The sequence below is a fragment of the Ochlerotatus camptorhynchus genome, unplaced genomic scaffold (assembly GCF_037179485.1).
Source record: "Ochlerotatus camptorhynchus isolate MF236.1 unplaced genomic scaffold, CSIRO-AGI_Acam_v1.1 ptg000217l, whole genome shotgun sequence".
Lineage (NCBI taxonomy): Eukaryota > Metazoa > Arthropoda > Insecta > Diptera > Culicidae > Ochlerotatus > Ochlerotatus camptorhynchus.
The window spans coordinates 57,540-129,628 of NW_027040707.1; positions in this window are offsets into that span (position 1 = coordinate 57,540).

Below are 72,089 nucleotides of genomic sequence, written 5' to 3' on the forward strand. Positions count from 1 at the left end.
TTTCCTTATCAATTCCTCGATGATGCGATAACAGACTTCTTCAAAATTTCCTCCACAGGTGGCTTAATTTTGATTTGCGTTCCAACAATGACGGTCAATGTCTCCAGGTTTGTATATGATTTTCCTGGTCACGGTATCCAACCAGTTTGCACCATAGGTAGCTTTTGACCAACCGTCGGTTGCTGGAGGTAACCCGTTTCAGCCGTCTTGACAGTCGTATTGACAAGACCCTCTCGACCGGCCATGGTGTGGATGAACTTGATTGAAGTCAAGCTCAAATAGAAGGTGTTCTGGATGAAATCACGAGTCACTGGAATTTTTGCTGTGAATCGGTTGAGACGGACTGAGTTTTGCTAGATTTAAAGAGATTCATGGTTCATAGAATGCTCACAGATTTTTTTTTCAAGCGATGCTCAAAACTGGTTTGTCGTGCTTAAATTCTTGATTGAATCGTTGTTTTACCAGTTTTAAAGACTGGAACGCGCAAAAATAGGTCGACAGAAAAATCGTTTCTTGCAGTCAAAATTCATATCACAAAAATCTTCTTATATTTCTTTTGGTAGTTCAATTCATATAGGGGAAAAGTTGGCTTCGGCAATATCTTAACCTATTATCGTCAGGGAGGTAAACAACGTCATTGAGAGCTCAATTTTGGCATGTGGATATATTGTGTTTCAGAGCAACTATTGGCCAAATTTGAGTGCTCTAGGAGTTTGTTTAACCCCCTGACGATAATAGGTTAAGGTATTGCCAAAGCCAACATTTCTCCTATTAAAAGGAAAAAAATTTAGTTTATTCTTTTGGTTTGCCAAATCCGAACTACTGTGACTTCCGCTTAACCCCTTCCATTTAATTTTGCACAGTAATCTCATCGACCTTATGTGCCGCCGAACGCCAGTTAGATTTAAACCGCTGCTCATTTTTCATGGATTTATTAGTTTTTTTTTGAGATTCCGTTTGACCAAGGCTCATTCCCGTTCGAGAGGGCAGACACTTTGGGTACCACAACCAAGTTGGTTCCCGTAGTAGTGAAAATGCCGCTTTTCAGACCACACGTGCATATGGCCTGCCAGACGAGATATTTTTTTCTGGAACTTCGATAGTTTGATGGTTTTGAAAATTTAAGCCACCTTCCCTCTTCTTGATATAGAACTCCTGTCCCGGAACCTGCTTGAAATCGGCCTTCACATAAGTTTCGTGTGAGAACGTCGAATTCTCTTGCTGCGCGAGCAAAATTTTGACACGCTGCTCCTCTTGCTTGGACGTCATTTTGAAAACTGGAGAGCAAACGGTGAAAACTCATCATAGCAACCATTGTATATACACTCAACTTCCAAATGCAGCATTTCAGGTTTTTTTTAATGCATTAAAATTTGAAACACACAAATTTGAAGTTGACCTATTTTTGCGCGTTCCAGACTTTATGTATGACAACAAATCTTCTCACTAGCTTCACTTTTGAGTAAACAAAGTGTTTAAATGAGTAGTCAACCTTAGCAATGACTGGCAAAACGTCAACACTCAACAGTGATGCCATGTTCGTGCAGGCGACTACTACTGCCTCTACCCTTAACATAAAGTAATTACTGTACCTACTCATATATGTCACCACTTGTCCCCGTATCATTGTCATTGCTTTTGTAGCTTCCTTGTTATGTTACAATAAATAAACGCATATAGTTCTCATACATCCGCCATGGCAGGACGGTCAAATAATCGTTCTCGTTTCAATATCTCCTTCTATCACAGAACGTAAAATTCGGGTCCTATCCGTGCGCGATCATGCAATTTTATATTAAATTATGTGTGTGTGTTCTACTTGTCCCATCGTGCCAAACAGTGTGCCGTACTGTGTTTCGGCACAGTGTGCAGAGTTGATTACCCCTTGCTTCAGATAAAACAATTCAGTCTGTAAATTATCTTCGTAAAAGCCGCATTTAAATGTTTTGCATTTGCTAGCAATCTCATGAAAGCAAAACAGCTTTTCCCCAAATGGCTTATGGAAAATTAATGTTTATGCAATCGCCAAGTTGTTATTATTCCTTTTGTTTTTTTGCAATTTTCGTTTTTCAAGATGTTTTGACGTAGGACTACGTCTTTGATTTCTATATGGAGGTACACTTTGTGAAAACCGAAAATGGAACGTGTAACAAATTAAGAAAGATTTTGAACGTTAATAACTCAGCTGCCCGTGGTCCAATTTCAATAATTCTATCACCAATAGATCAGAAATATGGCTGCGCATCGATAAAAATGCTTCTGAAAGTTGATTTTTAACAAGAAACTATTGAAAAACTGCTAAATGTCAAGCGTTGTATAAAAACGTCGAATTAACTAACAAATCGACCAATTACCTACATGCAAATGCTGCTTCCCCAGCACAGTCGTCAGAGAGTAGTAAGTAGACGAAACAAGTCGAAGTGGCATTCGCCTCCGATCCTCGGGCGTATGCGAATAGGGAGGATGGAATTGCGTAATATTTTGCACACTCATCGCCATATTCAGAACCAAACGCAAAGTCTTGGAGATAACCACCATCCGTCGTCTGGCTTGCCGTGGCGGTGTCTGACGTATCTCCGGTATGATTTACGAGGTGTGTTGAAGGTGTTCCTGAAAAATGAGATCCTTGATGCTGTCACCTACACTAAACACGCCAAGCGTAAGCGGCCATAGATGCCATCTACGTTTTGAAGTGACAGAGACGCATTCTGTTTGGTTTCGGAGGTTAAATCATCACCAACTTTGGCAACAAAACGGCTCTTTTCAGGGCCACCAACGTATTACAGTAAATAGTAGGAATAGAATTCATCTGCCTGTTTGTCCATATTCAGAACCAACGACCACACAAAATGCTCATGTAATCAAACTGGAAGCAGGGGTACACATTATTTTGATCAACCTCGATCAACTTTGAATCGCCACGGCCGGATATTTTCGATGGAAGAAGCAACAATTTAGCATCTAATTCGACGAAGACGGCAGGAAACATTTGTGAAGCCAAGTTGTTTACGAAGGAGAGTGTCGATGAAGAGAATCGATCAATGTAGATAGGACCTATTGAAAAGTGACGCGAGATTTGTTTTCCGTACTGAGCTTCAATGCTACCGACGCCAGGGAGCCAGCTCCCACACCTGGACCCTACCATTCGACCCATCAACTCAACCGGGGACCAACGGCTATACTTCCCGAAGGAAGGCGTGGTCAGAGATGTTATGCCTGCTGGGGTGAGAGGTAATCACGCTAACCACCGGCGCCGATATCTTTCAAGGTGATATCACGGCGAATGAGAACAACCCAAATTTGAGTATAGTTATCTCAGAAATAAGAAATAAAGTGCAGGAACTCAGCGATGAGTAAATTTGCCTTATGTTTTCCCAGGATTTTCCAGGATTTTCCCGAATTTGAGAAAAATTAAAGATTGGATTCACTGTCTATTGGTACTACTCCGAGATTGAATAAAATTTTCGTCAATTTCTGCATTTTCTGACAGATTTATAAGGTTTTCCACAGGAAACCATGAGACAAATTTACTCATCGCTGAGTTCCTGCACTTTTGGCGATTATGAGTGAACTAAACTCTAATTTGGGTCGTTCTCATTCGCCGTGTACGCAAAAGGAAAAGAGCCAGTGTCACTACTTGATAGCAAACTACTCATAATGGGAGGAGTCTTTGTAGCTTTTATACCACTTTGTTGTACATCATTCTGTTTTAACCTGAAAAGATATAAAAGAGCGCTGCTGTATGGCATTAGCTCATCAAGAAAGTTCTAAATTCAAAACCAAAAATGGCATTAGCTCATTTTCGCTTCGGACGGCGTGGTGAACAGCAAGAGCAGCAGTAGGAAGGTGGTGGCTAGTCCACTCCTTCACACCTAATAAGCATCTATTGACTGGTCGTGGCAAAGGAGGAAAAGGTCTGGTAAAGGAGGCGCCATGCGTCATTGCAAAGTTCTTCGAGATGACCGTCATCGGTCGCTGGCTCGCCGTGGTAGTGTCAAAAGTATCTCCGGTCTGATCTACGAGGTGTGCTGAAGGTGTTCCTAGAAAATGAGGTCCGTGATTCTGTCATCTACACTAAACACGCCAAGCGTAAGTGGCCATGGATGTCCTCTCCAATAAAACGGCCCTTTTCAGGGCCATCAAGCTTACATCAGTAAAGAGTTGGAATAGAATTTATCTGTGCTTGTTTGTCCATAATCAAAACCACAAGCCCACAACGACCACACAAAATGCTCTCCAGAGTTGTAATCTTGTAACCAAACTTGGAAGCAGGGGTGCAAGTGATTTTGATTGATTCTCTTAATCAACTTTCTTTTTGAAAAAGATTACTACAAATTTGGTACGCCTACAATTCAAAAACGGAAAGAGTTGAGATGATAGATAATTGATCAATTAAAAGAACTAAATGCTCTTTACATTTATTCCGTCCACTAGCGGTCCTACGTCAAGCTTCCGTTCGTGCCCCTAGGCACGGACTATTCTACTTTTTCCATTAAATTAACTTTAATCTCATCAATTCATCAATGAGCAGTAATAGATATAACGAAAAACATCAAATTGTCTCGACTGGGAGCAATGTTTGACGTAACATATAGCTATATTTTATTTCCTAAATTAAAAATAATTAGCCAAATCAACTTTTTCCGAAGGTGGACTTATTTTTATCGATCTTCCCATTAGATTTAATCTTGCACTTAAAAAAGGCCTTAATATGAGTTTTAATAATTTTAGTAATTCTTTCACTTAAGGTTCAATTTACTTTGATGCATTTTCGAAAAATTCAAAAGCAGTTTTTTTCGACGCATTAGTTCAGATTGCAAAATGCTTGCACTATTCGATTAATTTTGCTATTCTACACAAAATGACGCGAGCTTTTAGCAATTTTAAATAATGCGTCGAAAAAAACTGCTTTTGAATTTTTCGAAAATGCATCAAAGTAAATTGAACCTTAAATGATGAGGATAGCGGCACCGGTGGTGCAGTGGTAAGCGTGATTACCTCCCACCCCAGCAGGCCTGGGTTCAATCCCAGTCGGCGCCACCGGGATGTTCTGAGGCATAAAATCTCTGATCACGCCTTCTTTCGGAAGGGAAGTAAAGCCGTTGGTCCCCGGTTCATGAGTTGATGGGTCGATAGGTAGGGTCCAGGCGTGGGAGCTACCTTCCTGGCGTTGGTAGCATTGGTGCTCAGCACGGAAAACAAGATCGACGGGAAAAAAATTCAGAAAAAAAAATTATGAGGAAATTTATGAGGATTTTTGACAAATTCATTTTTGAACAATGAATGTGACAAGATCGCACGATATGTATGTATGTATCCCTTTTTATCTTGATTGATGCTATATTTTTAGTGCGCTTAGCAAGCGTCAAAGGCAAATGGCACAAGTTTTGATGCCAAATGGCTTTTACTGTAGTTTTAATAAAGATTACAAATGGTTCTCAACGCTTTCGTCGTATAACCTTTTTGCAGCAAGTGCCTCAAAATATGCCCATCAAAACCTTCTTCGGGGTGGGCCAGCTACACATATTCTAGTCTTAATGAGGTTTTGGTGAATGTAATAAAGGCAAAGCTATCTTGACCAGGGTTTTATGAAAGTTGTTTTATAGAAGCCTTCCCAAGTAACATTGCAAGCTTTATAGAGGTTTTATAGAATTCTACAAGTCAAAATCATGGTCTACAGAACCCTTATAAAACCAAAATTGTTACTTGGGTTGTAGTACTTCATAAAACGTTAAATGTTACTTGAACATGCTCTAAAACAGGTTTGATAGTACCTAGGAACTGTTATTAATAATAATTGAAATTTCAAAACAACTAAAATTGATAAGACGCATGTGTGTCACTTGATAACTCATACATGTTAACCACACAAATACAAGAAATAACGATCAGTTAATGTCAAGTCGCGCCTCAGAGCACATGTTCGCGCTCCTTTTTTCACTGTGTTTGGTGAAGCTTCGTTTGACCCTACCATCGTCACCTACCGTCTTGGAAGAATATCTGAGAGACGACATTTGAATGATTGAACAGCTGTAGATCTTCAGAATAAGCCAGTTGAAGATGGTTCTTATACATATCTCGATTGCATTTTCGAGGGGACGTCCGGAGAGCTTTGAGATTTAGGGGTTGTTGCTTTTGCGGGCAGACGAGTTGGTCGCCGGTAAGGGCCAGTAAGTGTTGCCAGCAGATGAATCAAGAGGTATTCGAAACAAAATTGGTAAGAAATGTCCATTCAAATCGATTTAATACAGTTGAACAAATTTCAAAACTACGTGCCAGATTTGGAAATAATACTTTTTAATCTGGAAGTAAGTAAAAGTGACCTCGGAGTGGTCGTGAATTACCAGGCATTCTGAAATGGGTCACTGGAGCTGCAAAAGACCTAACACCTTCTAATTCTCGGACTAAACCTGCTTTAATTTAAGGGTAATAAAAAGCAGTTTTCTTCCATAATAACACTGCCGGACAGTGGGGGTTAGATTGTACACAGACACACAGCTGTAGATCTTCAGAATAATAATAAAGTCTTGAAAAACACCTAGAGGAAAAACTTGGACGATTGATTAGTGGGCAATGGCTGGATAACTTTTCGTAATTCTGGTTCAAACGATAATGCAACCCATCATTAAATCATACAATATTTACTACGACCAATGACATTTCGAACTGTGGAATAAAATAAAATACCAAATGGAGCATAATTACATCTGCCATTAAATGCCAATGATGTTAATTTCAATCAAACAATCTTCGAGTTGACAAATATTACGAATTGTTAAAACAGCCAATAGAGCGTAAACATAGCTCTGAAGGATTGTAGGTTTGATGAACGAATGCCTAAAATTCACGCCAAATGGAAAAGGGCAAAACCGAAATTCGACTTGGTTGGTTGCATTGCTACAAAATTATGCTTTAACCCAAATTTTATTCATTCTACAACCACAGTGAGATGGGATCGGAATGCAGCCAGCAGAATAATTCCACAACGGACACAATGCACCGCCCAACGCGACCAGCCCAATGCAGCTCCTAGTTGCTACTGTCACAAAAATTTGAATTTCAGATTCCCGCTCCTGTTAAATCGGATTGCGGAGAGTTCCGCTTATAAATGCTTGAGTATGCAAATTTCTTCCCGCCCATTTGAAACAATGATAATTTGTTTGCTTTTATTGCTGGTCTTTCACCAGGTTGTTGAAGGCTGTTTTCGACAGTACAGAGGCTGGAAACAGGAAAAGTGTGTCATAATTATACCCTGCTGCGCTGTTCCAGGAGAACTAGTTCCCTAGCGCCGTGACCAGGAATAGCAAACAACAATGACATGAAGGAGAAATTGTTCCATTTCCATTAGGAGGCACCCTTGGGAATACGACAGAAAGAGAGAGAGAGAAAGAGCTGCTCTGCTGCTGATGTAAACATAGTAATTGTGAAGAATGGTGGGAATGAGATTAGGACCTTTGTAAGAATAACGGGAGCCATTTCTATGACAGCACTCTGGGGCTGCAGCCTGCAGCCCACGGGATCTGCTCCTATGTTTCCATTTCAAATTAAATCACCTTAGATGTATTGTGGTTATGTTCAGTAGATTTTTCTTCCCCATTGAAACTTTGTGGCTACCCCTGATAATTGTAAATTTTTCTACTCTACAACTGTTTTGCAATCGTAATGTTGTGTGTGGCGGAACGAAGATTGACAAAGGTTTACAGCTTAGCAAGTCTATAAGCTTCCTCTTCTTCTGTGGCTGTATTACGTCCCCACTGGGACTAAACGTTGGACCTCAACATTCTTTGAGCACTTCCGCAGTTGTTGATTGAGAGCTTTCTAAGCCAGCACCAGTTATGCATTATAGTACACGCAAAACAAATTTCTCTTACTTCCAATGTAAGGCTGGATTTATTACATCCTCTGCATATTTTTATACAAACGTTCAAATTCCATTTAAAATCTATAGATAGCTACGGTGAAGTCAAAGCAAATCTGCAACCGTCAGGTCAAGGCGGCGATAAAACAAACGATCACCGATCGATCCATCGAATCACACTAATCCGAATTTTCAACTGACATCAATTACAATTCAATCAAAGTCATATCTTCTGAACAATGTAGATCATCGGAATTTAAACAATCCAATTCACCCGCTTCGATCTCTCCGAAGCCAATTCTAAAATAACCCTCCTCGACTGTTTATCCGATCACGTCGTCTTCGTCAACGTCTCCTTTGTATACGTCCGCTCGGGATTCTCCCATTCCCTCTGATGGACAGCCAGTGTTTATAAACCAAAACGATGTTATTGCGATAGAGACATAAAACACGAGGCACCTATCGATCAATGATCTACAAGATCGGGCGTTCTCAACTACTAGAGTTTGGTTCCGAATGTTTGCTACGAGGACAGCAGTATTCCCCGACCCAAGCATCTCCTAAAAATAGCAATGCGTTGTCGGTCGTGTGCGAGCAGTTGGTGGTGCCATGCAAATTCTAACACCCGCTTATAGAATGAGGTTTGCAAAATGTCAAGATCAAATGGTGGTTGAGGCTCCGACCGACTCTTTCGAAAATTTTCTTTTGATGATAAAGTAAACGATAAGCCAAACCGATTCGATGGGCGGTTCTCAAACTTTTGTCGTTTAGGGTTTCAGATAGCCTAGCACAAAATTCGCACAATTGGACATATTTAATGTGATTATTATCATCGTTCGTTGAGAATTTATTGATGAAGACCTTGCTTGCGAAATTCTTAGGATTATTTTTTTTTAATAACATCAGAACGCATGTTGAGGATGATGCCATCACTTGCTACTTCTATAAAATCACTGAATGTCCCGATTGTCATGAAATATGGTAGCAATAATGGGTGGATGATCAAAACATTGATATTTAATGTTTTTCGGACTAAACTAGTAACTACTCATTAAACCACACGTGCCTATTTCACCCCATCTCCCGTAATGCACATCCAAGGATAATCATTCATAAAGATGAAAAAAGTAAAAGGTTGTATCCAAGACACGACCGTAGATTTGAAGTAGGATAACGTGCTCGGTATTAATATTCGGCGACTGTTTTTGGAAAACCTTTTTTCTTCCCATCACAGAAACGCCTCGTTTTCCAACTACAAATTACGAATTTTCGTGCACAAAACGCACGGAATTTTTTATTTATTCAATAGATAATACAAACAGCGAAAATTGATTGGAGGAATTTCTGGCTAAAATTTTACAATCGCAAGATATTTGCGCACTCAATTATTCGCAAGTTGGTTTGTTTGTTCTGGTTTATTTCGTCATTAGTTAGTACGGTCAAGGTCTTACTCACGGCCCTCCTGTATAGGACGATTTTGTCTGAAAGTGATCTAAAAAGAGACACAAATGGAAACTTAACTGCCCGTACACGTCAATCCATCCAGCGGGAAAAACTTAACGAACTTCAAAGTAGATACGTGTTTTGGAATGTACCAATAGCGTACCATAGCGTACCTTCAGTGATTTTGAACGTACCTCAAAGCTTCCCGGAAAAGAAAATTTTACCGAAATCAGAACAGCTGAACGTTCGGTAAAACTTTGACCTTCATTTTAAAACATTTTCAACCATGTTTAAATTATCAAATCTTGTAATTTTAGTGGAGATTTAGTTTCAAAGTAGCAAACATACTTTGAGTTGCTGTTATTCACATCGTCGTGATTGTTCGTTGCTAAATTTGTCGATTTTGTATCACACGGGCTATCGTTATTCGTTTTTTTTTTGTTCGGTATACCTGTAATATTGTACTGGTTGTTAGTAGAAAGTGCAGTTCGTTGCGATAATCATCTAATTAGAGCATAGTTTGTGTTGTGAAAACAGTGAAAAAGTTATCCAATCAGACATATTGTAGTGTATACTGTATAGCATTGGGCGATCTTGATAATCCAATTCCTCTTTACGTATTAGAGCATCTCCACCGCTGTTTCTAAATCACTTTTGGAAACTGAGTCAGCATGACTTCCGCCTGTGACCAATGCGCGAAACCAGTTAAAGGCGATGAAGAATCCACCTAAAGTGCGGGTGCAGTTTCGAACGCCTTTGGATACGGTTGTGTTTTAAGTTTGTTCTCTGTTTTGTGCGTGCGTTCGCTCTCATAGTTTTCGGCTGCAATTGCCGGATTATAGCTGGCGCTCTGCCTCCCGGACATTTATACGTGTGTGATTGGTAGTTTTTCTCGCTTTCCGGGAAGTGTTAGAATAGAGAAAGAAAACGTGATTCAACATGTTTGCAAGCATCTGAAGAGATGTCGCGATCTGCGTTGTTTGATTTTCTCCCGGACCAGAAATTAGTGGCATCGCGAGTGATAATTTTTAATTTCAGTTTATTTACGCGCTGCAAGGTGCGTGAAAGAGCTCGGCACATGCGGTGTTGATGTTGGCTAGCTTGTAACTTTTTTGGTTGTGTTTTCCAAAGAAATTGATCGAAATTGTACCAAAAGTGCTTCTGAACGTGTTTCGCAGTTGGGTGTGGTGTAATTCGTGAATTCGCGGTTTATGGTCAGTGAAAATTCCGTGTCACAAAATTGCTCACCGAGTTTCCTTTTTTTGCCGTTCGACGACGACGGGTTTGCGAGAGAAAAATAAGCATCGGGAATTTGCTCCCGGATGTATTGATTTGGTGAGTACGTTCCAGTTGAAGATTGTTCTTATACATATCTCGATTGCATTTTCGAGGGGACGTTCGGAGAGCTTTGAGATTTAGGCGTTGTTGCATTTGCGGGCAGATGAGTTGGTCGCCGGTAAGGGCCAGCAAGTGATGCCAGCAGATGAATCAAGAGGTATTCGAAACAAAATTGATAAGAAATGTCAATTCAAATCGATTTAATACAGTTGAACAAATTTCTAAACTATATACGTGCCAGATTTGGAAATAATATTTTTTGAATCTGGAAGTGTGTTTATGATACCATTATCCATTTGATAAAGGTAGGGTGAACATGCGGGGCTTATTGTAAGTAAAAGTGACCTCGGAGTGGTCGTGAATTACCAGGCATTCTGAAATGGGTCACTGGAGCTGCAATAGAGCTAACACCTTCTAACTCCCGGACTAAACCTGCTTTAATTTAAGGGTAATAAAAAGCAGTTTTCTTACATAATAACACTGCCGGACAGTGGGGGTTAGATTGTACACACACACACACACACCTCAAAGCTTCCCGGAAAACCCGTGTCCCGCTGGATAGACATACGTTTTCAGCAATGACCTAGCCGATCAACTAGATTTCTACGGAAATGTGACGTACCAAATGCGTGCTTTACGAATCTTTACTTCATTTTTAACGTTCCTCTTTTTTTCACTTAATTGCTTATCCTAAACTTTTTAAATCGGGTTATATATGAATTCTGGGCACGGAATTGGATTCCTCGAAAAATTTAAGCCCGATTTCATCTAAAAAACATCATACTTAAGAGGATTCTAGCCAATTTGAGGACCAAAAACGGTCTTTTTTATTTGCATCCTGTAAAAATATACTAATTTCGAACAAAACCGTTAATTTCACGAATAATTATGGAGACGCATGGTGCTGCTTGGGCCTCCCTTAGCTCAGTCGGTAAAGGCGCAGCTACAAAGCAAGACTATTCTGGAGATGGCTGGGTTTAATTCCCGGTACGGTCTAGGAATTTTTCGGGTTGGAAAATTTCTTGACTTCCCTGGGCATAAAAGTATGATTGGACTTGCCACACAATTATACCAATGCAAAAACGGTACAGGCATTGAAAGCTCTCAATCAATAACTGTGGAAGTGCATCTAGAACACTAAGTTAAGAGCACGCAATAAGCTAATATGCGATATACAAAAAGCTTGCAATGCGAAGAAGAAGAAAACGGCGCCGGTGGTGTAGTGGTAAGCGTGATTACCTCTCACCCCAGCAGGCCTGGGTTCAATCCCAGTCGGCGCCGCCGGGATGTTCTGAGGCATAACATCTCTGATCACGCCTTCCTTCGGATGGGAAGTAAAGCCGTTGGTCCCCGGTTCATGAGTTGATGGGTCGATAGGTAGGGTCCAGGTGTGGGTGCTGCCTTCCTGGCGCGTCGGTAGCATTGCTCAGCACGGAAAACAAGATCGACGGAAAAAACAAACCAAAGGAAAAAAAAGAAGAAGAAGAAGACGGTGCTGCTTGAAAAACTCCATCATGAGAAATGCCTTGATAACTTTCTGATCGGTCATGACCAACGTACCTAACTGGAATTCACTTTCTGATAGAATTTACCAGTGATTTAAATAAAATATTAATATAAAAAAGCAAAAAAAGGTTATGTTCCATTTAATTACACTTAATTAATTTTGGTATCCATGACTATACGTTTTTCGACTACAATGTGCAGCTTGTTTTGCTGTTTTATTTAAGCATTCCGCTAACAACCCAATTTCATTACTTCATTATGATGGCCTTTGGGATTTTCCTTATTAGAGAGTTGTATAGATTTTTATCCTTTAGTTTACTTAAATCTTTGGTTTTGATTAGTTAAGTAGGTTCCGATTCAACAGATTGTAGTTTCATTTTTATACCTATGATCTTGACTTTTTTACCTAGGGGATGAGTACTTAAGGTGGTTAGATTTTGATAAGTTATTTAGTAGGAATGACACTGATGAAGACTGCAAATTGTAGTCGAAATACGTATTTGCCATGGATACAAAAATGAATTAAATGGAATTAAATATAAGATAACCTTTTTTGCTGATTTATTTAAGCATTTCGCTAACAGCCCAAATTCATTACTTCAAAAAAATTAATATTATTTAAAAAATTCCATTTTTTTCGATGGTACATTAGAAAAAAAAACCTGATCAAATGATCAGATATGTTTCAGAAATTATTTTTGAATATCCATGGCACACTTCCAGATCGGTAATGACCAACGTACCTAAAGTGGGTATGCCTTATGGTAAATCAGCACAAGTGTCAACGCTGCTAAAAGAGTAAGAGCGAGAGAGAGTACAAGAGCATTCAATAATGACAACATTGAATAATCCACTTCCGCACGCTCCACGCACCGACAGAGATATCTGATCATTTGATCGGGTTTTCTCTAATATTTTATCGAAAAAATGGAATTTTTAAATAATTTAATTTTTTTATTTAAATCACTGGTAAATTCTATCAGAAAGTGAATTCCAGTTAGGTGCGTTGGTCATGACCGATCAGAAAGCGTTACAGAGATGTTCAGGAATAATTTCTGAAATATACCTGATCATTTTATCAGGTTTTTTCTTATGTATCTTTGAAAAAAATGGAGTTTTTAAAATAATATTTTTTTTTATTTAAATCACTGGTAAATTTTATCATAAAGAGAATTCCAGTTAGGTACGTTGGTCCTGATCGATCAGAAAGTTATCAAGGCATTTCTCATGATAGATTTTTTCAAGCAGCACCGTGCGTCTCCATAATTATTCATGAAATTAACGGTATTGTTCGAAATTAGTATATTTTAAAGGATGCAAATAAAAAAAAACAGTTTTTGGTCCTCAAATTGGTTATAATGCACTTAAGTATAATGTTTTTTATATCAAATCGGGCTTGAAATTTCATGGAATCCAATTACGTGCCAAGAACTCATATATAAACCGATTTAAAAAGTTAAGTATAAGCATTTAAGTGAAAATAAGAGGTACGTTAAAAATGTATTACAGATTCGTAAAGCACGCATTTGGTACGTCACATTTCCGTAGAAATCTGGTCGATCGACTTGGTCATTGCTGAAATCGTATGTCTATCCAGCGGGACACGGATTCTCCGGGAAGCTTTGAGGTACGTTCAAAATCCCTGAAGGTACGCTATGGTACGCTATTGGTACATTCCAAAACACGTACACATGACAAACATTGCACGTGAAAATTTAACATTACTTTTCTGACAGTTCCGCGAACTTGTTTACATTTTAGAAATCCTCTTGGCTATCAAACAATAGAGGTGCTTATTTTTGGATTTTGATGACTATTAGATTCGCGCTTTTTCAAAGCACACGTTCTGATCAGTTTTCGAGCACAATTACAGCACAGACAAACAGATGCTATACTTAATTTTAGATCATCGCACACGCATTAGACGTTGAGTTTATTGTAGGATTCCGTGTTGGTTGTTGAAACGAAGGCGTGTCATTTTGGGCGAAAAACTTTAGCTGTGAATCATTTGCCGAGTTAAATTTGACCCGTGGTTAAAATTACATTTTGAGAGTTATTTTTCATGTTCAAAAATCCCACAGTTAGCAAGCCTATTTTCCACCGATGGCTCGTGGGGTGCCCTTAGTGAGATCCGGGACGATGTTTTGAAGGAAAAATTACGTCTATTTGTTTGGGATTTTAGCTTACGATTCAAGAATCCGGCCTTGCTGTTCGTTTAGGTTTCTGATTGAATTTTCTGAGTATTCCTAGCTGCATCATAAATTTCATCTAATTTTAATATATTTTCCTCGAATCACATTTTGCTTGTTTTTTTCCCCGTAATTTTTGGTTTCGGTTTTTGGTAAACTCTCATTTTGCATCATCTGATGCTTTTCTTGTTTCTTGGAGGAATAGAGAATATGAACCTGAAACCAATTAATTAAGAGATTTTTTGACGCAAGATTACGTCTGTGATTCTATATGGGTGTACACTTTGTGAAAACCAAAAATGGAACATGTAACGAAATTATGCAAGATTTTGAACGTTAATAACTCTGGTAGCTCTAGACGAATTTCAATAATTTCATTACCAATCAAACAGAAATATTTGTATGCATCGATAGCATTGCCTTCGAATGTTGATTTTCAACAATCAACTATTGAAAAAATGGTAAATGCAAGCATTGTCCAATAGCGTCGAAATAACTAACAAATCCACCAATTACGTACATGCATATGCTGCCTCCTCAACACTGTCATCAGAGAGTTACGGTCTTACTCCTCTTGCCCTCGATTACTCCACACTTACTCTCCACACCTACATAAAGTACTTTCCTTATACTCAATAAATGGGTTGTAACACTTTGCCATATGACTCCACCCCCTGCAATCTTAACAAGCACTTGACATACTTTTCTAAACATATTCTGCATGCACGGCTAATGAGAACGACTCAAAATTGAGTAAAAGTTACTCATATTTGAGTTCAGGTTACTCAAATTCGTGAAAACGTAGGTTACTCATAGAATGAGTAAATTCTCTATGGAAAATTTCTCGAATATGACGAAAACTGATTGTGGTTTTAGTCTGTCTACTAGTACATTTGTAGCCTGAGTATTTTATTTTTTTTTATTTTCGCCATATTCAAGAAGTTTTCCCAGAGTGACCTACGTTTTAGCGATTATGAGTAATCTGAACCAGTCATGTAAGCGGTCACCATAGTCGACACATTTTCTGTGATAATCAACTGCCTTTGCTTCCAACACTTGCAAAACAAGCTATCAAATTACAGTACTAAACTTAAATGTCATATGACAGGCTCTGGCATACGGCACTGTCGCCGAAGACCGTCACGAATTTATGTATTTTAGTTTTGCTCATAATAAGAGCTGCTGATGTTGTGCTTGTGTGTATTCTGAAAATAGCAAGCAATGATGTCCAAGTAATAACATTTCTGATCAGAAATGGTTTAATTGACACCAAATTGAGGAATTAGAACGAAATCATACATGTCATATGAAAGTTATTTGATAATTTTCTTTTTGCTCGAAAGTTGTTCTACTGTTTGTGTTGAGTAAGAGAGACGACGGTAGAGCATGAGAGTAAGGACTTGTGCACAATGCATTAACTTCAGGGTTTTTGACAGATAATGCATGGGCTAACTGTCAAAAAACCTGAAAAATTATCCATTGTGCGCCAGCCTTAAGAATACAAATAGTCTGTGACGCACGACAACGAAGCAAGTGTAGTAAAAAATGTCAAAAGTTTCAACCCCAGATCTGATCTCAAATGTGGGTAACATTTTTTGTCCATGCGATTGTACACCGCCGAAAATATTTTAATCGGCGCACAGTTCTAGTTTGGCTGCTGCTTCAACCAGAATACAATGGGTCCTGGTTGGGTGATGGAAACAACAAAGAGGGCAGGTATTACCATAAAGCACTACTGGATTTGGTTCCGGGGTCTATAATCGTTTTATGGGTGATTAGGCCTACCTGGTTCGACTTTCGTCAATTTAGTAATATAAATTGAGATTATAGTCACTTTTCCACTACACTGTGCACAACTTGTCTTATGAACTTTGATGTAGTTTCGAGATGTTTCTCAATTGAGGTGCTACGTGGAAATTAACATTCCATGACTAATAGCACCACCAGTAGCCTCTCCCTTTCTGATATAACATTTTTTTTTTGTAGTCTTTTGTCTCCTCTGCATTTAGTTCTGCAGCAGCTTTTCCCAAGGGTATAGGTTTTTGTGTAGTGTGGTGTAATAAATTGTGTTCTTACGTTATCAATTTGAATTTGTTTCTTGAGTGTGTATGCAATTAATTTAATCGTAGCTAGGCTTTTATTTACGAATTCTTTAATATAGTTGCATATAATATTCAATATGTAAATAAATAAACAATAAACACGTAACAACAATACAAATTTTACAATTGAACTACTTTTTGACTGACAAACAAGTTATATTATGTCCTACCGGTAACACCCTCAAAGAGTGACGGTCTTATCCGCACGTGTTAATATAAGCCAATTTTCATCAAGTTTTTTTAATCAACGTTGATTGATGAAATATAAATTTTAGTGCATTAATAAGGCATTGATTTTATGGAGAACTATCCAAATGAAACTTTTGTATAGAAATTACAGCAATCTTAGCTCACTGGTAATTTTAAAGCAAATCTGGATTAAATGAACAATAAAAACCGGTCGTCTGTCATGATGCCGTCTTGGGCATTGTTTGTGAGTAAAATTAGCCATATATAAGTTTCTACATCCAATTTGCAACAAATGTGCCACTAGGGATATTACAAGTGAACCATTATGTGATTTTCAGTGTTTCATGAAGTTGTTTTGATACGATAAGATATTGCATTTCTTAGGTTGCATTTTTCTCTCAAGCCACCGAGCTCAGTCGAATTTCCTAATCGAACCCAATGTTGAATATTTATTATTGATGATACACGATGCATCTGGTAAAATGTGTAACGGCAAACTTGCAATGTTTGATAAATCATAGCTCAACCATTAATTGACAAATAAAAAATTTATAATTACCGTTTGAAACAACAACTCTTGTTTTGCATTCCGAAAATATCTCATCACTGTAAAATATATGAAAATCGAGAATCTGCGAATTTGAGAACAATAAGTTTTAAGGAACATAAGTTATTCATCATTTATCGAGTTTTGCATATTTAACTAAGGGGACTAACTTTTACTAAGTTTTAAGAGAACTAATCGCATTTATTGTTAAAACGTAGATTGTACAACGCAATACTAATTATTGTGGAGTAATAAATAATCATTCCTTCCTCACTATCTGCCTTCATCTACATAGATGCTCCTCGTGGCATGGCATGATTCACCAAAACAACCGTAAATAAGTATGTCAAGCTCATCACAATAAACACCCACCGACCGCTGTTTCCCATAATGAAACTATCCCACTAAATAGCAATGATTTATGAGGTCACACATAATTTCAAAGTCGCAAATTTCACACCCTCGCTAAAATCTTCAATAATCTTCACCGACCGACATAAGGGAAAAGACAGTATCCGAAACCCGGATTCACTTACCAGCAAGTGTGCAACGCTGCTCAATCGGTTACAAACCGAGTTTTCTTCTAGGCTAAACGTCCCTCCTTGACGGCAAATATATCGGTTCCATCTGGTGTACTTTCAGCTGGGATAAGATCTGCCACCGAGAGCGCAGACTACGCTGCTTAAATTACAGAATGCACTCTCCCAGATGCACGTTGTAAGCGCTGCTGTTGATTGATTCACACTTTCACGCTGAATTTAAACTTCCTCTCTACGAAATTTCACAACTATCACTAGCACTTGGGACGGCACCCGAACTTAATTCAATTAGAAGCCACTCAATTCAGAGATCCACTTGAAGCTGACAACCAGGCAACCGGTGGTGGCTGGCTGGCTGACCTGTCAAGAATCACGTTCCTCCAACTCGGGTTCTGGGATGATTGATTGCCCTTGACTACCACCGTCGTCGACGAAAATATATATATATATTCAAACCGTTTTCCACTCCCGATCTGTGATAGATGGAGGTAATAAATTTCGCATCTATTATGCGTCACCATCCGGCGAATTGATTTAATCTTCCACTAATCACTTTTTCTAGGGAAAGTTTTTCCCCTCCCGTTTTCAAACAGACAAACTCTTCCGATTAAATCCTTTTCTTTGTGGGGCACAGCACTTTGCAAATCCGATTTCGGTTCACGAAAAGCACTCTCACGTGATTCTTTTGAAAACTTTTCCCACTTTACAGATGGCTTGGTCGGATTTGGGCCCGCATCAGTTCCGGAGCTGAGCTAACTTCGCAGTTCAAAAGATTTCATCGCCATTTACCCTAAATTGCTTCACAACGGCGTTATTTAATTTGCCTGACAGGTTTCACTTTCGATTACATGGGTTTTCGTTAACAACACATGGAACAAGCGGACGACTGACCGAGGATCATTACATCACTCACAACACACGGACGGCGGGTTTGAAGTCCTTTCTTCGCAAAATAGCCTCCAAACAACCTTCGGTTCTTCTGGTTATCCTTTATTCGGCTTCTTCTTTTGAAGAATCCTCAATTTTCATCATCCAAACAAACATCACAGGGAAGAAAGAAAGGCTTAGGCCTATCAAGAGTGTCATGTAGCGCCTCCAGCGTTGACCTCGGCGAGAGCCACCGGCCTCAAGCGAGCCAATAAACACAGCACAGATCAAAAGAAAATCCTCTCACATTTGGGGGCAACTCGGGAAACAGCGGTTTCTGCTAGTGGAAAACTCGACTGTACGCGACGAAGTTCAAACGGATACTGAACTTGAAAACCGACTATGCTGCTCTGACGGAGATCGAGTCCACAACCACAGAATCTCACTTGGTGGGTGGCACGGCGGCGGCAGCGACGATGACGGCGACGGCGAGCCCCTCAAAAGGAAGAAGGTTGGCTTGACGCGTCCGCGCTCGCCATTCACAGATTTGTAAACAGCTGGTCGTAGCGATAACAGGGTCTCGCTCGGTGTCGTCGCATCGTAGCATGCAGGAACGAATGAACCACGACGACGGAGACAACGACGACGACGACGACGACCACGAGCCATGTGGTTGCTTGGTACCTACGGAATGTTTTCATCGTTGGACTACGGAAATGAACTCGATTGGGGATGATGACAACAATAACACAAGGAGGTTCATGCGCAATGCAATGCAACACAGTTTGTTGCGTGTTGCAAGTGGGTGGTGGGTGGCTGGATATATGGTTGTAGTGTGACAAATTTCGTGTTTTCGTCGTACTCACGTGTAGCGGATTTTCGCGCCATTTATGATTTAGTGTTATGCCACCTAAATGTACATGAATTTTGTAGATAGTTTGTAGTTTTTAAACAATGTTTCTTGATTGAGTGATGGAGATCGGCGTGCCCGAGCCACTTTATTAGGGGGGAGTAGTCAACCAATAAGGGGGGGGAAGGCGTTTCATATGTTAGGCGCTACTGAGGGGCATATGGATTTAAGTGAAACAAAGAATGGACTGGGCGCTGTTTGCTAATTTTCCAAAATACTGCAAAACGTATTTGTTCATTAGATTAAAACAATCTGTACTTTGTAAGAATAATAATCATCTTAACAGGCCATCAGAGGAATTTTTAAGTTTTATAGGTTTACACTAAGCACTACGACTACTTAACCGGTGCTGCTTTATGCGTATTTCGTCTATACAATGTGCAGACTTCTTCAGTGTCTTGTACTAATGCTCGACTCAAGAAACCATTGCAGCTTACCGAGTGTACTATGTACACTTAGAAGCTATTGAAGTTTTAAATTACTAAAAATCATCCAAGGTCGTTTGACGGGACGAATTGTTTCTTTGCATATTTTTTGTATGTATTGAAGTTTTTTCGGTGGTTTTTATCGAAAATCATACCAATTTTGTTGGGATGTCCTAGATTGTGCAAACTGTGTTTGTTCTTGGTTATATCGCTAAAATCATCTGGGCACTGGTCTTCCTTATGGTATGGTACTTAGTAATGTTTATAAATTCTAGATGTATCATCTAGATCCATTCTCATGACCATAACATATTCTAAATCGTCTAAATCGTTCAAGAGTTCAGATCATATGATCTACTTGATCAACCAGGGCTTGTACACTATTCTTAGCAACAGAACATATCCAAACATATTCATGGAGCCTATGCGCATCAATTACGATCATATGCTCTAAGTTCTTCAAATCACCCTGAAGTTTAGATCATTCGATCTTTTAGATCAACCAAGAATGGAACACTGGCCCTAGCCCCGACACATGTACAAGTAGATTCATTGAACCAATACACCAACGTTAATGATCCTTTTGAATGTATATCAGATGTGCTAAGTTCTCCGAATTGTCCTGAAGTTCAAATCAAATGATCTACAAGTTCAACTACGACTGAAACATTGTCAATAGCATCGAAAGATGCCCAAGCAAATTCATAGAGTGTATACTAGACTGCCAGCGAAAATGGTAATTACAAAATGTTTATTGTCTCGAAAAATGACCCTACACACTTAAAAATAACTATTTTTACACGAGACGTAATCCATCTTTGACGTAGATTATGGAACGTAAAAAAACATGTTATGTAAAATTAAGTGTTACCAAACTGAAATATACGCAATTCGACGAAAAGTACGATTGATTGAATTTATTTTCTCGTTTCTTTGAACTCATTCTTATGTCATTTGGGCCGCTTGCATGTGTCGGGCTCAGGGCACGGAAATTTACATGACTTTTTGGTAGTGTGTATTCAAAATTTGAGCTCAATCGGACATGATTTAGGGGTGGCGCAAACGCGTCAAAGTTTGACTTTTTTCACTCTCGAAAATCTCCCAAGGGGGGGGGGGGGGGGTACATGAAATTTCGGAAATCAAATTTTTTTTTGGATGCCAAATGTCTTAAAAATGCATGAAACGTCGAGATTTAGTGTTATATGGAATATAGAAGATTGATGAGTCGGCTTCTAAAACTGTTCACAATTGTCTCCAACCTGCTTATATATCGAATTAAACCACCACTAATACGAAATAATTCACTAGGGTGGTCCAATTATTCTTCATTAGGGTGGTCCAAAAATTCAAAAATATATGAAAAACCACAACTTTTCATCAGAAATTCCTAAAATCAATTGTAAAAATATCTTGAATTGCGTTAATCTGTTTTTTTTTTAATCATGAGTTTTACACAAGAGGAACATTTGCCTGAAAAGATGAAAAAATACTTGTTTTATACTTTTCCATGTATTTCCTTATTAGCACACCAAATCAGATTTCCTGGTACTCTTATAATTTTTTCGATGATCTTCAACTAATTGTAAAATGCACTGCTTTTGATCTTCATCCGTTGATAGTTTTGAATTGTATGTTTTAATCAATGCTATACCACACTCTGCATTATCATTAACTACTTCCAAGCATTGAACCCGTCTTTTGGTATTTTTAAACTCGATGGAACTACTCCACTGCTCCATATCGACATTCAGCAACGACTTCGGAATTTGGAGAGCTTTGAATAAGTTTTCAATTCCACTGCTGCCTTGTACAAACGAGTGTAGTTCAATCGTTGAAATATCGTTGGATTCAACAATGGATCTGGCTGTAATGTTTTTATGAGTATCTGTAAAAAAATCATTAGTTTTTTTGATAGAAATAAGGCTTCGATGACCTTTTTCTTAACCGAGAGGTCTACATTTTCGTCGAACAGACATAGTCCGATAAGGCTGTTGTCCAAATATTGCAAGTGAGTAAAAATTCCTTTATGTACTGCTTTCGCAACGTCTTCATCAACAGTTTCATATTACTTCAATATTTTTAACAGGTTCAGATCGTTGTTGGGTGCCATCGCAGCACACGGAGGAAGAAACCAACTTTTTAAATAAATTTTTACAATGAGCACACAAAATCGAGCTAGTTGATTTTTAGTTTTATCTGGTAAAGCAAATTCATGCCGAAGAATAAATATTTTCAAAGAATAAAGGATTTTGGCCATCCACCTTGCATTGGGGAACGCACATTATTTGTAATTTTTCATCGATTTTTCAACCCAAATATAAAATGGCAAGTTGTAGAACCTCTCGGTAATCACCACGGTGGTGTTGCTCTCTAATTTATTTTTCATAAAACTCCAATAACGCCAATCTTTCTATTTCCGAAATAGTTATTAAAAAAAATCATCATCCATACCTGAGTGGTATGAAGTCTGAGGTGAACATACAAGATTTAAGATCATACCTGTCCGCAAGCCCCCATTCGCCGACTGCATTGTACATCGCTCCGCTTGTTGTGCCCCCGTAGAGTTTTCGATGGGTGGAACAGCCAATAATTTGCTAATGCCTTCGTCTGATACATCTATGGCCAAGCGCTCGGTTTTTGGTAGAGCTTGGGATGGTAATATGTTAGGTAGCAGCTTAGAATACCAATGTACTGTTAAATTTATATCTGGCTTAAACGACGCTTTTAAATCATGTTGCATTTGTAAGCGAATGCCTGCTCTGGCGATTCTGACAGATTCCTTGTTCAACAATAATGATGAAATATCGTGCCCTAAAGCTTTGGTGATCGATGATATTAGAAACACAGCATTTCGATCACTCACTTTACAGCGGTCCAATGCAGCAGCTACCTCAACTGTAACAACTCGTATCAGTTGCGATTTACGTGTCAAAGCTGGTTTTGGAGAACCTAGAACGTTCAAAATATATTAATATGGATGGTAATAGGTGTATAATCTAAAAGAAAAAAAAAAACATTAGTAAAACATCACAACGTACCTGTTTTTGGAGAAACTCTTTCGGATGTACTAGGCGAGTACACTGACCCAGCCTGGCTGTCGTTTTGTGATGTGAAACATCATTGAGGTTGCACTACAAATTTGATCCGGTCTTTGGCTTGACCCGTCTTCCTCAAAATCGCTACACGAAATGGTTTCATTGGTAGGGAGAACCTCAGTTTCTTCTTCAAGATGAGCTTGTTCCCGCTGTTTTTGCAAATATTGCATCGCCTGCTTTTCTGCACGGGTTTTTGCTTTAAAATTCTTCCCGATATCAAACACACTCCGCAATGATCCATGAAATGTGTTCCTTTTTTCGACGTCTTTCTTAGCCATTCTAAGTTTGCATTTTAATAAGGCTTTCCAGGTATTGAAAAATAGCAACAGTTTTTTTCTTTATGCTTATGTCATTTACCAAATGTGTTAAGTTTTTTTTTTCTTCCAAGCATCCTTTAATTCCTTTATTGTTAGGAAGGCACTAAGCTTACAACTGTTTTTTTTAGCACGCAAATGAAACATATATTTACGAAAAACTTCACTATACGTCGGCAAGTTAACAGAATGGCCGAACGACGGCAGATGTTCTCCAACTAGCCAAATGTCAACCATTTTTAACAAACTGTCGTACTATTCTCTATCAGTTCTCTGCTTGTTGTCTTCTTCAAACGCACTACTGATTGATCATACATCCTCAGATCGCATCCTAACAGTAGAAAAGTTTACGTAGAAATAAGTACTTGAGACCGTTGCTTGCCTGTAGGAGAACACTGCTAGTGTGTGTTTTTTAATTAATACCCAAAAAGAAGCCAGATAAACAATATGCTTCATGCGGGTACTTTTTTGGCAATATGCGTTATGCGGGTACTTTTTTGGCACCTCTATAGGGTAGGAATTTAAAAGAAACACATATAAAGGGTTGTCCCGTATTAGGTGGATATGTTAAAAAGTCATTGTACTTTCGTCAGATTGTACTGTAAACTAAACAGCACTAACGGTTGTCCTGTACAATTTTCGATTTATGTCTGTCTATGCTTCTATTTTACGTGGTCTCAGATACTACAAAGTAATATAATCGAATATTTTGAAGTTTGGATTCTTAAAAATTCCAAAACACAACATGATGATATTTTCAGACACATGCGTTTGGTAAAAAGTAATGGTTTTTACATACCCATTTTGATTTTTGGACCACCCTAATGAAGAATAATTGGACCACCCTAGTGAATTATTTCGTATTAGTGGTGGTTTAATTCGATATACAAGCAGGTTGGAGACAATTATGAACAGTTTTAGAAGCCGACTCATCAATCTTCTATATTCCATATAAAACTCATGAAAGTCGATTTTTGAAAAAAAAAAATTTTTTTCGTGATAACACCAAATCTCGACGTTTCATGCATTTTTAAGACATTTGGCATCAAAAAAAAAATTTCGATTTCCGAAATTTCATGTACCCCCCCCCCCTTGGGAGATTTTCGAGAGCGAAAAAAGTCAAACTTTGACGCGTTTGCGCCACCCCTAAATCATGTCCGATTGAGCTCAAATTTAGCATAGGGTCATTTTTCGAGGCAATAAACATTTTGTGTATGGTTTGTTAGCGAAATTTGATGGTCAAATTTTTCCCATACATTCATTGGCAGTCTAGTGTATACGTATCATTTGTGATCCATTTTCATGTGTATAAGATGTGCTAGGTTCTCCAAATCGTTTTGAAGTTCAGATCAACTGATCTACCAAATCATCCACGGCTGAGGCAACGCCCTAAGCAACGAAACATTTCCAAACAGATTCATAGAGTCTAGGCGCATCATTAACGATTTATTCACACGTTCAATATTCTCCAAATCGTCGTGGAGTTCAGATCGTTCGATTAAAAACACTACAACTGTGACGAAACATATCCAAGCAGTCCTATGGAGTCTATGCGCATTATTTACGATCCACTTCCATGTATATTAGATGTTCTGGGTCCTCCAAATCAAATGGCCTACTATATCAACCACGAATGAGACAATGTTAATAGCAACGAAACATCTCCAAACAGTTACCTAGAATTCATACGCATCAGCTACGAACAATTTCTATGTATATTAGATGTCCTAGGACCTCAAAATCATACAGAAGTTTAGATCAAATAATCTACTACATCAATATCGCCTGAGACTACCCAACAAACAATGATTAGCTGTTATTAAACCAACCAATCGAATAATGGTCGAATAATAAAGTTGAGAGCTGAATAAAAAGTTTGTTGAGGTTTCGTCGGTCAGATCATCCTCCAACTGTTTAATGTCTTTGACGGATGCAGCTGAAAAAAAAAACCGAAAAGTTATGATTATTCACATCGGCCCGTTTGCTCGTAGACGGAATGCAGAGGCTGCCATCTTTACATTGAAATCGCTTTTCGCATTGATTAAATCGAATTGATTTTTGCTTTCTTACATTCTTCCTCAACTTTCTTCGAAATCTCCTATACGATGCTATCACTGTCCATTAGAGGCTAAAAGTAAAAACAAAGGACAATTATATTGATAAACAATTTACATTTTTAGTCATAGTAAAGGGCGAACACGAAATTATTGCGACACATTCAACAGGGCATAACTTTTTTACCATTGGGTAAAAATCAACCAAATTTTGCACACATTCTCATTGATGTGTATTGTGTACATGCTGTCAAACTCGAAGTCGTGTTTTTCGATTCAACGAAAATGGAGGTGAACCAACGCGAGTTGAGAGAACAAATTCTTTCCAAACACCTGGAATTTCCTGACCTGTCGCACCGGCAGTTGGGAAAAATGTTGAACATTCACCATTCAACCGTCTCCAGAGTGTTGAAGCGGTTCCAGGAGCGGTTGACGTTGGACCACGGCAAAGGAGCTGGAAGAAAACCGGGACCGGAGAACAAAAAGACGGAGGGAAAGGTGAAGCGGATGATTAAAGCAAATCCCAACGTCTCAAGCCGTGATTTGGCTAAAAAGATCGGCATGTCGCAGAGCTACGTCCAGAATGCAAAGAAGAGAGCTGGACTACATACATACAAGGTACAGAACTTCCCAAACCGCGATGAGCGGCAACAATCGACGGCTAAAACTCGGGCACGGAAGCTCTACGAGAAGATGCTGACAAAATATGGCTGCTGTGTGATGGACGACGAAACGTATATAAAAGCCGATTTTAAGCAAATTCCGGGGTTGGAGTTTTTCACCGGCAAGAGCAAGTTCGATGTGGACGACAAATTTAAGAAGAAGAAAATGTCGAAGTTCGCCTCCAAATATCTCATTTGGCAGGCCATCTGCTCTTGCGGACTGAGGAGTGAGCCTTTCGTGACAAAGGGCACAGTAAATGGCGAGATCTACTAATCTGAGTACCTCGAGAAGCGCCTTTTGCCGTTCTTGCAGCAGCACGACAAAGCTCCGCTATTTTGGCCAGATTTGGCATCATGCCACTATTCTAAAAGTGTCCTGGAGTGGTATGAGGCCAATTCTGTCGATTTTGTTTCAAAGGACATGAATCCGCCAAACTGTCCGGAGCTGCGCCCGGCGGGAACTTCGGAAGAGCAAGAAGACAGTCAAAGACGAGAAGGACATGTTAAGAAAATGGAAAAAAAACTGAGAAACTGGTACCGGATGACACTGTAAAGACTTTGATGGAGGGCATCAAGCGAAAATGCGTTCAATTTTACACTCAAGGCTCCATCGATTAACTTTTCTTTTGATTTTTGAAGTAAATTAATGTATAAAACTACCCTAAAATTTTGGTTTGATTCTAAACATTATAAGAAAATTGGCATGACATTTTCGGTGTCGCAATAATTTCGTGTTCGCCCTTTATTCTCGCCTCCATTCACTCTCTTCTTGCGAAACATCCACCCACCTACCACTACAAAAATGACTTGTAGCAAAGTCAGTTACAGTTGGGCTACAAAATGGTGAGTTGACAACCTGGAAGGAGCGGAATACCTAGCTCTGGTCCTCACAAGTTCCTACTTCACGCCTCCCCGAGTCATATGATAACAAAAGACTACCAGCTGAAACATGGACACAGCTGGATGGCGTAGCCTGAGCAATGTTGCCAGTCCGGCAATAGCAAAGTGAAAAGGTGCGACGCGAACACTGGCGCGGTAACCATAGTACGGTGAGAGAGGAAATGCTCCATCAAACCCGAGCGTCTGTTCACCATGGAGGTGCGGCTCAAAACGGCGTCTGTTCTCCATGTTAGGAGCGGCTGATCACCGTCCTAGTGCCAGCGTAGGACTCTAAACAGAGCTGTGCACGATGGTCCCTCGGCGAGACAGGGGATTGGGGCAAGCCCAACAAGCCGCCCTGGAAAAACATAAAGTTGCAAATACTGAAGAAAGAAATACAGATCGGAACAATCGGCACAGACCTACGCGACGAAATAAGGACTACGATTGGAAACTCGGCACAGCGAACTGCAAATCGCTCGGCTTCCCGGGCTGCGGTAGGTTAAGAAGGCGACCTGCGGACCCTTCGTAGACTACGAGTCTGGCGAAGTGTGGCCATGGATCGAGCAGAGTGGAGACGACTTCTTCGGACAGCGAGGACAACAAGGCCTTAGCCTGATTGGGAAGAGGTAATTAAAGTCAGTTACTCGGTATTTAGCACGTATCCCCCGGAAATAGCATTGTTTTCCACTGTGTTTTGTTGAAACATGTTATCTTGGTTGATTACTTCGAGGATTGCTTGGGGTTGCTGGATGCTTCATTGCCCAATACTGCTCCATCAGAGCTCTGCACCAGTTGTGCATGGCCTGATTAATTGAAAAGTGATTCCAAGGGCTGATTGACAGCAGCAGGAGGATTTGGAACACTCTGTTGTCTTGGTTTTAGTTGGATGGGATTCTAGTCAGCAGCAGGTTGTGGAGAATGTTGAAACGATGGACCCGCTGCGTCAGTAATTTGTTTCAAAACGCATTTTATATCTAAAGATGTTTAAAATCGTTTCCCTTTTTGGATGCCACTTTCTTCGGATTTTTCTTTTGTTTTTTCATTGGTGCGTAGTCTGATACATCTGTTGACATCCCTGACAGGTCAGCTGCTTCCAGCTCCGCTTCTGTATAGGTTGGAATATACTTCCTTTGTGTAGTCACAAGGTAGTTTAGTCCACGAAGTGGTGGATTTCGAAGAAACATCTTTGCATAAAACGCCCGCAGAACGTTTCCTCTGATCCACTGATGGAGAATCACCGAAAATATGAGAATTCCTGCCTGTGTGGTTTGCACAACGACATAGTAATCTTCTAGAATAATTATTGTGACATTGCCTTTGTTGTATCCACGCTAATTAGCTAAGTAGCTCACCTTTATTCATTTTGGGTTTGATATTTTACTCGAACAGCAGAGATTCAGGTAGATTGTAAACAAACAATGATTGACAGATTTGCATAAAGCATTCAGAAGCGTGCGGCAGTGTATCCAGATTAATTTTTAAAACGTTTTTTTCAGTTGCATTGCAGCTTTTGTGCAACACATGATGGAATTCTATAATTTTCATCGCCTTATACACAGTACTGAAATAATAATTTGTTGCAAGCGTTTGTTAAGCTCGTGTTCGACCGCTTGTTGGATTTGTTAGAGGGCCTACAAATTCAATAGAACAAGCATTCGCAGTGAAACAGCAGCAGAGGACAACAAGGCCTTAGCCTAAATGGTAAGTATGGTGATTGTGAGAAGAGTTCCGTGTCGCTTGTTATGAGGCGTCAGAGTTGCTGTTTTTAGGATGTTCTGAGGAAAATTTCATGACGATTGTGACAAGGATTCCTGGTCCATTTTAAATGAATGTTCCAAATAAGTTCTGCGAATGATTTCAAGAGGGTTCTGATGATAATTACAAGAAAATTCCATGGGTATTGAAATCTGAGGATAGTGAGCAGCTTCACGTCAAATATGACGAATCGTAAAAACTCGACAATCTCCGATTTGCATGAAAAATTCATCTATTTTGGATAACGCAACATTTTTAAAATGGCATATTTGAAAAGTTCAAAACCTTAAACAGCATTTGTGATCGAAATGAAGCCAGAGACTAAGTTTGTTGGGAAAAATAATATCTTTCTGGGAAAAATGTACATTTTTTCTTTGTAGGAATTAAAAAAAATTGAAATTTAAACATCAAAAAATGTCCGTGCCCAACTTTTAAAATTTGTTTTTAAAAAATGCTCAAGAATGTTTGAACATTCAATATTTTAAATAATTTATGGTGAAAAATACACAAAAACCGTTTATTTTGGATGAATCCTGAAAAAAAATATGTGAAGGGAAACGGTTTTAAAGAAAATTAATGAGAACATTCCAAACAAATATATTCAGTAGGATGGGTCATCATGATCATTTTTTCAGAACAATGTTTTTTTGGTTCCATTTGGGGTCGCAAACAACTGTGCAAAATTTGGGGACGCATTGCATTTGAAATTTGTATGAAAATTAGTATGGGAAAACCTACTTTTTTGCATCTTTATTACTAGGAACCACAATTTTGCTCAAACCACCCAAGTAACAATTTAACAGCCTTTTGGCTTTCACACTGATTTGTTGTGGTTTTATGACGACAAACGCAATCTTTTTGGTTTAATTACAGCATTCAATAGTGCAATATATTCTTGTTTAGCAGTTCAGAATTTTGCTGTTTTGAAAACCTTTTAAAGTCTGACTATAAAGTCAAAATGGGTCTGGTTTTAAAAATGAATTTGATGCAGCATTCTATCCCTTTATAAACTGTGATGTTAGTCAATCATAAACCTGCTCGGTATTTTTTTTATTGATGTCATGACAATAAGCTCCATAAAGGTATTTTATCATTATAAAAGCAATTATAAAACGGTTCGGTTTCAAACGGGAACAAAGAGCATATACCTATTGCTGCTTTTTGGTGTCAATAAAGTGCATCATAAAACTCCCAACTGACTAAAAATTAAGCTAAAAATATGGATCCGCCTAGAGACAGAGATAAAATAAATCGATTGGAGCTTTTAAACGATGAATCACAAGGAAATGTCAAAGGATAGTCGAATAATAATACATGCGATAGTAGGGGGGATAATTGTAGCTGTCGACGGAAAGGAAAAGGACTCCAATTCCAGAACTTCCTGGGAGGCCCAGCAGCTCTGACTGAACCGGTCAACGATGACATAACAGCCGACTAAGAAGAGTGAGTGAATGCGGTTCACGAAGAGTGTACCCCATTATGCATAAATACGTTAGGCATAAAATACCTTGCTGCCGTGCAACTCTAGAAACCTGTCTCGAGCATGGTAAACAATTCTTAAATTAGGCTAAGCGTTAAATAAAAAATGATACAAGTTAAACAAACATAGTTTATTTAATAATTACAGTTTGGAATCCATTATTTGTCATATCATAAGTGACGTAGCTACATATTTACTTAGATCCAAGATTAGTAGCAATAGCGGTTAAGTAATCTGGCAAAGAAATCTCAGCATAGTTTTGAACTATATCTTGAAATCAATCGCATCTAGAAATAAAAAAAATCACACATTTGTACACACACACATTGACAAAATGGCAAGCGATCAACGAACCGAAGGATTACGCTATGCCAAAAGTGGATAAATAGCAATAAGGCTTGTACTCGAAAAAAATGCACCATTCTTATCCGTGTGTAACTTTTTCATCCGTGGGTAAAAATTTATGCAAATCTGGGTATAACTAGTTTGGAGTGAATTGTTTACATGTGCAAAATGTCATAACAATCGGTTCAGTGGTTATTGAGATGTCATCGAAACAAGAAGAAAATCACCGGAGAATTTTGCGCGCCGTCATGGAAAATCCGACTGCGACCATGAGATGGATCGGAAGTGTAACCGTTGGTCCCAGAATTGTAGTTTGTTGGCTCCTCCACAAACATCCCAACGTCTATTAACCCGCCTGCCAGTGAGAACCTAACGCCTTTTCCCAACCCTGTACAAATACCGGACAGCCTTACTGGCGGTTGAATCCTTAGCTGTCGTTTTAAATGCGCAGGTTGGTCGAATTATTTACAGAGCACTGGTAAAGTAATGCACACCGATCGTTTATTGACAGCGGTTTGAGCCAAGACACTAACCTGTCTCTCATTAACGTACAAATAGTTACAGGGGCGGAATGGTTGCCAACCGTCACGAAGTGACACTGTCAAACTTCGGGTTTTCACACAACTGTAAAAGGAGTTTAGTATATTGGCAAATCAAAGTTGGCACTTGTGGAGAATAGAAGAACTATGAAAGTGATGATGGTTTCAAAATTTTCCACGTGAAGGTATACGAATGCAATCTTAAAATGCTTTTATTTTTCAAATGGAGCATTTTATTTAAATCTGGTTTCTGCTACAGTGGTAGAAAAGCTGAAATCTATGTCTACACATAAAAATCTGAAAAGAAATTATTTTTTCTATATTATATGCATTTTGAGTAGTCCTTAAGTTTTCTACTAACGTAACATTAAGCAGATTTAAGTAAAATGCTCAATTTGCAAAATAATAGCATTTTAAGATTGCACTCGTATACCTCACCGTGTAAAATTTTGAAACCATCATCACTCTCATAGTTCTTCTATTCTCCACGAGTGCCAACTTTGATTTGCCAATAGAAGTGATTCTTTTTTTGAAAAAGTGCATGCATTAAGTGATTTTTGTGGAGTGTTTCTCTAAAAAGCAACATAAATGGGAGTGAATAAAAAGTCTTAATCTCTAGTGTAGGCTGAACAAAAGCCGTACATCAAAAAGGAAACAATAGCAAAGAACCAATAAGAAAAGGTCCGCACCCGGGCGGGAACTTGGCAAGCAGCTGGTTCGGGACCGTGGCAAACGTTCCAGTTCAAGTACAGGACACCTGTACCAGACAATCGATCCACGAGCCGACTTCGGAGTTGGCAAGAAAAGTTTCGTAACCGGAGGCCGCTCATCTGTCGAGTATACCGGTCGAGATCCGGTGAAAGTTCAAAGGATCGTCGTCGGAGGGCCCTCCCACCGTTCAACCACCACCATCAAAAGCTAGCCACCGTAGCCGCCGTTCACCGCAACCACCAGCAGAAAAAGCGCAAGTAAACCACTTAAATATCTCTCTCTATCGCTATCAACTGCCCCGCCTGGGCCGAATAAATTGTCAGGCATGTAAGAAGATTTCGTTGATGTTACTTCAAGACACATTCCCCAAAAGTTTCCTTTCTTCAATTTCGGATTTCGTGCCCAAAAAGGGGTATCCAGGCCTCGCTCTTGATTGTTCGCTTTAAAGAATCATCTTCACCTTGTTTATAGAACTGGTTGGTAGTCCTTCTTTCCTTCGTAACTGTTGATTGAAATAGATTGGTTCCTGCCAAGGTAAGTGATCAGTGTTGAAAGTTGCGTAACAGTGCTATTAAATAAGCGACCCGTGCTCTGCATAACCTTAAACCAATTTTCCCTTCTGAGCAGCCAGTAGGCTACAGAAGACAACTGTGAATCACCCATACAACTGTGTCTCGGGTGGTAAAATCGTTTAAGGAGTCCCAGACGACCGACCGGCGGGCTGGAAGTGGCAGAATATCGAAGACAATTGACGCTGTGAAAGCCCGGAAGGTGTTGGATTATTTCAAGCGTAATCCGAACCTTTCGACTCGCGACGCGGCTCTGAAGGCAAAGTGTTCCGCCTGGTTCGTTCAGCAAACCATGAAACGAGCTGGGCTTCGTGTATTCAAGGTCCGGAAGGCACCGAACCAGCGTGATCATCAAAACACGGCGGCCAAACCCCGCGCAAGGAAGCTGTATCGAGAGTGGTCAACGAAACCGATGTGTGTGGTTATGGATGACGAAACCTACATCAAGGCAGATGCAAAGCAGATACCGGGGCTGGAGTTCTACGTTGCCAAATCACAATTTGATGTTCCGGAAGACATAAGGAAGAAGAAAGTGGACAAATTCGCCAAAAAATACTTGCTCTGGCAGGCCATATGCCAATGCGGTAAACTGAGTAAACCGTACATCACAATGGGTATTATCAACAGCGAAATTTACCGCAACGAGTGCCTCCAGACGCTGACGCTGCCCTTACTGCGGTCCCACGGAGACGAGACATTATTTTGGCCGGACCTGGCATCATGCCATTACGCGCGATCGACGTTGGATTGGTACAGAGACAATAACGTTGTTTTTGTACTAAAAACCGCCAACCCCCAAATTCACCAGAGATTTGTCCGGAGGAAAGAATTTGGGCCATAATGAAGACCAAAGTTCGAAAATCGTCCAAGGTGTTTAAGGACGAGCTGGAGTTGAAGAAAGAATGGATGAAAGTGACCAAAAAGGTCGGCTCCACCATTGCACAAAATGTAATGAGGGGTCTTAAGGGAAAGGTGTGGGCTTTCAGCGATGGAAAGGAAATTGAATAAAGTAATTATGCCGACACATAATCCATATGTATAAGTTCATTCCCTGAAACTTTCAAGAAAATCCGACTTCAACATGACAATACTTAACAATGGAGAAGTAACACGTTTGGCTGGTCCATCCTCGAATGGTAGCAGATTAGACCTCACCTTTTGCTCCAATTCACTATCGTTGGATTGCACTTGGCATGTAATCCAGGATCCGCACGGTAGTGATCATTTGCCGATCAAAATTTCGATTGCCAGTGGGTTCAACTCGTCAGAATCCGTTAACGTCGCGTATGATCTAACCCGTAACATCGATTGGACTAAGTTCCAATCCGCGATAGACGATACAGTATCGTCAGTGGAAGAGCTTCCGCCGTTGGAGGAATATAATTTCCTCTCTAATCTTATCGTCGACAGCGCACTTCAAGCTCAAACACGACCGGTGCCGCGATCGTCAATCCGTAAGAAAACACCATCGCTCTGGTGGGATCAACAATGCACGGAGGTTTACCGTAAAACGTCCGACGCGTTTAAACTTTTTCGGAAACGCGGAACACGCGAGCATTTCGACGCATACACATCTCTTGAACGCGAACTCAAGAGCCTCATCAAGGCCAAAAAACGGGGTTACTGGCGGCAGTTTGTAGACGGATTGTCGCGCGAAACGTCTATGAATACGCTTTGGAGTACGGCGCGAAGAATGCGTAACCGGTCTACTAACAGCGAAAGCGAGGAATGCTCGGATCAATGGATTCTTAAATTCGCGCGAAAAGTGTGTCCAGATTCCGTGCCGTCGCAGTTGATTCCTCACGAAACCGCGAATTCGGTAAACGAAATCAGTCAGCCTTTTTCAATGGTCGAACTTTCACTTGGTCTCCTTTCGTGTGGCAATTCTGCCCCGGGATCTGATAGAATCAAGTTCAACTTGCTGAAAAACCTCCCAGACGTCGCTAAGAGGCGCATGTTGAACTTGTACAATCAGTTCTTGGAGCTCAATATTGTTCCCGACGATTGGAGACGAGTAAGGGTGATAGCCATTAAAAAGCCTGATAAACCCGCGTCGGATCACAATTCGTATCGGCCCATCGCGATGCTGTCGTGTATTCGGAAATTGATGGAGAAAATGATCCTTTTTCGCCTCGACAAATGGGTTGAGACGAACCACCTTCTTTCAGATACTCAATTTGGTTTCCGTAGGGGTAAGGGAACGAACGACTGTCTCGCGTTGCTTTCCTCGGAAATTCAGTTGGCTTTTGCTAAGAAAGAGCAAATGGCTTCTGTGTTCTTGGATATCAAGGGGGCTTTTGATTCAGTATCCGTTGAAGTTCTTTCAGAGAAACTCCACGCTTGTGGATTGTCTCCATTAATGAATAATTTTTTGTACAATTTGCTGTCAGAAAAACATATGAGCTTTTCTCATGGAAACTCTACAGCTTTTCGATTTAGCTACATGGGTCTCCCCCAAGGCTCATGTTTAAGCCCCCTTTTGTACAATTTCTACGTTAGAGAAATTGATGTCTGTCTTAGTGACAATTGCACGTTGAGACAACTTGCAGATGACGGCGTAGTGTCTATCACAGGGCCAAAAGAGGTTGACCTGCAAGGACCCTTACAGGATACCTTGGACAATTTGTCTACTTGGGCTGTTCAGCTAGGTATCGAATTCTCCACGGAGAAAACTGAGTTGGTCGTTTTTTCTAGGAAGCATAACCCAGCACAACCGAAGCTTCAACTTTTGGGTAAACCGATCACTCATTCCATGTCTTTTAAATATCTCGGGGTCTGGTTCGATTCCAAATGCACCTGGAGATCCCACATTGAGTATCTGAGAAGAAAATGCCAACTAAGGATCAATTTCCTTCGATCAATTACCGGAACGTGGTGGGGAGCCCATCCACAAGATCTTCTGACGTTGTACCGGACAACGATTTTATCGGTTTTAGAGTACGGCAGTTTTTGCTTCCAGTCGGCAGCTAAAACGCACATCATCAAGCTGGAACGGATCCAGTATCGTTGTCTTCGTATCGCGTTAGGATGCATGCACTCGACTCATACTATGAGTCTCGAAGTGCTGGCGGGCATGTTGCCACTATCCGTCCGTTTTTCAGAGTTATCTCTGAGGCTCCTCACCCGTTGCGAAGTAATGAACCCACTGGTGATTGCAAATTTTGAGAAGCTTCTGGAGCTAAATCCTCAAACATGTTTTATGACTTTGTACTACCTATATTTAACACAGGATGTCAGCCCTTCAAGAAATATTCCCAATCGTGTAGTCTTCTCCGATTTCGGTAATTCAGTGAATTTTGATTTATCTATGACGCAGGAAATCCGCGGAATTCCAGAGCAACATCGTCCTATGATTGCTCCGTCATTATACGCTGCAAAGTTTGGCCATGTTGATTCTGCAAGAACGTTTTTCACAGATGGATCTCTAATAGAGGAGTCCGCTGGTTTTGGTGTATTTAATGAATTTCATAGCGCCTCTCGAAAACTTGAAGCTCCTTGTTCTGTGTATGTGGCTGAACTGGCAGCAATTCACTACACTTTGGAAACTATTGCTTCACTTCTTCCGCACCACTACTTTATTTTTACGGATAGTCTCAGTTCTGTCGAGGCTATCCGTTCCATTAGGCCGGTAAAGCACTTCTCGTATTTTCTCTTGAAAATACGAGAACTGCTTAGTGCTTTATCCGTGCGCTCTTTCATCATCACCTTCGCGTGGGTCCCTTCGCATTGCTCAATTTTGGGCAATGAGAAGGCGGATTCACTTGCGAAGGTGGGCGCTATGGAAGGTGACATTTATGATCGACAGATCGCCTATAGTGAATTTTTTTCTATTTATCGTCAGCAGTCGCTCGTTAGCTGGCAACATCAATGGAGTGAAGGGAGCTTGGGACGATGGCTACATTCAATTATCCCTAAGGTGTCGAAGTTTGCATGGTTCAAAGGGTTGGACTTGAGTCGAGACTTCATACGCGTGATGTCTCGTCTCATGTCCAATCACTATTGTCTAAACGCTCACTTGTTCCGTGTGGGGTTGGGAGACAGCAATCTCTGTGAATGTGGACAAGGTTACCAGGACGCTGATCACATCCTTTGGTCTTGTGCGGAGTATCGTGAAGTCAGATCACATTTTTATGATTCCCTTCGGGCTCGAGGTAGACAACCTAATGTTCCAGTTAGGGATATTTTGGCTAGACGCGATCTGGAGTTTATGAAACTCATATATGTTTACTTTAAGGATATTAACCTTAGATTGTAAGTTTGATTAACCTTGTGTTTAGTTTGTATTTTGTACGTGTGGGGTTTTTTTTTCAATGTTTGTTTTCAAGATGAATAGAAATAATTTCATGCTTTAGGATTAATTAAATAGTTGTATCGTAAACCACATTTCAAACCTCCTTCTTCCCTTTTCCCATCCAAAAAATTGTAAATCTCCACTAACCTCGAGACAACCGCGAGTACTCGGTCCAGTTCCTTTAACTTTAAATTTAAGACAGTAATAATGTATAACGCAAAGGATAACTCGGCTCTGTGAAGTTTATTCGATTGAGCCTGTACAAATAAAGTAATTATAAAAAAAAAAGAAAATCCGACTTAAAATAAATTTTTGGCGAACACTTTTGTTTGCTGCATTTTTTTCGAGTGCAGACCTTAATGATATAATCTTCTTCTTTCTTTTTCATGACAAGCAGCTCACTCGGGGTGGTAGAAGGAAACGAGCAAATCGACAGTGAGCATGTATAAGGGCGAATAAGCGATGATCAATTCTCTTCATCGATTTTCTCTTTGCATTGCTACAGCTAAGCGAAACAATTTTCTAGAATTTGTTCAATGCAGAGTAGTAACAGGTTGTATTGGCTATCAAAAGCAACAGCAAACGCACCGAGAAACGTTAAATCTAGCAAGTTATTAACAAAAGAGAAAATCGACGAAGAGAATCGATCATCGCCTATTCGCCCTTATACATGCTCACTGTCGAAAGTATTGGCAAGCTGCTTCACGAAGTAAAGCCGAAGATAATACACGTGTGTTAATGGAATTTTAGAAGTTATGTCCTCATCCATCCTTCTACCACTCCGATCGAGCTATGTTACAGAGCGAGTTTATCATAGTAGTCGTAGCAACCGTTTTGTCTGTATTGTTGGTTGCTTTATGTGTTTGGATTCGCTGGTTGTAATATATTCTTACACACATATTGCAATTCCGGAGAGATTTGAGATTTGGGCGTAATTGTTTATGTAAACAAACCCGTCAATTGCTGATGTATTTTGAATAGAAGCTCAATCTCATAAACAAACTATACTAAATGATAGAGGAATCATTCCTCTACCTCATAGTGTTATTAGTTTTCGATATTGAGCTTTTATTCGCGAGAAATCGGCGATTGACGTGTTTGTTTACAAATGCAATTACACGCAAATCTCAAATCATTCCGGAATTGTCAAAGAAGAAAAAGTTTTCCTCAAAGAAAAGCTCATGAAATGAAGAATGGTGAATTCTGTAGTTTTTCATTCAATAACAAAAAAAAAAACATACTTGCCGCTTCTAGGATTTCCTGCCATACTTTTCGAAACAACGATTCTGTTTTTGTTGTCATCAGAATGAAAACTAACGGAACCCGCATAAATCACAACCATACGATTACCATATTGAAAATGGTTTATCTTCCTATGAAAATCATAATAAAAATGGTTCAGCCAACTTTAATCGAACCATACCTAGATAAAGTTTTGACCATATTGCTTAAGGTTTTCGAAGACTCAACCATACGAACAATGGGTGTTTAAGAACGTTCACCATACGAAATCTAACTTTTTCCCATACATTTTTTGCAAAGGAACTATAGCCTAACCACATCATAAAAGGTTCTAGTTGGATATGTAAATCCTATTCCTATTATCGTTCGAATAACCCGCATAGAAAATAACCATTTCTAGAACAGTTAAAACTTCACTGACACCTTACTAGCTATGTTAACTTTATACAAAATAGTTTTGCTATGGTTTACGGAATGTAATCAACATAAAAGAAACACTACTTTCTACTGCTACTGTTTCTGGTATGTTTCAGCTACATTTTGTTACAGTTGATCAACTATTCGAGACTATATTAAACTATTACAAAACATTACGAATAAAAGTTGTAAACAAGTTGTACAACACTTACGTGTTTCGCTTATGGTTGCTTTATGTTTTTACATTTGGCACAAATAAAAAAAAACGCTTTTGTTTGGAACGGCGGTCGTGAGTACATTTGGTTGATTTTTCTGAGTTATTGCATTTTTAAACCCTTACTCCAAATGGAAAACCTGTTTTAACCAGTTTTAACGTCGAGAAAAAATAATAACGTAAGTAATATCAGCTTACAGTATAAAGTATTCCTTAAAAACGCATGTATTTTCCACAAACATATTTAGGGTCTTTGACAATCCCAGCCATGATGGCTAACAGCGGTCTACATGAGAAGTAGATTTTGAAAAAAGGAAATCTAAGCGGGTTCATTTTACCGGTGCACATTTATCAACTAGAAATAGAATGAAGGTTTGTTTTGCAGAGTGTAATCATTTGTTTATTCCATTTATCTTTAAATCAATAAAAAATAATACCGAGAGATACCACAAAATGAAGTCTTGCAAATCACATTAAAATTAAAGAACAACCCATATATGCTGGGATCCGCATATGCTACAATAGTACTATAACATCAATAAGTATGGTAATTTCTACCCGGACATAGTATATTTTGAAGTTAACAACAATGGTTGATTTTAAGCGGTACTACCTTCGAACGATAATAGGAATAGGATTTACATATCCAACTACACAGCAAAAAAATAATTTTGATATCACATCAAAGTGGATGCACTACAATCATGTCGAAAATTTCATGTAATTTTTATGACCACATAAATAAACAAATGCAGTAAAAGCAGCGTAATGTCAGTTCATGCATTGTATTAATGATAATTTTGTCCTTTTTAGCAAGTAATATTACACCATATTTTCGACATGATTGTAGTGCATCCACTTTGACGTGATATCAAAATTATTTTTTTGCTGTGTAGAACCTTTTCTGATGTGGTTAGGCTATAGTTCCTTTGCAAAAAATGTATGGGAAAAAGTTAGATTTCGTATGGTGGACGTTCTTAACCACCCATTGTTCGTATGGTTGGGTCTTCGAAAACCTTAAGCAATATGGTCAAAACTTCTCTAGGTATTAATGTTATCGATTAAAGTTGGCTGAACCATTTTTATTATGGTTTTCACAGGAGGATAAACCATTTTCAATATGGTAATCGTATGGTTGTGATTTATGCGGGAAGGTAGTACCGCTTAAAATCAACCATTGTTGTTAACTTCAAGATATACTATGTCCGGGTAGAAATTACCATACTTATTGATGTTATAATACTATTGTAGCATATGCAGAACACAGCATATATGGGTTGTTCTTTAATTTTAATGTGATTTGCAAGACTTCATTTTGTGGTATCTCTCGGTATTATTTTTTATTTATTTAAAGATAAAAGGAAAAAACAAATGATTACACTCTGCAAAACAAACCTTCATTATAATTCTAGTTGATAAATGTGCACCGGTAAAATGAACCCGCTTCGATTTCCTTTTTTCAAAATCTCCTTCTCATGTAGACCGCTGTTAGCCATCATGGCTGGGATGTCTAACCAGAAACAGTAACAGTAGAGAGTAGTGTTTCTTTTATGTTGATTACATTCCGTAAACCATAGCAACACTATTTTGTATAAAGTTATCATAGCTAGTAAGGTGTCAGTGAAGTTTTAACTGTTATAGAAATGGTTATTTTCTATGCGGGTCGTTATCAATTGGTCTCGGTGTCGGTGGCTCGGTTGAGTGGGTGGAAATTGTAAGCCGATCTCACTGCTTGTGTGAAACATGCAGAGAGATAAAGCAAAAGAAGAAGATGTGAATAGGAAAACATCAGTTTTATTTAGCTTTACATTTCGCTAAAACCGTCCTGAAATAATCTATTTGTAAGCACCATCGGCAAAAATCAATATACGTACACACGTACCTCTAAAAACACTTCAAAACTTAAAATGCCGGCAATTGGAAAGCTTTCATTCCATCTGTGCATTCAAGCGGTCCTTTATCCGAAACACAAACACCGGAAAAGCGACGGAAAATGCAGTTTTCCCCCGGTACATTTACAACTTATACAACCCTTGCATGGATGTTAGCTACAAAGCAAACACCACCACGTCTACTGTCGGAAAATAGTCGGCTAGTTTTGCTCCCCTGAGCAAATGGATGGAAACGAACAGCAAAACTCCACTTTCACGGTTACGGTGGTGGGGTGTTAACGTGCAACTCGAATAGAAAAATGTTCCTATCCAAATGGCATCGTCTCGTTGTCACGTACCAACGTTCAAGTTCAACTCTAAAGCGCATATTGCTTCACAGCCACAGCAGCTACTCTCGAATCGAGAGTCTCGATACCGATCGGGCTGTGATTCGGTTAGGTAGGAATGAATTTGACAGCACGTTCATTTTGGAGTAATATTCGGAGCATGCTGCGAGTCCTGCAGACATGAAGTTTGCTCTCCGAAAATAAATTCATGCAACATTCACTAAGACGATTGTACACGTGTTGTATGTGGGTATCCTTGAGCAAAGTCATTGTCAAGTGTGATCCTATTTCCAGCACATTTGGAGTTGAAGTTGGATTGCTGAACTTTATTCATTTCATGGTTTATTTCATGCCGTCATGCGTATCGACGATAGATTGACACCTGAGATTACTTCACTACCAGGGCAAAGAAGCGAAGCACTTCGGTTGAACACATGAGCTTTTGTCACGTTATCAAGATACGTATCGAATGACACCGGAATGGGACAGTGAACAGTTGGAAAGACGGTTGGTGCTGAGAGACAGACATGGTTTCAAAACAGTCATTCACCAGCATCCGTTTGGTGGGAGCGTTGGGAATCCACGTGTTTGCAGGTAATGTGGTCCATGTCAGTATTTTTCCAGCTTAAGGTGATACGGCACGTCATGCAACAATGGCTGTCCCTAAAATCATTAAATAAACGTATTATGGTATGCGTACGAAAGACATCTTCCTACAAAACAGTAAATTACTAATTACATACCTTAAAAAATGGGCCTGAATTGTATGAATAAGATCTGGATACATATTTCAATACTTTGCCACCCAAATATTGCCAATTCATTCACTCATTGGTAATATTTACATTAAAAAGTACGATCAGCGGATTTTGCTCTGCTCAGGGCATGAAATTTCAACAACTGTTTTCACTAGCTTTCACTTCTCAGAACCACACTAAAAACAATTACGACACGTGCTTCTACAAGTACTTTCAAGTTAATTCACTTTTAAAGACGATATTTACTTAAATAATATCATTTGCATCGTTAAAAACGCGAGCCGCGAATAATTTTGCAAATTGAAACTGTTTTGATTACCTTTTTTCTACACACCGCATTACGGAGGTGTGTGTTAGAATCATCTTTCATCGTATCCAGTGTTGTCGATTTAATTGAAACAAAGTGTGTAGTCAAATGTTTTTATTGCTTTTTAAGGTACTTAAACTGGGTGCAATTTAGAAACCATCACTAAAAAATGTTTAAAACAATTTCTTATTTTGTTTCTCAAGGCAAAAAAATGATAGTAAATGATCCTAGAAATCTTCTATAGAAAAAAATATGTGTCGTTCTGGTTGCACTGCTCGAAGCCATCAGCTGATATGCAAAAGGCGGCAAAGGATGATTCAAAAACAAAAACATACACTATAAGAAAAAATATCCAGCGGCCAGTTCATTTTTGCCTACTTTTGACTTTGAGTGGGTAGAAACGAATTGTCAGTTCCATACTAATTGAAAACAATCAAATAAAAACTCTTCGACCCACATTACCTAATTTTGGCCTCGCTTTTGGCTTCCTACAATATAGTGCCGAGATTTGTGAAATTAAGTCATTTTGGGATCTTTTTTCTTACCGTGTACCTGGAGGTTTGAGCTCTGAAATCACTTTTGGACAGGTCGTATGTAACCAAAGTGTGATGTTGAATCAATTAACTTCTATGATGACTTGACATGTTGGTCTTGGAGGCTATGCGCAAAATTGTTTTCTGTATAGGAAGGAGTGTCCTGGGAGGTGGTAGGTCGATAATATTGACAAATTGAATGGAAATGTAGTGATAGTCTCTGTTACACATTCGACCTAATAATAACGAACTCTAGCAGCTATGTTTACGGTAGTTGCGGTAGTGCATGATGTACACTCACACTACTACAGCATCAATGATAATCAATTCACTGACACATAGAAAGGAGAGAAAAAAAAGCAAAAAAAGCGTGACGTATCGTATCACCTTAAAGGTTGATCGTATTGCAAAATCCTATCAAGTGGCCATTTGACGGTTGTTATCCTGTTAACAAGAAATTCTAGGACACCCACGTGCTTTGTCCCTTCTAATAGTTGCGTTTCCAATGAATTCCAATGTAATACAGTACAGTTACAGTTTTACAGTTTTATACCTATGATCTTGACTTTTTTACCTAGGGGATGAGTACTTAAGGGGGTTAGATTTTGATAAGTTCTTTAGTGGGAATGACACTGATGAAGACTGCACATTGTAGTCGAAATACGTATCTGTCATGGATACCAAAATTAATTAAGTGGAATTAAATGGAAGATAAACCCTTTTGCTGTTTTATTTAGCATTCCGCTAACAACCCAATTTCATTACTTCATTATGATGGCTACCAAGCCTTTGGGATTTTCCTTATTAGAGATTTGTATAGATTTTTCTCCTTTAGCTTGCTTAAATCTTTGGTTTTTATTAGTTAGGTAGGTTCCGATTCAACACATTGTAGTTTCATTTTTATACCTATGATCTTGACTTTTTTACCTAGGGGATGAGTACTTAAGGGGGTTAGATTTTGATAAGTTCTTTAGTGGGAATGACACTGATGAAGACTGCACATTGTAGTCGAAATACGTATCTGTCATGGATACCAAAATTAATTAAGTGGAATTAAATGGAAGATAAACCCTTTTGCTGTTTTATTTAGCATTCCGCTAACAACCCAATTTCATTACTTCATTATGATGGCTACCAAGCCTTTGGGATTTTCCTTATTAGAGATTTGTATAGATTTTTCTCCTTTAGCTTGCTTAAATCTTTGGTTTTTATTAGTTAGGTAGGTTCCGATTCAACACATTGTAGTTTCATTTTTATACCTATGATCTTGACTTTTTTACCTAGGAGATGAGTACTTAAGGGGGTTAGATTTTGATAAGTTCTTTAGTGGGAATGACACTGATGAAGACTGCACATTGTAGTCGAAATACGTATCTGTCATGGATACCAAAATTAATTAAGTGGAATTAAATGGAAGATAAACCCTTTTGCTGTTTTATTTAGCATTCCGCTAACAACCCAATTTCATTACTTCATTATGATGGCTACCAAGCCTTTGGGATTTTCCTTATTAGAGATTTGTATAGATTTTTCTCCTTTAGCTTGCTTAAATCTTTGGTTTTTATTAGTTAGGTAGGTTCCGATTCAACACATTGTAGTTTCATTTTTATACCTATGATCTTGACTTTTTTACCTAGGGGATGAGTACTTAAGGGGGTTAGATTTTGATAAGTTCTTTAGTGGGAATGACACTGATGAAGACTGCACATTGTAGTCGAAATACGTATCTGTCATGGATACCAAAATTAATTAAGTGGAATTAAATGGAAGATAAACCCTTTTGCTGTTTTATTTAGCATTCCGCTAACAACCCAATTTCATTACTTCATTATGATGGCTACCAAGCCTTTGGGATTTTCCTTATTAGAGATTTGTATAGATTTTTCTCCTTTAGCTTGCTTAAATCTTTGGTTTTTATTAGTTAGGTAGGTTCCGATTCAACACATTGTAGTTTCATTTTTATACCTATGATCTTGACTTTTTTACCTAGGGGATGAGTACTTAAGGGGGTTAGATTTTGATAAGTTCTTTAGTGGGAATGACACTGATGAAGACTGCACATTGTAGTCGAAATACGTATCTGTCATGGATACCAAAATTAATTAAGTGGAATTAAATGGAAGATAAACCCTTTTGCTGTTTTATTTAGCATTCCGCTAACAACCCAATTTCATTACTTCATTATGATGGCTACCAAGCCTTTGGGATTTTCCTTATTAGAGATTTGTATAGATTTTTCTCCTTTAGCTTGCTTAAATCTTTGGTTTTTATTAGTTAGGTAGGTTCCGATTCAACACATTGTAGTTTCATTTTTATACCTATGATCTTGACTTTTTTACCTAGGGGATGAGTACTTAAGGGGGTTAGATTTTGATAAGTTCTTTAGTGGGAATGACACTGATGAAGACTGCACATTGTAGTCGAAATACGTATCTGTCATGGATACCAAAATTAATTAAGTGGAATTAAATGGAAGATAAACCCTTTTGCTGTTTTATTTAGCATTCCGCTAACAACCCAATTTCATTACTTCATTATGATGGCTACCAAGCCTTTGGGATTTTCCTTATTAGAGATTTGTATAGATTTTTCTCCTTTAGCTTGCTTAAATCTTTGGTTTTTATTAGTTAGGTAGGTTCCGATTCAACACATTGTAGTTTCATTTTTATACCTATGATCTTGACTTTTTTACCTAGGGGATGAGTACTTAAGGGGGTTAGATTTTGATAAGTTCTTTAGTGGGAATGACACTGATGAAGACTGCACATTGTAGTCGAAATACGTATCTGTCATGGATACCAAAATTAATTAAGTGGAATTAAATGGAAGATAAACCCTTTTGCTGTTTTATTTAGCATTCCGCTAACAACCCAATTTCATTACTTCATTATGATGGCTACCAAGCCTTTGGGATTTTCCTTATTAGAGATTTGTATAGATTTTTCTCCTTTAGCTTGCTTAAATCTTTGGTTTTTATTAGTTAGGTAGGTTCCGATTCAACACATTGTAGTTTCATTTTTATACCTATGATCTTGACTTTTTTACCTAGGGGATGAGTACTTAAGGGGGTTAGATTTTGATAAGTTCTTTAGTGGGAATGACACTGATGAAGACTGCACATTGTAGTCGAAATACGTATCTGTCATGGATACCAAAATTAATTAAGTGGAATTAAATGGAAGATAAACCCTTTTGCTGTTTTATTTAGCATTCCGCTAACAACCCAATTTCATTACTTCATTATGATGGCTACCAAGCCTTTGGGATTTTCCTTATTAGAGATTTGTATAGATTTTTCTCCTTTAGCTTGCTTAAATCTTTGGTTTTTATTAGTTAGGTAGGTTCCGATTCAACACATTGTAGTTTCATTTTTATACCTATGATCTTGACTTTTTTACCTAGGGGATGAGTACTTAAGGGGGTTAGATTTTGATAAGTTCTTTAGTGGGAATGACACTGATGAAGACTGCACATTGTAGTCGAAATACGTATCTGTCATGGATACCAAAATTAATTAAGTGGAATTAAATGGAAGATAAACCCTTTTGCTGTTTTATTTAGCATTCCGCTAACAACCCAATTTCATTACTTCATTATGATGGCTACCAAGCCTTTGGGATTTTCCTTATTAGAGATTTGTATAGATTTTTCTCCTTTAGCTTGCTTAAATCTTTGGTTTTTATTAGTTAGGTAGGTTCCGATTCAACACATTGTAGTTTCATTTTTATACCTATGATCTTGACTTTTTTACCTAGGGGATGAGTACTTAAGGGGGTTAGATTTTGATAAGTTCTTTAGTGGGAATGACACTGATGAAGACTGCACATTGTAGTCGAAATACGTATCTGTCATGGATACCAAAATTAATTAAGTGGAATTAAATGGAAGATAAACCCTTTTGCTGTTTTATTTAGCATTCCGCTAACAACCCAATTTCATTACTTCATTATGATGGCTACCAAGCCTTTGGGATTTTCCTTATTAGAGATTTGTATAGATTTTTCTCCTTTAGCTTGCTTAAATCTTTGGTTTTTATTAGTTAGGTAGGTTCCGATTCAACACATTGTAGTTTCATTTTTATACCTATGATCTTGACTTTTTTACCTAGGGGATGAGTACTTAAGGGGGTTAGATTTTGATAAGTTCTTTAGTGGGAATGACACTGATGAAGACTGCACATTGTAGTCGAAATACGTATCTGTCATGGATACCAAAATTAATTAAGTGGAATTAAATGGAAGATAAACCCTTTTGCTGTTTTATTTAGCATTCCGCTAACAACCCAATTTCATTACTTCATTATGATGGCTACCAAGCCTTTGGGATTTTCCTTATTAGAGATTTGTATAGATTTTTCTCCTTTAGCTTGCTTAAATCTTTGGTTTTTATTAGTTAGGTAGGTTCCGATTCAACACATTGTAGTTTCATTTTTATACCTATGATCTTGACTTTTTTACCTAGGGGATGAGTACTTAAGGGGGTTAGATTTTGATAAGTTCTTTAGTGGGAATGACACTGATGAAGACTGCACATTGTAGTCGAAATACGTATCTGTCATGGATACCAAAATTAATTAAGTGGAATTAAATGGAAGATAAACCCTTTTGCTGTTTTATTTAGCATTCCGCTAACAACCCAATTTCATTACTTCATTATGATGGCTACCAAGCCTTTGGGATTTTCCTTATTAGAGATTTGTATAGATTTTTCTCCTTTAGCTTGCTTAAATCTTTGGTTTTTATTAGTTAGGTAGGTTCCGATTCAACACATTGTAGTTTCATTTTTATACCTATGATCTTGACTTTTTTACCTAGGGGATGAGTACTTAAGGGGGTTAGATTTTGATAAGTTCTTTAGTGGGAATGACACTGATGAAGACTGCACATTGTAGTCGAAATACGTATCTGTCATGGATACCAAAATTAATTAAGTGGAATTAAATGGAAGATAAACCCTTTTGCTGTTTTATTTAGCATTCCGCTAACAACCCAATTTCATTACTTCATTATGATGGCTACCAAGCCTTTGGGATTTTCCTTATTAGAGATTTGTATAGATTTTTCTCCTTTAGCTTGCTTAAATCTTTGGTTTTTATTAGTTAGGTAGGTTCCGATTCAACACATTGTAGTTTCATTTTTATACCTATGATCTTGACTTTTTTACCTAGGGGATGAGTACTTAAGGGGGTTAGATTTTGATAAGTTCTTTAGTGGGAATGACACTGATGAAGACTGCACATTGTAGTCGAAATACGTATCTGTCATGGATACCAAAATTAATTAAGTGGAATTAAATGGAAGATAAACCCTTTTGCTGTTTTATTTAGCATTCCGCTAACAACCCAATTTCATTACTTCATTATGATGGCTACCAAGCCTTTGGGATTTTCCTTATTAGAGATTTGTATAGATTTTTCTCCTTTAGCTTGCTTAAATCTTTGGTTTTTATTAGTTAGGTAGGTTCCGATTCAACACATTGTAGTTTCATTTTTATACCTATGATCTTGACTTTTTTACCTAGGGGATGAGTACTTAAGGGGGTTAGATTTTGATAAGTTCTTTAGTGGGAATGACACTGATGAAGACTGCACATTGTAGTCGAAATACGTATCTGTCATGGATACCAAAATTAATTAAGTGGAATTAAATGGAAGATAAACCCTTTTGCTGTTTTATTTAGCATTCCGCTAACAACCCAATTTCATTACTTCATTATGATGGCTACCAAGCCTTTGGGATTTTCCTTATTAGAGATTTGTATAGATTTTTCTCCTTTAGCTTGCTTAAATCTTTGGTTTTTATTAGTTAGGTAGGTTCCGATTCAACACATTGTAGTTTCATTTTTATACCTATGATCTTGACTTTTTTACCTAGGGGATGAGTACTTAAGGGGGTTAGATTTTGATAAGTTCTTTAGTGGGAATGACACTGATGAAGACTGCACATTGTAGTCGAAATACGTATCTGTCATGGATACCAAAATTAATTAAGTGGAATTAAATGGAAGATAAACCCTTTTGCTGTTTTATTTAGCATTCCGCTAACAACCCAATTTCATTACTTCATTATGATGGCTACCAAGCCTTTGGGATTTTCCTTATTAGAGATTTGTATAGATTTTTCTCCTTTAGCTTGCTTAAATCTTTGGTTTTTATTAGTTAGGTAGGTTCCGATTCAACACATTGTAGTTTCATTTTTATACCTATGATCTTGACTTTTTTACCTAGGGGATGAGTACTTAAGGGGGTTAGATTTTGATAAGTTCTTTAGTGGGAATGACACTGATGAAGACTGCACATTGTAGTCGAAATACGTATCTGTCATGGATACCAAAATTAATTAAGTGGAATTAAATGGAAGATAAACCCTTTTGCTGTTTTATTTAGCATTCCGCTAACAACCCAATTTCATTACTTCATTATGATGGCTACCAAGCCTTTGGGATTTTCCTTATTAGAGATTTGTATAGATTTTTCTCCTTTAGCTTGCTTAAATCTTTGGTTTTTATTAGTTAGGTAGGTTCCGATTCAACACATTGTAGTTTCATTTTTATACCTATGATCTTGACTTTTTTACCTAGGGGATGAGTACTTAAGGGGGTTAGATTTTGATAAGTTCTTTAGTGGGAATGACACTGATGAAGACTGCACATTGTAGTCGAAATACGTATCTGTCATGGATACCAAAATTAATTAAGTGGAATTAAATGGAAGATAAACCCTTTTGCTGTTTTATTTAGCATTCCGCTAACAACCCAATTTCATTACTTCATTATGATGGCTACCAAGCCTTTGGGATTTTCCTTATTAGAGATTTGTATAGATTTTTCTCCTTTAGCTTGCTTAAATCTTTGGTTTTTATTAGTTAGGTAGGTTCCGATTCAACACATTGTAGTTTCATTTTTATACCTATGATCTTGACTTTTTTACCTAGGGGATGAGTACTTAAGGGGGTTAGATTTTGATAAGTTCTTTAGTGGGAATGACACTGATGAAGACTGCACATTGTAGTCGAAATACGTATCTGTCATGGATACCAAAATTAATTAAGTGGAATTAAATGGAAGATAAACCCTTTTGCTGTTTTATTTAGCATTCCGCTAACAACCCAATTTCATTACTTCAGTACTTTCCCGTTTTTGGGAATTTTAGGCTGACAAAATCGGGAAATTTTCTTTTTCAATATTTAAACCATCAAAATGATTTTGAAATTAAGTTAAACCATTTTGTATCCACTATTAATGGAATTACTGATAAATGTTTACTATTCTTACAACAAAGGGTACACCAATTGTCTCGAAAAGTTTGCGTACGGTTTGTTGAGCCAGTACGTACTGTTCGGTTTCCTTAAATTCCGCTTGGGTTTCAACACTGCAACCAAGGCTGAACCTCCATATCTCAGTATCAACGTAAATACACTAGCCAGAAGCCGTTTCTTGCTACTGCTTGGTCCCGAGATGTTCGGTATGATTCTGGCTACCGCGTTGATGGTCTTCGCTTCCCTCTCGTAGGCGTATTCTACGTGGCTATTGAAGCCAAACGGTCGTCGACCATCACTCCCAGGAATTTCAATACGCAACTTCTAGTTTATTGCTTGCTCCCCGACGGTAATTTCTGAGGTAGGCTGTGTGTGTAATCGAACCTGACGTTTGTTTTTTTCCGTGGAGTTTTTTTTAATGTATAATCGGTTTCTGATCTGGCCAAAACCAGGCCCAGGAGTCAATTTATAGTTCCTCAGTTCATATTATTTGCCGCTGAGAAGCTGTTCCGAAGCCAAGTAGAACCTCCACGAAGAGTCCCATCATTCGTCCCATCATTGGTCCCATCATTCGTCCTATCATTAGTTCAATCATTCGTTGAGTCGCAGCGTTGAACCTGACTATTGGCCATGAAAAAACTTGCCAATGCACATCGAAAATCGACTACATACATCCGAACATTTCTAGAAAGAGCTGGAATTAGGGCGAAACAGCTTTTGATAACATTGACTTCTCTCGATGATTTCTCGAAAGTCATTGCTCGCCCTGGCAAATCGACATCCCCATCGATTAGGGGAAGACTTCCCCTACTCGATGGATATGTTGCTTTATGTAGGCGTGCCTTGAATTCGAAGAAATCATCGAGAGAAGTCATTGTTTACAAAGGCTGTTATGCCCTAATTCTAGCTCTATCTAGATTTGTTTATCTCAAACCGAAGGAAGACATTCCGCGCAACTAACATAAACTAGTTCATGTTGATCTTCGTCAAGCTTCGTCTAAAATTTGGACTTCTACATCAACACATGTCAGGCAGCCTTATAAACTAGGTGAGTTCGTTTCATTTTGAAAATTTTTATCTTTTCAAACCAGTAACGTTGGGAGATCACCTTTTTGTGGTGCGTTACTGGTATAAGATCTACCACCAAATCCTTGTCGTGAAAACTTCAAACTAGGGAATCAGGATTTTCCAGTAATCAAAAGATTTTATTTTAGTGTTTGTTACATTTATAACTTGATAATAGTGACAAGACTCGGGTAGTGGCCTCCGCCGTTATGCATTTCTATATTGTATATTTTTAATCAAAAATATAGTTAATGTTCATAGAGTTTACATATTTTTTTTTTCCTTTGTCCTTCTCCTTTTCCTTTCACTCTTCTCTTTTCAGAAAGCGAGTAATGGCGCTATAGCCATAAGCCATAAAAGGCTTGGACAAGAGTTAGTGCTCATGTCCCAACCGCCAGAAGAAAATGGAGCATTACTTAACCTTTCTAGCTTTGATGCTTCCAACGACCAACCAATCATATAATTACCAAAATCGGAACGTACAGTACGAGATGTCCACGTTTCATCCATTTATTGGATTCTGAAGCATCTTCGATTTAAACAGGCCCGATGTTTCCTGAATCATCTTGCCCCTTAAATTCTGCACAGTAGGCCTGGCCGTTTCGATATGTATGACGCATCTTCGATGTGAAACATCCATCATTTTTCAGGATGCTTTAAAGAACTGACTGTGTTGGTATTAGATTATATTAGATTGCTCCCCGACGGTAATTTCTGACCGCTGCAGCGCTTTGAAGTTACTGATCAATACCACCTCGCTTTTGTTGTGGGACATCTGCAGCTTCGCTCCATGCATTAGGTTTCCAATCATTTCGACCGCTTCGGTCGCCAACATTTCCATCTGTTCCAGCGTCTTGCCTGTTACCGTAAGACGACGTCGTCCGCAAAGCCAACGATCTCAACTCGTTTGGGTAGCTTCAGCGTTAGACCGCCATTTTAAATCACGTTCCAGAGCATTGGACCTAGGATGGAGCCTTGTGGAATTCTCACCGTGATCCTAATCGATCTCTGTCCGATATTTGGCTCGTAGATCAGAACTCGGTTGTGGAAGTAGCGCAGGCCTCCCAACTGGAGCTATTGAACGCATTCTTGACGTCGATCGTTTTCACGGTGTAATATCGGCTCTCTCGACAACTGTCAGAATTGCATCCAGTTTTGCTTTTCCTTTTCGAAATCGGAACCAGTGATGCCACTTTTTTTTTTTTTAATTTTAATCTGTATTTTCAACGCAAAAAATCTTTTTAATCTGTATCTGATATGACTTTATTATGGTCTCAGTGTGGATTTGCCATAATCTTAATGAGGTCAGACGTAGTTCAGAAGCATTTTGTTCAATGTTTAGAATCTTGAAAAATGACTAAAGTTTGCTTTCTAAAGAATTTGTTTTTTTTTAAATCACGAAATCCTACAATTTTGATTTTTTAAAGTAATTTGTATCTTTTCTACAAGTCTGAAAACACAATACATTAAGTTTCAGTAGTTCTGACAAAAACATAGTTATTTAAATATCGTATCTGTATCCATATGACATGGTTAATTGAACAAAAAGAAATTCATTTGAACATCTGAACATCAGAAGTCCATTCAAAAAATTCCTATTCAAAAATTTAGATAATTCAATCATATTTTATTTAGTTAAAAATTCGTTTCGGATTTGATGCGCATAGCATGGATTCAATGTGCTCAAAATTAAGAAACGATTATTTTTCAGAAGTAATAAATAAATAAAAAAAAATAATTTAATAAATGTTCTCATATGAAAATCTGTTTCTTTCTTAAAAATCTAGAAGCTAAATAAACACATTTAAAAAAAAATCTGTATGGTTACAGATAAATCTGTATATGTGGTATCACTGATCCGAATGTCCCTTCCGACAATCCTTGCTCACTCTCCGTGCTTTTCGTCAGCCTGTTTAGGATAGGGTTACCATATCAAAAACTTGAAAAGGAGGACATTTCATTTGAGGTTTGGAGAATAAGGAGGACAATGATTTCTTTCTTAACATTAGAGTAGGACAATGAGTTTTTATCAAACGTTTTAATAATATGTCCGGTATCACAGCGAGTGAAGTGGCGCGCTAAGCGTTCTATACAAAAGAATTCCAATTATTGATAAATATTATTCCTTACATTCGATTTCACGCTTCGCGTGCTTCTTTTTTCTCAGTATGGCTGCGGCCTAAACAAATCTAGCGTAACCATTCAAATCGACGTATTTGCTTTTGTAAACAATCTCTTCAATCGACGATTTGTACTAACTGCTTACTCACCCTTGCAAACAAACACCATCATCAGATAGAGGAAACTTTCGCCTACTAGCTGGTGTTATTAGTTTTTGTGAGTGAGCTTGCAGTTGCCACAAATCGTCGATTGAACTGATTGTTAACAAAATTAGATACGTCGACTTGAATAGTTATGCTTGAAATACCTAAAATTCCATAGAACCAGAACGCCAAAATCGAACACATGTTGGATTTAATCTGTGTTCCATTTGGAAAATTTTAACTTAAATTTGACAGATAGAAAATTTTCAAATAAACCTGCTATTGTACAAGACTTATTTCTGGCACACCAGGAATTAATTTTGACAAACAACTCGAAAATCACACGATCGTTAACAGAGAGATATCCGAACATTATAATATATTTTCAAAAAAATCAAAATTGATGAATTTTCATTGACACTAAATAAATAAAATAATTTTCGGAAATCCCTATGAAATCGTCCGATTTTCGAGAAATTGTTTGTCAAAATTGATTTCTGGTTTGTCTGAAATAAGTCTAGCATAGCAGGTTTATTTGAAAATTTTCCTTTCAAATATAAGGTAAAATAAAATTCACCAAATAGACCGCAGCCTAAATTTAGGGGGAGTTGACAGCTGTAGTATGATTAAACAAATAAGCTCTGCAAACAACGCTCTTTAAAAAAAAATATGTTACTGGAAAAAATGCAAGGATAAAATGGAGGACATTTTTGGGCATAAGAAGGATTTAGAAAAATTATTGAAAAGGAGGACATGTCCTCCTTTAGGATACCATATTAGACTGATGCAAAATTTGACTTTTTCGCTCCACAGTGCTGAAATGGTTTCAAATCGGGTCGTCATTAGCCTCCAAAAGTTACAACTCATTTGATTAGAAACAGAAACAACTTCGCACAAACCATTTGAAGTTTACATGTAAATTACTATGGGAAATCTCAACTTTTTGTTCATTGCCTTCTAGCCTTTTTCCATATTAAGCTGCAAAACAGCTCGATACCCATTCTTATAGGAAATTTTCTCAGCTACAACTTTGCTGAAGATCGTTTCTATGTAAAACGAGACAGGAAATAGTTATTAATTATTTAAGAGATTGGTAAACTTATGACAAGATCAAGCAGCTGCTCTGTAGGCAACACTGTATTTTGCAGTGTGACATAGTAGCCATGATTTTTGTGTCCTATTCAACGCCCCAGAAACACCAATGTTGCCTGCTGAGCAGTTGATTGAGCATGATCATAAGACATCAGCGCATTGAACCATTAATAACTTTCGATCCTTGCATTTAATCAAAAAGCGATCTTGAGCAAAGTTGTAACTGGGAAAATTTCCTACAAGTAAAGTTGAAAGCTTTTGAAGCAGACCGATATGGTGAATTATTAGATAGACATGAACAAAAATCTTGGTTTTACCATAGTAATTCCCATACAAACTTCAAATGGTTTGTGCCATCTCAGTTTCTCACCAAATGGGTTCAAATTTTGAGAGGTTAGTCAGGATTCGATTTGGAATCGTTTAAGTATTGTGGAGCGAAAATTTCAAATTTTGCATCACTCTAATACCATATGGTAACCCTAGTTTAGGATGATCCTCTCTCAGAGTTTTCCGAGTGTATCCAGCAGACACTGCTACGATTTGCTCGTTGGTGACTTCGTCGTTATCTCCCCCTCCGTCTCCGTACGATGTAGGTAGCGAAGTCGTTGGATCGTACTTCGAGAAAAGTCCTTCCACGATGACTTTCAGGTTCTCTAAGCACATTTCAGCTCTGCTTTATCTCCGTTTATTTGCTCGGAACATTCCTCTACGTTCCTCTCTGTCTGCTTCGGTTCTTGCTCTCTGAACACGTCTTCTGGCTCTGAGACAACTAGCGCGGAGGGTGCTAATTGCCTCGTTGCAGTAGTAAGCTGAGGCTGGCAAATGACTGGGATAATGCGTACCACCGGTACTTCGCGTACTTGAAGATTATAAAATAGACCCGTCACGCAAGTGAAAGTGGTCCTTAGCCTCTTGCCCAGTAACTCCTAACCATTCCGCCCCGCGGCGCTGGCTGGGGTACGAGTAACCTTAGGGAAGATCGGGTAACCAACCTCGGTGAGAACTTTGGTCGTATGCTCACAGGGAAGGGGGAGCTACATCTTACAAAACCCGAGCGTCTGTTCTCCATGTTAGGGGCGGCTCAAACAACCGAAAGCTAAACCCAAGATGGCAGTCCCATCACGGTGGATAGGAGACCTTAGGCCAACCACCTACTGTCTCCGAAACCTTCAAATTGTTACAGAAACCTATAGTGAAAGATTACGAACTGGTTTTATGGCAACGACTTTTAGCGCTAAACAGCGGACAAGAATTGATCATTTTGTCAAGCTTCTGCATTTAAGTTCCAGCAGATAACAACAGCTGTTGTTTGCGGTGACATCTATCGGAAATTACACACGATCTGTTTTCCTATAATTGTTCACAGAGGACACTGCAGTGCATAATATGTCTGGTACCTCTATATATGCATTTAGATTATTATTCGAAGTCCCTCCTTTTTTTATACATTCTGCACTCAAAATAGCTCACCCCTCACAGAATTTCCCGCCAAATTTTATATATGGGGCGGAGCATAAAGTATCTTTTGCGCAAAATATGTAAAAATGGAGGGACTTCAAATGTTATAGCGTATGCATATATAGAGGTACCACACATGTTTTGTAGTGTCAGGTACTCTATTTTGTAGTCTGTGAAAGGGAAATCACAAATCGAGTGTCAACAAAATACATGGCATGTTGAGAGATTGAGGTCGTGAGAGCAAATTTTCTCTCTCAAATTTAAATTTTTTGGCTCTTTTTGACCAAATCAGGAAAAATTGTATGGGGGAAAATCATTTTTATTTAATTGTAGCTTGTTTAACAATAATTCCCGGGAAAAAAACTGAACTAACTTCCTACCAGCGGAACAGCGCCATCTCTGTGGAAAATGGTCGAACAAAATGATTAATTGGAACATGGTATGTACTGACGCTAGCCCAATAGGGTAAACTGGCACAACTCGCCAGTGCGGCCCACCGTATGAAGCTAGAAATCCTGGGACTTAGTGAAGTCCGCTGGCCGAACTTTGGAGAACACTTTCGGGGTTGCTTTCGGGGCAGGTATTTTTATATTCTGGTATGCGAGGTTAAAACGCTCCGCGACATCGTGGAGTTGGCTTTCTGCTCAGCGCCCAAGCACAGGCTGCGCTCATCAAATGGGAAAATAATCGTTGCCAGATTCAGAACACGGGTCCGAAACCTTATTACCATAATCCAACGTTATGCGCCAACCGATGCTGTCGAATTGCAGGACAAAGAGAACTTTTACAGTCAACTGATTGCTGTCGAGGATAAGACTCCAAGAGGTGATATCAAGATCTACACAGGCGACTTCAATGCGAAGATCGGCTCTGACAACTCGGACTATGAGCGTCCCATAATGGACGCCATGGTCTCGGAGATATGAGCGAGAACGGCGAGCTGCTTGCAGAGTTTTGTGGCAACAACGACATGGTGATCGGGGGTTCGCTCCTCCCCCATCGCCCAGTGCATAAAGTCACATGGGTCTCTCGTGATGGATATACAGAGAACCAAATCGACCACATCTGCATCAGCCGAAAATGGAGACGGAGCCTTCTTGATGTTCGCAATAAACGCTGACATCGCGTCTGACCATCATCTCCTGGTCGGTGAGATCCGCCGCATCGCATTGCGCGGGTTCAATGACGGGAGGAGAGACTCGGGCGGCAATTCAACACACGACGACCGGAAGACCCAGCAGTGAAGAGATCGTTCGTCGAAGAACTCGAGGCTCGTGCAGCTAATATTCCGGAAGGTGGCAGCGTAGAAGAACAGTGGACGAGCATCACTAATGCCTTTATTGAAACAAGCGAGAACAACCTGAGTGAGCTGCGCACTAAGAGAAACGACTGGATCACCGATGAAACCTGGAGGAAGATCGAGAAGCTGAGAGAAGCAAAAGCCGCGATGGAGCGAGCAAGGACCCGAGGAGCCAAGAACGAGGCCCGTCAGCGGTATTCGGCTCTAGAGAGGGAAGTTAAGCGTTCCTGTATACGGGACAAGCGAGCGTGGGTGGACTCCCTGGCTGATGAAGGGGAGAAAGCCGCAGCAACTGGCGATATCCGCCTCCTCTATAATGTTTCATGACGCCTGAGCAGGACACAAATGTTGCATCAACTATTTGTCAATATCTGGGACACCGCGACTTTTCCAGCTGAGTGGATGCAGGGCGTCTTGGTAAAAGTCCCCAAGAAGGGGGATCCAACTGTATGCGACAACTGGCGAGGCATAATGTTACTGTTGCGTTATTAGCACAACGGCGCTCTGACATGCAGAGTTAGCTCGACGACCTTGTGGAACGCTCCTCTGAAGCATATCTAACCATCAACGTCAACAAGACCAAATCGTTGGATGTCAACATGGAAAACCGTTCCAATTTCACACAGCTAAAAAAAAGTAGTGTAAATTTCCGTTACTATGATGCACATAAATGGAGCGTCATATATCATACAAGTTTAGATTATAGATCGTGTAAATTTATGAGACATGTCATTCAATATTCCACTTATTGTATGCAACTGTCCACTTTTGTTTGCAACATTTCTTGCAAGCTGCTAGTTTACGTGAAAAGAAAGTTTACATGGATGAATGTTTGCATGCATGGATGTTTACATCGCCAGTAAAATTCAGAATTTTTTGGTGTGCAGGGTAGCTGGGCAGGCAGTGGAGAAAGTCGAAAGCTTCCAATATCTTGGCAGCCAGATAGCGTCGGACGGCGGCACCAAGAGCGACGGATTAAGGTGCACGGATTAAGAAGGCGAGGGCAGCTTTTGCCAGTTTGCGAAATGTATGGAGAGCGCAACAGATCAGTCGACGCACCAAAATCCGAATTTTTAACTCAAACGCGAAGTCTTTGCTATTATACGCAAGTGAAACATGGTGTGTATCAGCGGAGAACACTCAGAAGCTGCAGGTGTTTATCAACCGATGCCTGCTGTACATAATTCGTGCCTGGTGGCTCCACAATTGGATCTCAAATTCCGAGCTTCATCGTTTGTGCCATCAGAAGCCGATAGAGACAGAAATTCGTGAAAGGAAGTGGAGGTGGGTCGGCCACACACTACGACGGAGCGGAAACGAAATCTGCAAGCAAGCACGGGACTGGAATCCAGCAGGACATCGCAGCAGAGGCAGACCCAGAGATGCATGGCGGCGGAGCCTACACAGTGAAATTAAGAATTTTGTCCGAAATTTGACTTGGGCAAAGGTCAAGGCCAAAGCTAGTAATGGCCCAGGATGGACATCTTTCACGAAAGCCCTTTACACCCCTGGGGGTGCTAAGGATCGTTAAGTAAGTAAGTAAAGTAGTAAGCTGACGGCCGTCTGTTATTTAGCTCCAGTTTCCTCGGCATGGTTGTGTCACATACTCTCCTTAACGATTGGCGTTGAAGGCACCGTCGAAAAATTTGCTCTTCCAGCAAATATAGACAGTTTCTGGGTTGTTGTGTGGTTGGAGTCGCTGGAGGAGGAATTGTTTAGGGATTACTAGAGAAAAATATGCGTGGTAGCATCGGGAATGCGCTCCCGGGTGAAGTGATTTGGTGAGTACGTTCCAGTTGAAGATTGTTGACAAGTGTGTTGTCGCAAATTATGGTTTAGATGACGCATGACTTCAAACATTTTGTGTATCCAAATAAAACATATTACATACTAAATACGCACAGGGCATCGTCTGCTGACCATTGCCGCGGGTATATCGTGGGAGTCCCAGGTACCCGGTTCAAGCTTTAGTTGGCGGCGGTGGCTCTTCTTGACCTTCTACCCCCTGAGTAGTTAGTGTGAATAAGGGCGTCTATGTGATGTTTCGCTGTACCTGTTGTGGACATCTAGTGCATCCTGTTCCCTTAACTTGTTAAGGACACCCTGTCTTGCCTAAAAAGTCACTCCTTTTTGAAGTACTAGTCTTCACAACATAAAGGGCACCATTACTGAGCATGAGATTTGATCAAATTATTCGCAGTTCTACTTGTACAACGCCCCCGGCTGGGTGAGGGATAGAGGATGACACACACACACACAGCAAATATAGACAGTTTCTTATAGGAATTTTCGGTGGAATGAAAGGATAGTAGTAAGGGAGAACAGCCCATAATGCACCCCTGGGGTAAAATGCCCACTTATTGAAAAACATCGATAACTTTTCCTCAGATGCGTTTTCCGGGTAACGGTTTGTGATTGTTTTCAACTGGAGGTTTCACAAATAATTCTTGATCATAAAATCATATATTGACCTATTGATTCCTTTAAAAAAATAGCATTTTGTGCAAAACAGGACACAGTTGTTAAAATCATCGACTGAAAATTAAGCTTTTAACATCATATCAGTGCTAACATTTGAAAACGGCGCAAAAGCCATTTGTAAACAAATGGTTTGTGGGCCCTTTACTCGCTACCCGAAGAACGCCCACGCAAACCAACAGCATCGTCAGGAAGGGGAAAATTTCCCCTACCCGATGTTGCTGTTGTGTCGCGTGGGTGTACTTCAAGTAGTGAGTAAAGGGCCCACAAACCATTTGCTTACAAATGGCTTTTGCGCCGTTTTCAAATGTTAGCACTGATATATCACAAAAAAATTTAACGAATTTACTTTTCGTATATTTTTTAGATATTTTACTTGATGAATCACAGTTTAACCACAGACAAACAGACATAACACACTGAATATTTCTCATTGTAAAACATCGTCGCTAAAACATTACCGCCATCTGTTGAGTACACTGTGGTGGGTAGTACGCTGAACAGATGGCGGTAGTGTGTAAACGTCAAACGCAAGGGAATTGACTATGCGCGCCAAGGGTGGCAGTACTACCAACTGAGATACTTTTAAATTAACCGTTAAATGCTTGATCGATTAACAACTTGTGAGAGTTATGTCTGTTTGTCTGTGGTTTAACATTCTATTGAGATTTTGAGACCTTATTTCTGATGTAACATAAAGAAATAATCATTTGAAATACCGCATCCCCTTGCATTATCTACTTGCAGGGGTTATGGTTTGTCTACCATGGGGTGCATTTTACCCCAATGTTGTGTTGCGTTTTGGCCATTGTTGTCGTGCGTCTTGCCCCAATGTTGTGGTGCATATTGCATCATGAATCAGGCGTTTTGCCCCGCTATCATTTTGGAAACAATTTATAAAATGGCTTGAAAGTCATGGATAATCATCCTTTTGTAGTTCTAAATCACTCGATCTTCGTAGAAAACATGGTAATAAACCAAACGCCATTACTTTTTTCTTGATTTTAGCTTCCATTCGCCAGCAATTGACGATTTTGCTTAAACGGTGCGTTTTGCACCATCCTACCCTACTATCATAGTACAAAGTCCGCCATGTTTCACGCACAGTCTGACGTTTGCTTATGAATTTTCTCATAGCAGTAAAGAGCTACAGAGTCGCCGTCAACGCCAATTCTGTCAACTCGTCTTCCACTTCAGGTAGCAAGTTCTCGTCCTCTGTACTGCCACAGGATTCCGTTGGCCGATGCCATATCGGATTGCCTGATGGTCACTATGGGTATATCCTGCACACGCTCTCCAATTCATGTTTTCCACCAGCGACGGACTGCAGTCGGCACAAAGTGACGTCGAGAATGTGCCCTCTTGCGTTGGTACATCTGTTTCCCCACTCTAGGGCTTAGTTTTGAAGTTTTCTCCGATGACTACCGGTCTTCGTCCGATCAGCTCTTCGGTAAGTCCAACCAGTGTCTCGTGGAACTGCTCCATCGTCCATCGGGTGCGTAGCAACTGCATATGAATATTCCGTTAATTTTGCCAATCACGAAATCTTCTTCTTGAATGGGGTATCTGCCCATAACTTGTACTGCAGCCATCCCAGCTCTATCCGCCACCTAGTTACCATGATCGGGAGGGACTCGATTAGCCCAAGTGTCTGCAAGTAGTAGACGAAATACGCGTATCTGTCAAAAGATAAGCAATTATAACGGAATTTACGGTTTGACAAATTTAAAATATTCACTATTGCAGCTTTGTCCCTTGAAATCGGCTTCCCACGCTGCTTTTGCCCTCAGATTGACGATTCTCTTAAACCCACTACTACGACAAATCTCGGTCCATTAACTCCCTTCTATCCTGATTATATAGCGAACAACTATTACGTGAGACATTGGGGGTTATTATACGAGTCGAGTGAGTAAGATGATTCAAGTTCGGTCACTTAATCCCTACCATTGTATAACTCAGCCAGACATGTTAAGTGCAGACCAAGACGGATCATTATCGAACTTCAACACAAAACCGATCACGATTTGTCAGGATACTTTCACCCGAATCGGTTTTGCCACGTATCGACCTCACGTCTGAGCGATAGTAATCAGTCTGGAATCATGTGTGATTAATGCTGTCGATAGATGGAGGCAAATAGAATTCCATGCTGCACGTCCAGTGGCAGCGGTACGTGCCTCTGGTGAAATGTTCCACGCCAGCTGGATAATGTTGGTCGTAACGTGTTGTGTTGAGTTGTTATTCACATGGAACTTACGGGACAGCATCCTCCGCTTAAAGCATGTTAAATTGAATCCGATGGCTTCGAGGTGCAAAATACCAACAACCTCACACGATGCCATGCCTGTAACACGAGCTTTAAATTAAATCCCGAGACAGCATTACCGAGCAACAAATTCAATTTCCGTCCATAGATTGCCTTTCGACACTTTAAGTTTGCTGCATGCTGCTCACTTTTATTTCACCATCATTCTCCTCCATCAAGTGCAAATAAAACACTACTATCAAGGACGCAGGAGAGTTGAGCATCGTCGTCGTCGTCGTCTTCGTCCAGAGTGCTTTTCGAATCCCTAAAGCAATCAGCCGTAGGATCTCTTTTCCATTGTGCGTGAAGAGGAAGTGCATCTTCAAGATCTCAGGCAGCAGCGTGACCAATGGTCGTAAATCTTGAAAGGATCCTTTTTTGTTAAATATTCGTTAGGAGCCTTCAGTGCACACAACCAATGTAGGAACTAGTGCAGCGAAAGTTACACAGTTTCCGTTGGTACTGTACCCAGTGATGCCACATACTCAGATTTTTGGAATTTTTCGGTACAGATTTTTGAAAATGCATTCAGATTTCTCAGATGTTAACAGATGATACATAATTTTGAATCTAAAAAATTCAGATGAGAGGACTCGCAAGAATGTGGCATCACTGGCTGAACCTGGTACAATGTTGCACATTGTGCAGCTGTTGGCAGAAGACAGTATCCGGAAGCAGAGCGTTTGGTTATTGTATATGTACATTATAATTTTGGAGCGAATGGAGCTGATTAATGCAGCATGAGTGCCTCTGTCGGCGAGTAATATATTATAGTACCTAGTGCCGTTGGGTACCCCAAGTAATGAAGCGGAGTTGAGGCTCTGCAAGAGACATTGATTGTTATCAGTGCTCGGAAGCGTTTGGTTTACTCGAATTAATTATACGACACGTCAGATCGGGAGTAATTACCCTTTCGTGAGCTCACCGCTATCAGTTGCTAGTGAATGAAAACACACGGGATTAGATTAGGGGTGTTGTTTAGCTACAGGCAATTTCCGATCCTTATCAGTTGATTGAAAATATTGACAAAATTGTTTGGCCAAGGGAATCCAGAAGGAGTGGTGTGAGTAGTTTGTCACCAGCGTTTGATAGATGTGACAACGAAGGTAAACAAGATTTTCTATATTGATGTATGGCAGCTTAAGTGAAATCGATTAATCGAGTGAAAATTGATCCATTGGTATAAAGTAAGGCCCTTTTAGAATTGAAACTAATAAATTAATTGTGTCTAAATCATAAGTTTATGGAATTTAGTGTATTCGGAAAAGTTGTTTTTATGTTCAAGACATTTGAGCGGTTGATGAGATCCAAATATTAACTTTTTAGTTATTCGATATAGACCAGCAAAATGTCCAACAAAGTTGTAGAACAAGTTATCTGAAACAAACAGAAGCAATTTAATATTTCTAATGGTTCACGATTTACACTGATTTTTAATAAACAACTTAGACTGCCCATAAAAATTTACTTGTCATCAGTAATTTTTTATACATTGATTTCTCGCAAACTATATGTTGCAGTCTCTTTTTAAAATGTGTATGGCCCCCATATTTATCGAAACAAGTTAATTGCAATCTGATTTTGTTGAAAATACGTAAACTATAACCCTGGTCCACTATCGCACATATTTTACCACTTACGCAGTCCACACTACAACAGGATCATCAACATCTACTTACAGTATCGGTATTTTAGAAGATCTGATCCCTAATAAATGTGTTATGGTTGTATTGCTTAACGACGTGTTTGGGGTATCATCCAATCCATTTGTGGAATAGTTCGACTATTTGGGTTATTGTTCGTTTATGGTATTTGTTTATAAAGGACGGTACTCTCGATAAGACAACACTCATTCTCTTCTCGATTCCAATACGATGATTTGAAGGGGAATATTTCTGGTCATGAAAATCGATCGATCATAATTTAAAGTAGGATGAGAGTTTATTTAATGGACCTACACTTCAGTACCCACTAGCCAAAGGTTGGAAGTGGTTAGTTGGGATACACGAATTTCAATCTTTTAAATGTTAATGTGTATAAGAATTAATTGGGTGTAGTTTACGGTAATCTGCGAGTGTCCGTTACGTGTTTTATGGACGAAAACAAAGAAATCTTATTGAAAAACCACGATGATGATAATTTCCGTGGTAGGGTTAACTACCCCATTCCCGGTCTATTAAGCACAACCCGTACTTAGTCAGTCTATCAAATTTATTTACCTTTCCGTACGTACCGTAAGATTTGATAAATTGAAACATATTGTTAAGGTATTGTTAAAAGTCTAACACTGCTTCTTGTGTGTGTGTGTGTGTGTGTGTTCAATCTAACCCCCACTGGCCGGCAGTGATATTATGGAAGAAATTTGCTTACAACAATCCTTGATGTAATAATAAGCAAGTTTAGTCCGGGAGTTAGAAAGCGATAGCTCTACTGCAGATTCAGCAACCCATTTCAGAATGCCTGGTAATTCACGTCCATTCCGAGGTTACTTTCACATACAATAAGCCCCGCATGTAAACACTACCGTTATCATATGAATAATGGTACTGCAAACACACTTCCAGATTTCGAAATGTGATGTTTCGAAATCTGGCGCGTATTTAGTAATATATGGAAATATGCATTTATGATTGATTATAAATCAGAAGGATCTCACCAAATTCTGCCTCCGAAAAAGCACCGGTTTGGTCACTCGCGGTAATCGAAAAAAACTTCCGCGTTGTTTTTACAATCGAACACGACATTTTGAATCACACGCGAAGTTTTTCATTTGCACCGAATTTTTGCCTGACACCTCATTTGCGTGCATCCTCCGGAAGGCAAAACGCCAGCACCAAGAAAAAGAAAAAAAAACGGTAAAACTCTTCTTGGGAGGGAGGCAAAGCACCAAAAAGCAAGCGAAAAGAAAAACCGACCAACGCGACACCACAGCAACACAGCTACTCGAAACAAATTCTTGTCCCAGATTTTTCACGTTAATTACAATATCACTAAACAAACTTCTTAAAACGTGATAGATCTTAATTTACACTTGTCCATACGCGAAAACTAATATTTTTTGATTTGGTACAATTAAAAAATATGTATGCGGAAACAGATGAAATCAGCGCCAGCGAAAACAAAACCAACCGTTCGCGGGTAGAGCCTACTCGGATCTCCGGTGTTACTCTTTATCAGTGTTGATAAAAAATCGAGGCAACATTAAAAGATGTACCAACTGCATCCATGAATTCGAATTTTGACATGATAACATTCTCTTGATCAAAGCAACCGCTGAGTTTCGAAGTCAACATTTGCTTTTGTTTATTCGTAGACTCATTGTCGCCTGTGTTGTTGTCATATCAATAAACATAATAGCCACCAAGAATAATTTTCACTCAAAAGTCTAACACTGCTTCTTGACGCTAAACTCGGCCTACGGATTCTAAGCTCGGCCGAACGCATTGAAACGCCAATGAATTCACTTCGGTCTATCGAATGAAGATAAAAATTAATTCGGTCGGATAATTGAATTGTTAACTCTGAAATCATCGATTTATGTGATGTTTTCTGCTCGATATGCCCAAAATTAGCGATTAGGCCAAAGTAGTTCTCTACCCTATCACCGAAAGGAAATTCATTTCCTGTTTTGGGGTTTGGATTAGCATTGGGCGATCTTGAGGCAATAGTCGATCTAAAAGAATCGATTCATTTTTTTGATAATAATCGATTCACCGATTTAATCGATCTTTTTGAATCGATTTTTTTTTTTCAAAATAACACATGTTTCAAGAGAGAGAAGGATTAGTAATTTCCATTTTTTTCCACTACCTTATTTGCTTATCCTTGATACGCGTATTTCGTCTACAATGTGCAGACTTCTTCAGTGTCTTGTACTAATACTCGGCTCGACTCGACTCGAAGTCGAGTATTAGTACAAGACACTGAAGAATTCTGCACATTGTAGACGGAATACGAGTATCTGTCAAAGATAAGCAAATTAGGCAGTGGAATTAAATGTAAATTACTAATCCTTCTTTCTTTCTCTTTATACAGGTATTCCACTAAGACGCCCACATTCATCAGGATACATGTTTCAAATATAACGGATCATACACGGAAAATAAAATTTCGTTTATACAACGAAATCGCTCGTTTGTTTTACGAATTTATTCGTTGTTTTCTGCAACGAAATGGATTTGAACATTGTATGAAGCTAGTTTCGTTAGAACTGTCACACTCGCTATCGCTACACCCAACCAGCGGACCACAAGTGTTGGTTGTGGAAACCGAAAAATGTGGTGTGTGAGGATGGGTAAAAACAACTTCATCATTGGATGGAATAAACATGACAAAAAAATAAAAATAGGCTTCAAGACCGGACTCGAATCATGAACCTTGGGATCTATGCTTTATCCATCGCTCTATCTGTGCTACGAGAAATGGTAAAGCTAAAGGCAAATAAGAAGCACTCATGGAACGGTAATTCGATTTCGTTTGCTTTTTCTGCTGCTTGCACGTATTTTTTTTTTTCTCTGTCATAAAACCACCGCGACCAGTAATTTGATTTATTGTGGTAGCTTGCATTTATTGGTCAAACCGACAATATTTAAAAAAAAGTATACCATCTCCAAACACACAATCAGCACTTTAGGAGACAATAAGCGCAGTTGTTGGTTTGATTGTACGAAGATGAATTTGTATATTATACGAATAAGGCGTAATATTGACATTGCGCCAGATGACAGGAAAAACGAATGTTTCGTACCATTTATAAAAAATGTGTTGTAGGTGATGTCGGCCTAAGTGTCCCTAATTTGGGCCCATACATAAATTCAGCAAACGACTAAATTTTCAATAGCATCCAAAAATACCCATTAGTAACGTCCCAATAACGCGTTCATCTATGTAGATAAAATTGATAAATAGCAGATTTTTAGCGATGGGCCCAATCTTAGATCCATAGGCCAACATGTCCCTATGTACGACATTCATTTTTACGAAACGGTTTTCAGAGAAATAACGAAAGTACATTTTCAGTGTAGGCAAGTTGGTGCAGATTAACGAGTTGACTATTGACAACGTTTTGATCCGGAAGGATTGTTTATTTTGTAATGAAAATTTCATCAGGATACTTGTTCAAAAGTTATCGAAGATAAGGCGTGACAGACGTGAACAAAAATTCTGCACACTCACGTGCAAAATCCAACGTGCTCAGGAGGATTGATTGCAGGGACTCTCAAATTTCCAAAATCGACTGTAAATACCCAAATTGATCCACCGGGCAGGTGTATAGAACCTTTGTTACCCAGTATAATCTCGTTTTTGATATTATCCATAGATATATGTACGAGCCCTAATGGCTATTTTTTATTGGTCTCAGTTTCTGCACTGCTCAATTGCTGCAAACAAAACAGCAATTGCTAGTTTGAATTGGAGTCCAAAACATAAATCATAGCCTAATGACTTTTTACTTTATCTGCTTTATTGTGCTCTACATACTTTAAGCACAATCTTATTATATACAATCTTATTATATTACAACAATATTTGACGAACCAATAAAGTTAAATAATCAATCAGCCCGATTCTCTTCATTGATTTTCTCTTTCGCGAATAACCCGACTGCAAATGAATTTCCCATTCAGTGTGTTGATTCAGGCGCAAGCTAACTATAGTCGCTATATTTATAGTCTGGCGGATAGAATTTCGATCTATCAAAGAGCGGAACCAATTCAATATATTGTAGACCAACAATTGAAATGGTACTAACAAGTTTTATAAACAAAACATTGATTATGCTTTCATCATCGGATAGGGGAAATTTGAGTTAGTTTGCGTAGGCGAGGCTTAAGTCACGAGAAAACGGCTTCCGGAAGTTTTGTTCGTAAAAGCTGATGTGCCCTTTTCTGTTGTTGGTCGTGAATTGACAGCTTAATTGGTCAAACGACTATTTAACAGCTCAATTGGTTCCCGAGATTCCCTCCGCCAGGCATATAGCGACTATACAGCTAACATCATCTTATGTTGAACTGTCCTGTGAGCTTAGTGAGAAATTCGTTTATGTTGCCGTGGTAAATCAAAGAGAGAGAGGCCGAGGATAGGCCCTTTTCAAATGTTCCGCAAGAATACAGAATAAAATTCGAAAACATGTTGCACCATAGCCTGCGGCACCTCCAACAGCTACGCTAACGGGATTGATCGTAGTAGTAGTAAAATTCTTCTTTATTTTTGATTTGTTATGTGGTTTACAATTGCTCATACAGGGCAAGAGGTTAGCCGGAAGGGCTCTTCATCTTTGGTGAACTTTTTGATTTTGTGTTGTACATGTTGTGTTTTACTGTGTAATGTTTTTCAATTTTCTTCTTGTGAAGTATGTTGTTTGAATGTGTTAACTTGTTATTCTACCTAGTTAACCTAATTTAACCTAACGTGCCAGATCCCTGACGATCTGTTGGTCGGATCGCCTACAGCAATCTCTGAACCTTGCGATGGAGGCAGCTCTCCGTAACTCCAGTGTCTGAAGACCAGCCAGGCGGTGACCTCAGAGTTTCTAATCCGCGGTGGACTGTTGAGGATCATTCTCAGGATCTTGTTCTGGATCCTTTGAAGTTTAAGATGGTGAATTTTTGCGCAACTCTCCCAGATTGGCATCCCGTATTCTATTACGGGAAGCATGATTTGTTTGTAGACAGCAAGCTTATTTTTCAGGGACAGGGTAGACCTCCTGTTGATGAGTGGATACAGTAATATTATCAAGATGTTGCACTTGGTTTTGGTTTTGTCAACGTACTCCCTGAAAAGAAGCTTGTTGTCTAATGTTAGCCCGAGGTACACGACCTCTTTGGACCATTCCACCACTGAGCCGTTTAAGCAGATCTTATTATTTTCAGACGTAACAATCCTGGGAGATTTTGAGTGTGGAAAGATGATGACCTGGGTCTTTGCCGCGTTGATACGGATCTTCCAGCTGTTGAAATATTTAGACATGACGTCCAGGCCTCTCTGAAGTTTGGCAGTCAGAGCTCCGATGACCCTACCCTTGTAGACGATGGATGTGTCATCTGCGAACAGAGACAACGATCCACCATCAGGGAGAGCCGGCATATTGGAGGTGAACAGGTTGAATAGAATGGGGCCAAGGATGCTTCCTTGTGGAACTCCGGCACCGATGTTGAAAGCATCCGATGTGATGCTATTCAGTGAGACTTGGAATTTCCTGTCCGATAGATAGTTGTTTATTATCTTCACTAGGAAGATTTGAAGACCGTACTGCTGCAATTTGAACACCAGGCCATCATGCCAGACATTGTCGAACGCTTCTTCAACGTCCAACAACGCCATGGCAGATGTTTTTGAAACAGACTTGTTCCGTCTCAGAATGTTTGTCACTCGAGTCAGCTGGTGACGGTCGAAACGGGACTGATCGGTCAGAGTTTCCAATTTTGTTTCACGATGTAGCAGTTCCAATAGCGATTTTTAAAAATGAGTGTGATGTATAGACCAAGGTTTAAAGCGCCAGTTACCCCCCAGGAAAAACTCGCTGCACAAATTTGATTTTACTTTACTCATAGATCACAAAAAGTTTTTTTTTCCAGAATACCAGAAAATGATAACACTAAAGATTGGATTTTCTCGATCTATTGGTACTACTACTAGACTGTGTAAAATTTTCGTAAATTTTCCTCATTTTCCAGCAGATTATTGGGGTTTTTATTTAGGTTGATCTCATCGGTCGTGCACAAATTTGAAGGGACAACATCTGACTGGTCTTATAGAGCTTCTCGACGTCTAATCGGCGGACACTACTGTACAATTTAAATCCAACGAGTGCGAGCAAGAGGGAAACACATTAGTGGGAAAATACACCGTCGATTCATACATGTGTGATAGATAGAGAAAGACGATTAAGCATCGAAATGGTCTATTGGAATACGTAGGGTAGGATGGTTCAAATCGCACCCCTGGGGTAAAATGCCCCTGCGCTGTTTTACATAGCTTTCCCATTGTCAATTCGTGAATTTAAAAATCAGCATTGCTAGTTCAGTGCTTGAACTAACATTCTGGCACATGATATTTCCAAAATTAGTAATGGATAAGCAACGAAAAACTGCACGGGGCCATTTTAACCCAGGGGTGCATTATGGGCTATTCTCCCCTACATTCCACGATTTTGCGTCCGATTTCTTCTTCTGATCATAACGCCCAAACTAATCATAAAGCTTTCTTCTGACTCAAAAAAAAACAGGGGTTAACCGACATGCACGGATCAACCATATTGATCGAATAAGCCATCTCGAAAAAAGCTTGCCTAGATTAAATTGGGAATCGATTGGGCTTTATAGATTGGGAATGTTTTATACAGGTGAGATAGCTTGTGTGGATGGCTATCGGGCGCAGTCGGTTCTAATACCTATGTTACGCTAGTAACAAAGGTAAAACAGAATAACTACTATGCAACATGGCTTCTTTAAAGGCCGTTCAACAACTACGAATTTGCTCGAATTAGTTAATTATTCCTTGAATGCAATGGATAACGGAAATCATGTAGAAGTGTTGTATACAGATTTCAGCAAAGCGTTTGATCAAATTGACATACCCATGCTTCTTTTTAAACTTCAAAAAATGGGAATTCATTACGCACTCCTCAAGTGGCTTGAATCATATTTAACTGACCGTCATCAAATAGTAAAATACAAAGGAAAGATATCAAATCCCGTTGATGTCACTTCAGGAGTTCCTCAAGGCTCCCATTTAGGACCGCTTTTATTTATTCTGTTCGTCAATGATATATCTTTCATTATTAAGAAATTGAAAGTTTTAATCTATGCTGACGACATTAAACTTTTTTTGGAAATAAAAGATGCCAAAGACATCATCATATTCAAAGAGGAACTACAGATATTCCATACTTGGTGTCTAAAAAGCCTGCTACAATTAAATATAAAAAAATGTAACTCAATTATCATTAGTAGAAAACGAACCCTATCCGATGTAACAATCAGGCATGGAAAATCATTTGCATTCATTTCATACATTCATTTACATTCAATTGCCTCTTACTTTTTTCATCAACAGCATTCAGCAAAATGATGTACAAAGCTTTTATAGGTTTTGTTATTAGCTACAACTTTTGCTCATAACTCAAATCTGTATCTCTTATGCATCACAAACTAGAGCGGGCAGAACTTGTTACTGTTTTTCAGTGAATGTAAAATGCATTCACTGAAAAACAGTAGTGGCTTCTGTTCACTCTGGTTCGTCATGCATAAGAGATACGGATTTGAGTTGTTAACGAAAATTGTAGTTAATAACAAAACCTATAAAAGCTCTATACAACATTTTGCGGAATGCTGTTGAAGAAAAAAGTTAGAGGCAAATGAATGTAAATGAATGCACGAAATGAATGCGAATGATTTTCCATGCCTGGTAACAATCACTTTAGGAAACCATATCGTAGAAAAGTGTGATATAGCCAGGGATCTAGGTGTTATTTTGGACTCAAAACTTACTTTCACCGATCATTATAACACAATTATTAACAGAGCTAACAACATGCTTGGTTTCATAAAACGTTTCTGCTACAACTTTCACGATCCGTATACGATAAAAACATTGTACATTGCTTATGTAAGATCGATATTAGAATATTGCAGCATAGTTTGGTCTCCTTTTTCAATAAAACACGAAGAAAGAATAGAGTCCGTTCAAAAGCAGTTTCTATTGTATGCACTCCGCAAGTTAGGTTGGACTGTATTTCCTCTGCCATCTTACACAGCTCGGTGTATGCTCATAAATATCCAAACATTAAAAGAGCGTCGTGAATTTGCTATTTTCTGTGTTGCAATTATTTGACAACCGTTATAACATATTATAACTCTCCGGTCTGGATAGCGTTTAAGACAACACTCATTCTCTTCTCGATCCCAATTCGATGATTTGAATGGGAATATTTCGGTTCATGATAATCGATCGATCATAATTTAGAGTAGGATGAGAGTTTATTTTAGTAGGCCGATACTTCAGTGCCAGCCCCACAGCCATAAAGGGCTACGTGCCTGGCACTGAAGTATCGGCCTACTAAAATAAACTCTCATCCTACTCTAAATTATGATCGATCGATTATTGTGAACCGAAATATTCCCCTTCAAATCATCGAATTGGGATCGAGAAGAGAATGAGTGTTGTCTTGAACGCTAGCCAGACTGCAGAGTTATAACATGTTATAACGGTTGCCAAATAATTGCAACACAGAAACCACCATCAAGATAGCGCTATAACATGTTATAACTCTGCAGTCTGAACGTACTATTATCGAGAGTACCATCAGATCTTCTAAAACACCGATACTGTAGGTAGCTGGTGGTTTAAAAAAATTTGTATGGAAAATTTTCTACGCAGGGGGAAGGGGGGGTCAAGAATCCCAAAAACTGTCTACGTAGTTAATGAACAGGCCCTAATAGATATCCATTACCTGTGTAAGGTTTTTTATATTTCACATTACATTAAAATAATTTCTGGAGGAGGCTTAAGTCCTATAGCCCCTCTCAGGCTATGGGACTCGGGCTGTGCCAAAGCTTCCGATAACAT